Below are 60948 nucleotides of genomic sequence, written 5' to 3' on the forward strand. Positions count from 1 at the left end.
ATTCCCTCAAATCCCTAAAATTATCCCATTATCTGGATCTACAATAATCTCAAAACGTATGCGTTCGCATACTTGCAATTGTCAAGGAAAAGGGTCAGATGTTGTGAGAGTTATCTTAATTGAATGGGTAGATCAGTAAGTAGGCCACATACTTGACAAAGCCATCATCCTAGCACCTGTAACAAAAGCATAAGTTCCCAGATATTAATCATGGACTTATATTGCTGAGGGCAATTTCTGTTGCATTCTCTGACTGTTGCATTGGTTAGTTAGACGCTGATTGTATACTGAACCGCAAAAGAAACGCCACGTCGGTAGCGGCTTCTTAAAGCACACACTATAATTCGCTCTAATGAACAATCAAAACGGAGGATTGAGTTCAAACCTGACAATTATGGTTAACATGTTTTTGGGAATCACATTTAGAGTTTACACCAACAAAATCACCAAAAATGGCACCATTAAGATACCCCAAAGTCTACATCGTGTGTAGCCTGCATGGGCATCGAGCGTTGCGTTGTCTGTACATGGAATAGATTAGCCGGTTGATGACGGCCACATGCACTTAGGTCCATACTCTGCGAAATGCCTGATCGAGTCCAGCCGAAGTTGTCGGCCTTTGTTGGAGGTCATTCAGTCTTCTCTGAATCTCGTCCGCAAGGTGTTCTATTGGACTTAAATCGGGACTGAGTGCAGGCCATTGTAGGGTATGGATGCCATGTTATTTTAGGAAGTCAAATGTTGCTCTGGCAGTGTGGGCACGAGCGTTGTGCTGCTTTGTGATTTCTGTGACGTCCAAAATGTGGCACAACGTGGGGTCAATACAGCGACCAGCTGTCACGCCATTTCCTCGTCCTGACCGAGATTCAGGGGCCAACTCTCTGGTTCAGACCGATTGCACCCCCACACCATGATGCTTTGACCACCCCACGAGTCTCTTTCAACAATACACTCGTTGGAAACCGTTCCCCACGCCTTCGCCATAATTTCACCCTGTCATCGGCTGTCAAAACACAATATCGGTTTTCATCTGAAAAAAGCACAGTTCTCCATTGTCGATAAACGATCAATAACGATGCTGAGTTGCCCATTGCAGTCGGTTTTGGCGGTGACGAGCGGTGGGGACAGGACCAGGATATGGTCTGTGACAGCAAAGGTTTCTTCCGCGCCAGTGATCTGGCGTGCTTTTTCCGACGCTATGGTGAAGCGTCCCTGCAGATTTTTGCGCTCAATCTGTCGGTCTTGACGTTGTGATGTTACTGAAGGTCGTCCACTGCGTGGACGGTCTTGGATGCTGTTAGTAACTTGATACTGCTCCTGCAGTCGGTAGATTGTCCTAACACGAACATTAAAATGATTGTCTGATCAACTTGCAATCGTATCAAGGCGTGTTTTTGTATCTCTCGTAAGTCGTGGCATGGCGATTTTGTCAAAACAAGAATGATTTCAGGGTAGTTTGGGTCTCGCTTTCATAGGTAGGGTTGTAACGATATGCACGTGCATTTTCATTTCGCGAATGCCATGCGGAACCTTTTACCACCTCTGTCCTTTTAGGAGCGTTTGGTCGATATGCTTTTTCATCAGTAAACACACTGATGTTGGTAATAACTGTCAATTTGGATTGAAAAGCATGTTAACAAAACGGTACAATCATAATGCAAACACCACCTTGTAAGAACAAAATTTTGCACTTGATTTGGAAATGTGGCGTTTCTTTTGTGGTTCAGTATATATGCCATAGTTAATATGTATCTCTTTAGTATATGGGTCTATGGCCTTTCATGCAATAAAGAACTGAAATGAATAGATGGGGCATCCGAATGTGGTGGTCTTGCTGACGTGACGTTACGCGTGGACGGCTTGTCAGAGGCAAATCGCAATTCCCATTATGTTGAAAAGGTCTCCATAGAGATGAGATCGTATTTCGATCAACAGCAAAATGTCTCGCCACTGAAAGTTTGGTCATTCCAGCATACCCACGGGGCGAAAACGCTTTTTTGTTAGCCGTGAAATATGTAGCTGTAATTAACGTCATTTCCACAATATTCAGAGGCAAGACAATAATCAACCGTTCTTTACTTTTGAATATCAGGTGTGTGAACTTCAGGTGTCAACAAGCATGCAAAAAATGAGTCAGTTCATAGTGCACAAAGTGCACGTGCTACGCGCAATATGCGACATAAAATTTCATAAAATATGCTGTGCTACATGTATATTTGGGGCTATTTTTATAACTCTTCAAATAACTTTTATTTCATGCAATTTTATGTTATGCACAGTTACTTTTTCCCGTTAGTATATATATGGTCTAAACTGAGAGTTGCATCGGAAACTACAAACAAGCCACACTGCATTTTTGTTAGGAATCCCACTTACTGTAAATATGATGAGCATCTCGGCTTTTGACAAGTTTTCACGTTTATAGTGTACCAATAAGAGAAGTGATAGTTAGAGGTACACTGACCTCAGACAGATACCTCGCCATTCACGTTGAATCTGTTGACTATCATCAAAGTACAATCGATCCCCGTTTACCCGGACAGAGAAAACCTTCTATTATCAGATGGCATTTACGTAAACAATACACGTACACAACATACAAATGTTATCCGGATATCACTGGAGGGATACGATGAAGATTTTTCACTGCTCATACTATATAGAAAACCGTTTGCATTATGTAAAGAGGTATTTTTGTTACAATCTGCGAAGGCTAAGTTCAGTTAACAAGGTATTTCCATTTAAATGGGGAAATTCGTTTGTGCGGATAACTATGAGAATATTTAAGAGTACAAATAGGAGAGGATCGTAACATTTTACACATTCAAGTGTGTTGATATCCACAACAGCGTCTGGTTAAATTAAAATAATATTCACTCCCTCATACATGCGAGTCAATGTGCAAAATTGCTTCTCTGCGTCAAAATCTAGGATCGTAGTTCTAACCTTAGTTTGTGTTTCTAGGTTTGCTTGAGACGGAACCAAACTATTGATTCACGGAAGTGATAAATGTCTAAGACCTGCATTACTTCAGGCTTTTCTTCATCATCACGGTGTCTCGACGTAAAAGCACTTAACCAAAATCACTCGCTTCTCTCTTGACATTTGTTCAGCAACTGCTACTTCATAAACTCACCTGACTAGCCAAGTCAGCTAATGTCATGGGCACCTGAAGCCGACACGTTAGGAAGTAAAAACTAGATTGACATACAAAAAGATTTGATAGTGCCTTTATTAAACAAATTTAGTAAATGCCACCAGGAACGGCATGGTACAATAGCAAGACATATTGACAGAAACGGAGTTGGAATCTGTATTGTGTGTAGAGTGTAATTCCTATAGGGGATTCATAATTTTGTCTTTTATGGTCAATAATTCCTGTTATGTAATTACTCTGTTCTGTTTTATTCAAACGAAACCACAAAATTCATAATATGTTATTTGAGAAATATTAATATTTAAATGTGTTTTCTGTGCCATTTGCTGCTAAGAGGGCAGAAGATGCATGGATCTAAACGTAAACTCTAGATGTGACACACGTAGGAATGTAATAATAAATGCCTTTATTAAACAGATTTAGTGAATACCAACAAGAACAGCCGGGTACAATGGCAAGACGTATTGTCAGAAACGTATTTAATGCTACGATAGTTTCTTCTTTGATGGGCATTTTAGAAGTTGAGGTTATGAAGAATGATGACAATTTTTATGGATTTACAACTTCTTTGGTTCCGTGAAAGGGGGAGTTTCGACATAAATTCTAATGTTGTCAAGCAAGCTCAAAGAAGTTGTATATCCATAAATATTGTCATCATTCTACAATAGTTGTACTGTAATGTATCTATTTCTGTTACGCTTTCTATAGAAGTTTAATGCATTTCCAATTTAGTCAGCTATGGTATGTGATTCCTGTTCTGCTGATATTAGTTCAGGTTTATTTTCAAAATAGAACCAAAATTCACCAGAAAATGAATTCTAACGATAATGAAAGTCAGATCATAGCCCTATCTGGTGCCTTTATTCCACGGACTTCCAATGGAGAGGAAAGGTTTCTTGTGAGTGCAGGTAACATCTGAAGATTTCAGATGTGAACGGTGAACGTTGGGACACGTGGAGATTCCCTTGCACAGAGAGATGCGTGAACTGAATCTAGCAAGATCCCTCTGTTTGTCCCATCATAACCCCTGCCAGGCGACCCAAAAGGATGGATTCTTCTGTAGAGCAATCGGTCATGTTCGCCATAGCTTCTCTGATGCAGGTAGAGTAACTGATAAAGAGACAGGAATATGTGCTAATGTCCAGGTAACATGTTCTCAAGGTAACTGACCTGACATGTACATTCGGTCTTAGTGCATACTGGGCTGTTGACAACATCAATAAGTAACTAGAACTATACCATAAGCTCTAAATCTTACATACCCAACAAAACACTTAATATGAAAACGAAAGAACTGAAATATTCTTTGAATTTACTATTAACTTTCAAATTGAAATTGTCTGTTTCAATCTGAGGAGGCTCATTGCGATTTCATAAATGCGGACTGGATCCAAATTGCGAGGTTAATTCAAAGTACACTTTTGATCACAAATGCTCGTGAGTCTTGTAAACTGCACGGTAAAAACTATTCTTAAATGACCGAAAGAGGTGTAATATTCTAAATCTATTAACTTCCTCGTTGAAAGTGTCTGTTTCAATCTAACCTAACTTAATCATTCGTACGTTTTAGTGAGGATAAAGAAATTCTTATACTACCACATCTTTTATAGTCTTTTCAACCTTGTCGTCAACCAAATTAATTTTATCACATTAAGTCGTTGAATAAAATACAATATGTACGATGCGATAAAATGGGATGTTATGTAGTGTTCTAGAATATTTCACTCCTATAGAGACGCGCAAGTACGTGTGTGATCGTTGTGTGTTTGTGTGCGTGTCTGTGTGTCTGTATGAGCGTGCTTGTTTGGATGTTCTATTCCTGACTTGTGTCGGTTGTAAAGTACCAGTCCCTCTGATAGACCATGTCGCAGAGCAAATGGATGCCCAACAATTACAGTTGACCAGTCCCTATTTTATCCGAAAATGAGAATCGCCAGGAGGTGTACAAACAAACAACTTTTTGACGTTTTTCCCCCCTCCCTATTCTCTAGTAAAGAATAGAAATGTACTCAAACATGCAACCATTCAAACCATAATAAAACAAATATGCAGGTGAATAGTGTGAGGCAATATGAAATATTTACCATACGTCACCCGAAGGAGCGTTACAACCATTAGTCGCCGAGGGAAGCTCCGAGCTGCTCCAACAACCCTTCCCCGCTACAAAGGCTGAAGCAGAGATAAAGATGGAGATGGTTTAACCATAATACCGTAGTTTGCGAGCTTCCATGATATTCACGTATTTCTTCAACATACCTGGTGTGGAAAATATGCTATATGACGGATGATGATGTTCCATCGTTACAGCATCTATGCAAACATCAGTACACACTCTCCCATTAAACCCACTTGAACACAATCTATGCAAACATCAGTACACAATCTCCTATTAAACCCACTTGAAGACAACCTATGCAAACACCAGTACACAATCTTCCATTAAACCCACTTGAAGACAATCTATGCAAACTTCAGTACACAATCTCCTATTAAACCCACTTGAAGACAATCTATGCAAACATCAGTACACAATCTCCTATTAAACCCACTTGAAGACAACCTATGCAAACACCAGTTCACAATCTTCCATTAAACCCACTTGAAGACAATCTATGCAAACTTCAGTACACAATCTCCCATTAAACTCACTTGAAGACAATCTATGCAAACATCAGTACACAATCTCCTATTAAACCCACTTGAAGACAACCTATGCAAACACCAGTACACAATCTTCCATTAAACCCACTTGAAGACAATCTATGCAAACTCAATCTATGCAAACATCAGTACACAATCTTCCATTAAACCCACTTGAAGACAATCTATGCAAACTTCAGTACACAATCTCCCATTAAACTCACTTGAAGACAATCTATGCAAACATCAGTACACAATCTCCCATTAAACCCACTTGAAGACAATCTTTGCAAACACCAGTACACAATCTCCCATTAAACCCACTAGAAGACAATCTATGCAAACTTCAGTACACAATCTCCCATTACACCCTCTTGAAGACAATCTATGCAAACATCAGTACACAATCTCCCGTTGCACCCACGTAAGGACTATCTAGGCAAACATCGGCGCACAATCTCCCATTGCACTATTTTGTTCCAAAGTTGAAAATATGTTAAATACATGAACCACACCGTACAAGAAATAGGACACAATTACATCCACATGAAGATAGGTACATATAACCAACTCGATACAATACTCCCCCCTCAAAATGGAGTATACATGACCACGATCCCCACTGACACGGACGCAAAGAGATTGATATACTCACAATACACAATACACAATGATTCAAGTGAAGAGAGCCAATAGGTTGCCATTACTAACACACGAAGAGAGGCTGTGTAAGCATCACGTACACACTGTTCGTGTTTATGGTATTAAACAACTGTTCTCCTTTGTTAAATATAGTTGGTACTATTGTACGTTTTGTGATCTTGATTCAAATAGCATGTGCTTAGAAAATGAGAACAGCCTACCTTGACTGTGTTGGCAAAGAAAATCCCATATCCTCTGAAAGATTTGCATGATCTTGTAGAAGACGTCGTCATCATTACACTGACTGATAGCGTTGACGCAGTTCCGGCTTTCCTCCAGGAGGTTTGACCTTACACAAACATTCACCACGAGTGATTCAGTGAGTCAGTGAGTCAGTGGGTATGTGGGTATGAGTGAGACACCATTATCTTATGCCATTAATCCTTATCGCGCAGTATCAGAAGGTAATAAATATACCTGAACAGAATCCCATGGGATATTGAAGGTGAAATATTTACTTGAACACTGCCCTATGTAACATTGAAGGTAACGTATTATCCTGTTTACTACCCCATATGATATTGAACGTATCTCATTTACCTGTACACTACCCCACATGATATTGAAGGTAACATATTTACCTGTACACTAGCCCATGTAATGTGAAGGTAACAAATTTACCTGTACACTACCTCATGAAACATTTAAGGTACCATATTTACCACCCCATGGAATATTGAAGGTAACATATTTACCTATGCACTACCCTATGGAATATAGAAGGTAACATATTTACCTGTACACTACACCATATAATATTTGATTAAAAAATGTTTACCTGTACATTACCCCATCGAATACTGAAGGTAACATATTTACCTGAACACTACCCTATGGAATATTGAAGGTAACATATTCTTCTTTACTACCCCATGAGATAATGAAGGTATCTCATTTACCTGTACACTGCCCTATGTGAAAATGAAGGCAGGGCATTCATCTGTACACTACCACTTGTAATATTAAAGAAACCCCATTTTTTACGCGTACAATACTCCAGGTAATGTAGAAGGTAAAACGTATGGTACAACCCTGCCCCTTGTAGATTTCCCCACTCAAGGGGTTACTCATTTAACATGTTTCTCTGTTTCCCTGTAATACCATAGAACATGACGTACTTTCCCGCTTTTAACTCGCGGTTAACAATGTATTTCTCTTACCGGGATAGGTTTTGCTCGTTAACTTGAAGTGTTTTCAACGGTATGGCCAATGGACCATTTCGCGTACAGTCAGATAGCCCTTACATTACTATCGGGTATGTTTCGTCGATGTACAGCAATTAGTAGGCGTGTGGATCAAATACCTGCTATTTTCATAACTTTAAAGTCACACAAGTAACAGCTTACTTACTCGCACTGTACAGCGAGTTTCCCATCAACAACGATGTCTTCTGGACCCTTCAAGGCGACGTTCTCGAGGAGCCTATTCCAGCAGGGATAATACACCATCCAGCAAGGTTCCTCATCTTGACTATATGTCAAGTTCACCATGTTTTCCTCAGGGTTCTGTCGTCGCTGTGCCTCATGGCCATCATTGGGAAATATAGCTAGAGACAGTGAAATGGTACTTCAGTATTTATACGGATTTAGGAAATTTTACTTCGCAGATTTACGTCCCTTACTCATGGAAGCATTCGGTGATTGTGGGTTCGAATTGCAGATTGACTCTGACTTGGACGTTGTGTTCTCGATAGTTCTACTACATTTTACACTTATACAGTTCCCATTACTTTGGCATAATGTTCACCAGGAGTAAGTACAATACTTTTCCAAAATGTGCCCGTCACGGAGAATATAACTGTCTGAAAGGAAGGGGATAGTTCTTGCATTATATGATGTCCCCCAAGTCGACCCACCATAAGAGCTATATATGAGTATCTAAAATCTATATAGAACAGTTTCTGGTCATTTAGTACAAATATTGACAAAAGAATGAATCCGTCATTGAAAATACGTCTGTCTGAAGGGAAGGGGATAGTTCTGCAACAAGCTGTTGGCGGCTCAGGTCGCCCTACAATAAGAACCATAAATAAGTAACTAAGATCTACAGACAGTAGTTTGTGGTCATGTAGTGCATAGATTGTAAAAAAGTATAAACTTACTGAAAATATTTTACAAAGCACTCACCAAATGAAAAACATATTGCTGGCAAATAGAGAAGGAAGACCACTCGAACAAACATCGTCAGCAACTTGTTCCCAGTGAATAACTGGTGAAGCTCGAACATGACACTTGCAGTGGGTACAACTGGCAGTAATTGTCACAGCCCACGAAGCATATTTGTGAGCTGAAGCTGGTCTATCAAGCGTAACAGCGTTGTAAGGTTATGGTCTGCAATTACGTTTTAGAAGGTCAACACTAACAGTTGTCAATTTTGTGACACAAACCAAGGGATGTAGACGAATCACAACTAACGGATCGTGGAAGCGAACCGCATTTATCAGTGGAGTTGGACCATGACGTTAAAGGTGGGTGACTAGGACAAATATGTGTAGTCGGTGTGTATGCAGGGTATGTGTACGTGTTGACAGGATATGTGTGCGTACGGGTAGACAGGAAATGTGTGCACGGGTAGACAGGGGATGTGTGTACGGGTAGACAGGAAATGTGTGTACGGGTAGACAGGAAATGTGTGTATGGGTAGACAGGGGAAATGTGTGTACGGGTAGACAGGGGATGTGTGTATGGGTAGACAGGACATGTGTGTATGGGAAGACAGGGGATGTGTGTACGGGTAGACAGGAAATATGTGTGCGGGTAGACAGGAAATGTGTTGTACGGGTAGATGGGAAATGTGTGTATGGGTAGACAGGAAATGTGTGTACGGGTAGACAGGGGAAATGCGTTTATGTGTAGACAGCTAATGTGTGCACGGGTAGACAGAGGAAATGTGTGTATGGGTAGACAGGGGAAATGTGTGTACGGGTAGACAGGAAATGTGTGTACGGGTAGACAGGAAATGTGTGTACGGGTAGACAGGAAATGTGTGTATGGGTAGACAGGAAATGTGTGTATGGGTAGACAGGGGAAATGTGTGTATGGATAGACAGGGGAAATGTGAGTACGGGTAGACAGGAAATGTGTGTACGGGTAGACAGGAAATGTGTGTATGGGTAGACAGGAAATGTGTGTAGACAGGGAAATATGTGTAGACAGGGGGTATGTGTTGTATGGGTAGACAGGAAATGTGTGTGTGGGTAGATAGGAAATGTGTGTGTATGGGTAGACAGGAAATGTGTGTACAGGGTAGACAGGAAATGTGTGTATGGGTAGACAGGAAATGTGTGTTCGGGTAGACAGGAAATGTGTGGACGGGTAGACAGGAAATGTGTGTACGGGTAGACAGGAAATGTGTGTATGGGTAGACAGGAAATGTGTGTGTGGGTAGATAGGGGAAATGTGTGTATGGATAGACAGGGGAAATGTGAGTACGGGTAGACAGGAAATGTGTGTATGGGTAGACAGGAAATGTGTGTTCGGGTAGACAGGGGATGTGTGTACGGGTAGACAGGAAATGTGTGTATGGGTAGACAGGAAATGTGTGTATGCGTAGAAAGGGGAAATGTGTGTACGGGTAGACAGGAAATGTGTGTCCGGGTAGACAGGAAATATGTGTTCGGGTAGATAGGGGATGTGTGTACGGGTAGACAGGGAATCTATGTACGGGTAGATAGGGGATATGTGTATGGGTAGACAGGGGAAATGTGTGTACGGGTAGACAGAGGAAATATGTGTATGGGTAGACAGGGGATATGTGCATACGGGTGGACAGCAAATGTGTATACAGGCAGACAGGGGATGTGTACTGTTACGGTTAAAAACTTGCCATGACAAAAGGTTTAAGAGTCCCCTTTGAACCAGCAAACTAGAACACAAACAAGTTTAAAATATTCAATAATATATTGAACAAACAATGAGAAAGCTACAATGAATCACAATACAGATTTTCTAGTACAATGCAATTGAGTCACAAATATAAAATATTTACTCACCGGAGTCTTGACATTTACAGTGAGAGCAGATATACGGAATGAAGCTTGTGTACAATGACATATGTTGAATATAGACGAGCACGGTGAGTCTTGAAATGTAGGTCAAACGATGACGATGGCAGACAGATGTACACAAATCCAGTCATGTAATAAAGTCCCACCGCACAACGCAACAACCAGCCTTTATATAGCTCTTAAACAGTTCTCAAAGCATTCTAGTAAAGATAGGCTGTATCATTATCCACTCAGAACTTTCACGAACTCTGTCGAACACACCACATGATGAAAGCCGTAAATAAGATTGCCAAGGGTGGCAACTCTGAAGCGCTATCAAAAAGGCGTACCGCTAAAAATACTACTTCCATTGAACATACATGATGCAAGATGTTAGCCGCTACCCACACTCAAAACTCTGTGACCCATAATAACTATCACTTAATCAATGATAATACAAATTACAAAAAACACACTCTCATAACAGTACGAAAGGGCGTTCAAAACGTAGCCAGCCTCACCTAGAAAATGATACAAATGCAGCTGTTTATATGCTATATATTTTATGTTTTATGCCTACATATTACCTGTCAACCTCAAGCAAATTAGTTTGCCTCCGGATCCCCATTTTGTTTGACTTTCTCTTTGGTACCCCCCAAAAAATAGCAAAATCTGCAATGAATGCATCGCAAACTTCAGGAAACAAAATACGCAACGAACGGTTTGTGTATTTGAGAACGGCAGAAGTCCGCTTGAATATAAAAGTGCATAAAAAAGCAACTTTGAAAGAACAATCGTTTGTTAAAGTGACTCCCCTTCATGTTTACTGAAAAAGCTTGTTTTTGGAGACACTACCCACCCTTTCAGATGACATAAATCATAAGGACATAACTTATTCTAATGTTTTCTCTCATTCATACATGATGCCAAGAGTTCAAACTAAATACACAAGTGTCAGCCTTCAATATATTGTAAACAATGGCAGCTTGAATATGGACACAATGTTTTTGAAAGGTTAAAATGAGTGTGTCCTTATAAAAACAGGTCCCGTCTAAATATAAATCAAGCAATCCAAATCTTTGAATGTTGACTATGGCGGGCAGTCATCCAATACTCTACTGATACATGTATTTTATATGATATTATCTGAGGGCATACCGTTATCCAAGGGGTACGAAATGACAGATCTTTTTTCATTTTGTGCAATATTAAGATCTGAAATATCATAACCCAATGTGTTGTGATGACTAATATCTCGTTAATCACACTACCCACATATGTTAAATTTGGATATGGCTTTGCTAATGATTCCTTCATAACAAAATGGAAGCATTTTGCACATTGGACATCGAGAGTATAGTTAGGCTGACTACTTGTTGAACGCCCCTCGTGAAAATATGCACTCATCAGCCTGTATTGTTTGCCACAAAGGCCGGATGCAGGCCATGTGTTTCATGAACGTATTGTGCAATCGTTATTTAAGTTATGTGACTATTATGTTTCGCCTGAGATGATTGCCTCTGTAGGTCAAACTGCAAATTCACAGTCTCTTCAAAGCACCCCTGCAGACCCCTGCAAGGTCATAATCCTTTGTGACTTCAACGCCAGAGTGGGCCAATATTTTTGCAAGCCTGGAAAGGAGTACTTGCACGGAGCACGGAGTTGGAAACTGCAATGACAAAAGGCGTTTGCTGTTAGATGTCCAGAGTGATGCCCAGCGCAGAATGTCACACTGACCATCGTCTCGTCCGCTGCCAACTCAGGCTTCACTTCAAACCCAAAGAGAGGCCTCCAAAGAAAAAGTTCAAGCTCAGCAACCGCCAGTCAACTGAAGTGAAAGCTCACTCCAGGCAGATCTAGCTTGAGATACAAGCTTGAAGATCCAAGTTGCCCCACAGATCCTGAAATACTGTGGGAACATCTGAAAACAGTCATCCCGCAGACATCTGAAGAAGTCCTCGGGTTCACCACAAAGAAGAACAAAGACTGGTTTGGAGAAAACAACCAAGAGATTCAAGAATTTCTGGCGAAGGAGAGATCCGCTCACCAGGTCTACCAAGCACAACCATCTCGTCCCGAGAAGAAAGCTGCCATCCGTCTTGTATGCAGTAGCTTCCAGTGAAAGCTTCGAGAGATCCAGAAAGAGTGGTGGACCAACCTCACAGACAGAACCCAACTCTGCCCAGACATTGGCGATTACAGGGGGTTCTACGAAGTTATAAAGGCAGTGTACGACCCTATCTACCTACCAGGTCCAAAGCCACTTGCGCAGTTCAGATGGTCAGACGCTCCTCGCAGTCAAGGTTTCTATCCTCAGCCGCTGGTCGGAACACTTCCAAGCTATCTTTAGTGCTAATCGAGTGGTTCAGGACTCAGCAATTCTCGACATTCCTCGACAACAATAAAAACTGTACTGGATTGGATACAGAGAAAACAGACCCCAGCGAAAACGGACCCCGGAAAAAATCGAGAAAACGGCCACTGCGCTTTAGAGAACGGCCACCGAACCGAGAAAACGGACTCTGTGCCTAGACTGAGTTTGGTTTTACGCCGCCTCTGTGCCTACAGAAAACGGCCAACATGATTGCACCAAGATCGAAGAAGATTATATAATTATATATATTCTAACTTATAATAATTAACTTAATGCGGATAAACTTTTAAAAATTGATTGATGATTTTTGTTTCGATATCCATAGCGTTAAACAACCTTCGAAGATTGATTGGCTGTTTCGATAGGATGAGCAAATCATTTGATTGATTGTAGATTTTACAGGTAAGATTAGTTGATGATAGAGAGAAAAACGACTCAGGTCAATAAAAACCGATATCGACCTCTACAAGAGTCTATAATTGTTTTATTATATAATGAAAGAGAAACGGGTTTTAACATAAACTTTTAATGCACACACTGTGCCATCTATCCGAGTGATCTGATTGGCTGAAAAGCGGGGGAAGCCCCTTCGTACGGGATTCCTTGTCTATTTTTAGTAACCCAAGTCAATATCGTAATTTATCAGAAAACTCAAGTCAATATCGTGTTTTGTAGTCAATCATGTGACGGTCTTTTGACCAATCGTGGTACAGGAAAAATACTACCTATATAATAATAAGGCAGTGTTTATATTGACGAACGGATTAATAGAATATTTAATTACATCAAATGTAAATAAAACAGTCTGTTTTAACTAATTCCAACTTTTGTTCTTGTAGTTCTTCCATAGTCCCTAGAGTATGGTGATCTACCTATAAATCTTGGTCTTGATAAGCCAGCCGGCGCCCGCTTATATCTCTTTAAGAAAAACATGAAATACTATTATTTGATGGACAGAGTTCTTATTTATTCTGTTTATTTCTTTAGTACACATATAACCATATTTATTATCAATAACAACAAACTATGTAAGAAACATTATAGTATTATAATATATATATTTTTTCAGAGACAAACAAATGAAGAGTGGTTTGACGAGCATTCTGCGACAAACAGTATAATACATAAATGCAACTTGTAGATGTACAACCTAAAACTTTGCCATGACACACAAAGCAGAGGTTATTCGATATATGAATACATCTATCCAAATTAATATTAATAGTGTTGTCGTTTCTTTTATCTTAACTAAACGATTCCTTTTGGCTATGAAATTACCTATGATTGTTTATTAAATCAGGTCAATGTGTTGGGCACAAATACGCCTCTTATTGGCCCTAGTCGCCCTAAAGTATAAAACCAACCAACCAACCAAGGAATTTAGATATAGGGACATTCGTGTGCGGATACGTTTGAGAAGATGTGACTGACCGGATAAGCGAGGTTTGACTAATTGTACACGTTTGATATCGACAAACTCGTCTGGTTCAATTAGAAATAATATTCACTCACTCATACATGCGAATTGCCTCCCTGCGTTTCCCAAAATCTAGGATCATAGTTCGAACCCAAGGTTATGTTTCTTGGTTTGCCTGAGAGAAAACAAAAACCAAAGATTCACGGAAGTGATAAATGTCCAAGATCTGCATTAGTTTGGGCTTTCATCATCACGTTGTCTCGACGTGATAGTACTTAACCAAACTCGCTTCTCTCTTCATTAACTCACATGACTAGCCAAGTCAGGTACTGTCATGGACCAGTGACACGTTGACACTAACACGTTGCGGCTTAGAGGGCAGAAGATGCATGAGTTGTGACATACAAACTAGATTTGACATACACAAGGATGTGATAGTACCTTTATTAAATAGATTTAGTCAATTTCAACAGGAACAAGCAGCGTGAAAGAGCAAGGCGTATTGACAGAAACGGAATTAGAAGCTGCAGTTATGTGTAGTGTAATATATTTCTGTTAACATTTCTATAGGCGAGCCATGTCTTTTATGGTAAAAAATACTCGTTACATCATTACTTGTTCGGTTTTCTTCAAACGAAACCCCAAAATTCATAACATAATATCGATAAGGAAAGTCAGATTGTGTGCCAAGTGCGCGTATTCCACGTAGTTTCAACGGAGTTGATTTCCTTCCTGGTCGTTCCAAACGTGGAGATTCCATGGCCACCCGCTTGCACAGAAAGAGGCGAGAACTGAATCTAGCAGGATGCGTGGTCTCCCGGTAAACTAATACCTGCCAGGAGTCCCAAGAGGATGGCGTCTTCTGTGGAGCAATCAGGCATCTTCGCCACAGCTTTTTGGAGGCAGGTAGGTACACTGATAAACATATAGGTTAGTTAGCAAAATTCTATTTCCTGTGTGATAATCTGGTATCTCATTTAAGGGTAAGTGACAGGTAAACGTGAAGAGAGTGAGAGAGAGAGAGAGAGAGAGAGAGAGATCTTAGAGAGAGATGTAGAGAGAGAGAGAGAGAGAGAGAGAGAGAGAGAGATAGATGAATGAATACAATCACTACAGTGAGCAGTTACAGTGAGAGACTGACCATATTATTGCAGATTTATGACGAAATTAAGTAATCACTTTATATACTCAGGACAGAAACTTAATTGAAAAGTGACAATTATTTGCAATGCCACATGTAGCTGAGTAATTATTGTCACGTTGTTGTGGCAACGTGTACGTCATTTCAAAATATGTCCTCCTTAAAAATGTTTGAAAGTCAAAATGTTTTGGTAAGTGGTGTAAACTTCACATTTAAACATAATGACTGGAAAACAAAACGTATTCTATAACAATTGATTTCCGCAACGAAATAGTCTGTTTCCTTCAGAGTTTCCATGATTTTCATGTTATCACACTATTTGCTTTCTAAGTCATCATAAAACTGCTCGCCGAAACACTATAACCGCTGATTAAGAATGCGAATCGACTAAATTCATAATAACCAACTTCAGGCTGGCATAGAATCAGGAGTGTTTTCCGGCATGCCATTCAATCCAAATTAATGCCGAGATCATCCTATGCCTGATTCTCGTACAGTCCGTCAACATTAATTTTCGCACCCAGGGTTTTGGGGATTTAATTCGACTGAGTATGTCTGTATCAGTTCTGATCAACTGCCATGAATGTACATGATAATGAATCAGGAAAATCACCGGGATTGCAAATTCAAGCACTGACTGATTATTTTCTGGTTTGGTAAAAGGATTCAAATAGTATATATCTGATAAGTATGAAATACATACTTAGGCGATTTCAAATTGCCAAAAGCGTGCGTTCCAAAAGTCAGGCTGACGGTAACTAAATAATTAAATATCTCATGCTAATTATTTCTAATTCTAATTCATGTCTTCTAGCCCCACTGCCATTCTAACTGTGCAGTTCTATTGTGTTTCACCATCCTAAGCCTCCAAACAATCCCGCGTTTTGCGTACAGCCAAAATGTATTATGTGCGTATGGACAAGCTGTTTTGTGATGAGGACGTAATGGGCTTCATTGATGATACCAATTTACCATTCTACCCCACCGCCCCTGTTTTGTGATGAGGACGTAATGGCATGATGATACCAATACCATTCTGTATGTCAATGCATACTGGTAGATAGTATGGAATAATATAAATTATTTACCACACATTATTCGAACGGCCAAGGCACTTAAGGAACGTTGGATGAAACTCCGAGCTAATCCAGCAATCCTTCCCCGCGACAAATGCTGAAAGTGACGAAGATGAAATGATTGGACAATTTATCGACGGACTGTTTGCGAGTGTCTATCATATCCACACATACCTTCGATATAATCAGTATAATATATCTGACAATAACCAGTGAGAATATCTGTTGAGAATATCTGTTGAGAATATCATCTGCTGGGATCCCCACATCACCAAAATGAAAGTAAACAGACCTATGATTAAGCAAATAAATTCATAAATTATACTGATAATTAAAAGGGGTTGACAATGTTATTTTTCTAAACCAGTCAATCTCCTTATAGTGCATATAACCAGTGTCGTGTGGTTTTGCTTTACTTGAAAGAAGGGAGAGTTTATATAACCATTGCGAGCACAATTTCACATGACATGCAAGGTAAGCGATTTACAAAACCCTCTATACTCAATATCCCTTGACACCAAGGGAATCTATAGACCTATTGGCACATAATCACAGTATTAGACAAGAGTTCTCTTTCGTTAAAGAGAGATTAGTACATCATAAGTTTTATTATGTTTATCAAACTTCATGCGTCATACCTTGGCTGTTCTGGCAAATGAAATCCCACGACATCTGAGAGCTTCGTATGGCCTTATATAAGCCGTTGTCCCTACAGTGACTGAGAGAGTCAATGCAGTTCCAGCTTTCCTCCCGGATGTTTGACCTTACACAAACAATCACCAATACAGAGTGAGTGAGGGAAGGAAGGAGGTAGGTGAGGAGGGAGTGAGTGATATTTCCCATTGTCAAATGCAGAAGACAACACATTTACCAATACACGGCACCATTTAATATTGGAGTTACTTGTAACGCATTGACTCACGCATGAGTGAGTAAGTGAGTGAGTTTACTGTTACGCCGCACTCAGCAATATTCCAGCTTTATTGCGGCGGTCTGTAAATAATCAAGTCTGGACCAGACAATCCAGTGATCAACAGCATGAGCATCAATCTGCGCAACTGGGAATCGATGACCAAGTCAGCGAGCCTGACCACCCGATCCCGTTAGTCGCCTCTTACGACAAGCATGGGTTACTGAAGATCAATTCTAACCCGGACATTCACGGGTCCACTAACTCATGTTACAGGAAAGATGATAAGTCACATTTACCTTTGCACCATTCGTTGTAAAGAAGCATTGTAAGATTACGCATTGGCCCATATAAATTGGAAGCTAACGAATTTGAAAAACGATTGAAAAGACTTGCAGTGAATTTAATTCACATGACATCGACGTGAATAGTCTGGAGGTAGACATAATGCCTAATTATGACAGTAAAACGTCTGTTGGATTTTATGATATCATTTCTAAGCTTTAATGAGATATCCACCATTTCGGAAAGCAATCATTACTTTTTTATCCAAATTTACTTCCATCCACATTTATGACAAAATGCTCCTAATATGTACAACTGTCAAGTTTAGAAGAGTTGACTGAAGTAAGTGGCTACATTTACACTAGTGAGTCTAAACTTTTGATGGGTAGTGTATATGTGGAGCTGTCCGTATCACCAGTCATGATAAATTATATAACGAAACAAATCTTACCTCTTTGAATAAAAGGACATATTCTCAAAAGTTATTTATGTTCTATAAAATGGAAAACAATGTAGTGCCTCCTTATTTATCATCTCTCTTACAACATAAAGTATCTGATTCAACCACTTATACTTTAAGAAACCATGTAAACTTGCAAAGAATTAATTTTAGAACTAGTAACTATGCCACGTCATTCCTTCCTGACACATATCAGTATGTGGAATACTTTACCCTCAGACAGTACAAGCGTTCCATCCCTTGGCGAATTAAAAAAGAGAGCAATGTTACTCAAACAAATTACTTCGATCTTAACTACGGTTCACGATTCTGTCAAATCAGTCACTCCCGCCTCCGACTTGGTTGCAGCGATCTCAACGCCGACATATTTAATATATGTATAGCTGAGAGACCAATGTGTAACTGTGGCTACCATGCTGAAGACAATCTGAATTATTTCTTTGTCTACCCCGACAAGATTTGTATTACTTTGAAAAAGGGTTTGATTTAAAATCTTTTCTTTATGGTCATTCCAGCTCAAACTTAAAAACGAATATGGAAATGTTGAAATCAGTGGGCAGTTTCATACTTTTATCAGGTAGATTTCCTGCTTTTGTAAAATAATAAGAAACACATAACTCCATAATTTCGCAAAGATATGAAACATAATTACATGATTTTGCCATATACCTTTTAATATACTACCATAATTTGATTGACATGTGACTATAATTGCTATATTGATTACACTTGCCAACAACACTCACATGATTATTTTATGATGTCACCACAATTATATTTTCTTCTCTCTGTGTTGTACAGGAGAGGTGTTTGCATAAGCCCTGGGCTTGTAGACCGGTCCTCATTACTTGTTTTTCGAAATAAAATATGTTTAAACTACTTCAATAACATCGTTTACAAACATGCTACGGGTGTTACTGTTTCTAGTTTAGTTACAAGTTCATTGATGAATAGGATAAATAAGAAGGGGGTCAACATACATCTTTGTCTAACACCACTAGATATCGTTTTGACACAAGCGCAATGGTAGTCATACACAATGATAAGTCACACAACTGAGAGCTTACTTACTCGCACGGTACAGCGAGCCTCCCATCAACAACAAGGCCTTCCAAACCCCCTGTGGCATGGAGAGGACTGAGGTTTTCCAGACAGGGATCGAGCTGCGCATAGCAAACATTTTCAACACCTACTGCAACGCTTGTCACGTTTACTATGTTCTCCTCACTATTTTGCCGGCGCTGTGCCTCATGTCCATCATTGGGAAACAGAGCTAGAGATAGAAATATAGCATTTTATTTAAAACCTGTTTTTAATAACGAGGTTTTAGGTCATTACGCTTCGCATCCTCACTTTGATATTATGTTCGCCTGTTGTAATAGATACTTTGTGAGGAGGTCATTCATATTACTATAACCGTCTTAAAGGAGTATCTCAAGTCTATTGATTTCAGATTGTGGTCAGTCAGTAAATACATTGAGAAAACAATGAACTCGAGAATGTGAAACTTCTTAACAAAGTACTCACCAAATGAAAAACATATTGCTGGCAGATACAGAAGGAAGACAACTCGTCCAAACATCGTCAGCGACATGTTCCCAGGAAATAGCTGGTGTGAGTTAAACATGAAACATATATAGCGGGTACTACTGGAAGTAATTGCTGTGATCAACGAAGTATAATAGTGAGTGACCTGGACAAATTCACCGCTTTGTTAGGTCGTTATCCTCAATTACATGTTTGAAGGTCAACACCTCCAAACCAGTAGTGGGCATTTCCACCATTACCACTTTAAAACATCTGCAGGCACGGGTATGGGTGTTATGCTGCTAAAGGGGCTAAAGGACTAGTGTGTGAAGTGATCAAAGGTTGGTGGTACGCTAATCTTGCGACACAGAACAAGGGGTGGGGTTTAGGCGAACTGACGGATCGTGGCAGCGAATCGCATGAATCAGTGAGTGGGTTGGGATCGAATTTTGCAGATGGGAGAAGTAGGTGGACGAGTAGATAGGAGCATTGTGTATACATGTAGCTGTAGACAGGAAACGTATGTGTGAAAATGTAGACATTGGAAGTGTGTGTAGTGTGTAGACAGGAGATGTGCCGTATATACGTATAGGCAGCAGCAGTGTGTATACATATTGGTGTAGACAGGAGCAGTATGTGTGTATGTGTAGACAAGAGAAGTGTGTACAAGGTGTAGACAGGAGGTGTGTGTGTGTGTGTGTGTGTGTGTGTGTGGACAGGGGAAGTGTGGGTATGTGAAGACCGTGAATGTAGGCTATGTGTCTCATGAACGTTTCCTGTCATGTCCCCCTGAATTAAGTGACTGTTTCTGAAGATTGCATCGGTTGACAATTTAATTTTTTCGTCTTATTTTGGTATAAAATGTAGTTTGACGTAAGGTCACAGGAATCGCCTCCCTTGATCTGTATTGGCGATAGACAGGAGTAATTCCCCCTTCCTTGCACCGCACGTGTCGTTGTAGTTGGCGGCAGCCGTTTGCCCGCTTGGCAGAGTAGCAGGTTTGAATTTGAATTAAGTTATTTTTCATGACGGAAAGTGTCCCTGATGTACGTCCGAAGAGGAATTCAGCGGGCAACAGGATGACAGATATTTTGGCGGCAGTAAAACAGTCCCCGGGGCCCGAATTGATAAAATCAGATGAGACACCGTCACATGGTGCTGTTGGTGGGTCGATTTTGAGTGAGGCTAATGAACTGAAAAAGGAATGTGACACTTTGGAGGCAGAACTACGCAAACTTAGACAAGAGAAAAAGAAGATGGATATCAAACGGGAAATTGAGGTTTTGAGGGGACAATTGCACAACGAAAGTGTAGTACCTTCACCTAGAGGTCAGTACCAAGGTCGAATCGACGGTAACCAAAATGACGGCTATCACAACAAAGGTAAAGATTTGGATTTCATGGATTATTTGTGGGTGGACTCACTTGATTCACAGAAACATACCATAAAGATTAGTGAGGGGTGTCAATCGATCTTGGTAAGAAAAAGACTAAACTTGCTTGCGTTTCTTTGGATATGTTGGGTTTTGCCAATGTCGGAATGCTGCGTGAAATGATGAAGGCAGGGGAAGTGGTTCATGCTGACATCGATGATTCCTTGAAGTATGTGCAGGACATATGTCGTTTCTCATCCAAGTACATGTGGACAAGTGTCCTATTGTCCGATCAAGAATATCGTGATAAGCGGAAGCAGGAGGGATTTAAGTGGGGAACGCCCTCACAAGAGACACGGGATTACCAACTCATACCCAGACCTAACTCCCAAACAGCTAAGGTAATGAGACAGATGGAGGCCGCTGTTTCCTCGACTAGCAAGGCACCTTTTCAAGGCAGACAACGTGGACCCTTTACGCCTGACGGCCAGGAAATATGCAGGCGCTACAACGGTGGATTTTGTCGGGAAGCTACGTGTAGGATGGCACATGTCTGTTCCCTGTGTTCCAAGAGAGGACATACGTACAGACAACACTCAGATAATGTACAGGCTGTTGCAGACCCTCCTAGGCCTATTACCAGCAACCAGTCGGGGGACGAGTAAAAAAACCTGCAGAGTCCGACATTTTCAAGGATTCACTGAAGTATGAGGCCTGGGAACAACTTCTGCCAGAGCAGGACCAAGATAGAGATTTTATTCTAGAGGGTGTTCGAGATTGATTCCGTCTTAATTGACACAGAGGATGTTGTGCATTTGGTACAGCGTTGCTAAAAAATCATAGATCTGCATTTGAAAACAGAATGTTAACTGAAGATCAAATTTGTGAAGAAATTAATCTTGGACATTGCAAGGTTGTGTCAGAGAAGCCAGCTATTGTCAGTCCAATTGGTGCCATTATGAAATCATCTACGAAATATTCGTTTAATTCATGATGGGAGTTTTCCAGAAGGAGGAGGCATGAACAGTTATATGTTTAATTGTGAGTGCTCATATATGGACCTAAGGCATGCTTTGCAGTTTATAAAGAGAGGGTCCTATCTGGCAAAGGTTGATCTTTTAATTGCATACCGCTCAGTACGCATCCATCCTAGCAACTATACATTTACTGGTTTAAGCTGGAAGTTTGGTGTATCAGAGGAGACTGTGTATATGTGTGATACAAGATTGCCATTCGGTGCTTCTAAAAGTCCAAAAATATTTCAAACACAGAGCAGCGCAGTGTGTCGGATTATGGAGAAGCGCTACAGTATAAAAGTTGTGGCATATTTAGATGATTTTTAGTCATAGCTGAGAGTGAGAAGGAGTGTGCTGAAGCTTTAAGCAATTCTGTTACAGGTGCTGAGACGATTATGATTTAACATTAACTGGAATAAAGTTGATGGACCCAATCAAGTTATCACATTTCTGGGTGTGTTGGTAGACACTACATCTTGTGTGCTAGCATTGTCAGCTGATAGACTTCAAGACATTAAGAAGCTGTTGTGTGGGTTTTTACAAAAGAAAAGAGCTGATAAAAAACAATTAGAATCATTGGTTGGAAAATTGAGCTGGGCCAGCATGGTGGTTCAGGGTGGTAGGACGCTCATGAGGCGTGGTATAGACGTGAAAAACAAGCTGAAGTCTAACAAAGATAAAGCCATACTGGATCCTTCGTTTAAAGAGGACTTGACTTGGTGGTGTTTTTAACGTTTTATTGCAGAAAACCTTGCACAGTGCTTGGGAACATGATAATAAAACATATTGTTTGGGTGTGCCTGATTTTTTGGGCCCATTTTCACAAAAATCCAAGATGGCGTCAAAGATGGCCACCTAAAAACAAGGATTTCCAATTCTAACACTACGTGACTTTTCCCCGCTGGATTAAAACAGAAAACCTGGCACAGTGCTAGGGAACATCATAATAAAACATACTTTTGGGGTGTGCCCGAATTATTTGGCCTATTTTCCCAAAAATCCAAGATGGCCGCCAAAAATCAAAGAATGCTGACTTCACCCTGAATGGTCGCCGACTATAAAAAATCTTCATTTGTTGCAATATGTGAGATATATTCGCCGTTCAAAGGGCTATTTCTAATATTTTCAAGAAATATAACAAACATGATTTATGTTTAGTAGTAAAAGATATAATTCATCTTACAATTAATGAAAAGGTTACTGTTTTGATCAGTCACGTGGCATCATTTTGTCAAACATCGATCTCTGTGATTCTGAAGTCTCGTTTAACAGTTCCCATTGTAGTTGCAGAGCGATGTGCATAGAAGTTGAGAAGATTTACAAATACAGTTTTTTTAACATAGAGGTTGAGACTTGCAGCCACATTTGATAAATTTTCAACAACTTCGTGAAGCTTCTGGCAGTGCCATCCACACCGGTAGCCATGCGTTGTTGTCCCTTGTCAAACCAAACAAATCTGGCTCTGGCGCTTTCTGTCTGGAAAGTAAACAAGTACGCCATATGCTGACCTGGTACAAGCTCCTGTTTGTGTGCTGTAGCAGAGCAGGTTCTGGGAGGAAGGTTCTGCATCAACTTGATCTTGCGACCGTTGCAGATCTTGTCGCAGTTCGTTGACTGTGTTCACTGATGTAGTGCTGTCAGACATGATGCATGTGAATCGCTCAACTTATGAAAACACTTCTGAGTCTTTGTCCACAGTTAATGGATGCTGTGCATGAAAAGAAATTCTCTCAGTCACATCCTCATAGGATATCCAAGTCTTCACTGAACTGTGATGTTGTGTCAGAACCAGTGAATGCGTGGAAAGAGGGAAGCACCGCTCATCTTCGACAGCCAAGATCTTGGAATATTCTGTTGATGTGATAACATCTGACGTTTTTTCCCGTTTCCTAATGAAACGCTTGGAATGCACAATATGTAGAATTACATACGTCATTCATTCAGTCGTTAACCATAAGACTTAAACACATATACCTTCAAACTTGGTGTGAGAAAATATCTTTGCCAAGTAAATGTTTTTACTATTCAAAATTTAAAAAAGATCTATTCAATGAAGTATACTTATCATGTGTTAATATACATAAATTTAGGCGATCACTTGCAAGATTCCGATGTCAGTCTCACGATTTGTTGATTGAAAGCGGCAGATATAAAAATGTTAAAAAAGAAGATGGAATATGTACACTTTGTAATTCAAATGAGATTGAAGATGAATATCACTTTCTCCTCATCTGTCCATCATATAATTCAATACGTTGTAAATACATTAAAAGATATTACTATATCCATCCAAGCATCATAAAATTCTCTACTCTTATAAGCAGTAAAAATCAAAATATATTACAAAATCTTGCCATGCTCATTCACATTGCAATGTTGTATAGAACAAAAGCTTTATCACTGTAATGTAAATATATTTATATATGTAATTTCCCATTATATATGTATATGTGCTATAGGCCTGTGGCCTCTTCAGTACGAAATAAAGATTGAAACCACAGCTGAACAGCAGACTTTAGTTCAACAACATTTGTGTCGACAGTGCTAAACCATGATGTTTGTAGCACCTTTTTGCAAGGCATCTTTGACATGAAGGCAGATGCTGATATCCGCCTCTTCCTGATCAGTGCACTGCATATCTTCTTCACTCCTAATGTCACCACTGATTCCACAGCTGTTTTGCACACCACCTTTCCTGGCGGGTAAGAGCTGCCAGCCACACCATGAATGCAAAGAGTTCTTCTTTGTCATTTGATTCTTTTAGAAAAGAAGCAAAGATCATTGGTAGTCTAGTATGACAGGAAACTTTTCTACTGCCTTTTCTTTGCTTTTATCGTGTTGTCTCGAGCAGAGTCATACTCAGGTGATGCAAGACAATCTAAGAGCTCTTGCATCTTGCATCTGCAGTTTGGTAAATGAGGTTTTTACCATGAATTGATATTGATGGTGACCACGGGTGGTTTTCATGAGAAAAGAATTGGTTTTAATCAGATTGACGTACCTGGAAATCAATGAACATCTGACTAAAGAGACTGTTGTCATCATTCAGGTCATTCGTTTGCTGTTTGATTTAGACTGAGGTTTTGTTTGTGGTGGCTTGAGAAAAGGTGATTTTTCTTGACGGGGCTGTGAATTGACTCATTTCCACAAAAGAATCCTTTACAAACGTCTCATGTTTGTCTTTTCCTGTTTTCTCCATTGATTTCATAGATGTTACGACAGCTTCACCAACACGTTGATGATCATCAAGGGTCATCAGTTCAGGATACTCTTCCAGGAAGGGATTTCCCATCGAAGCAACAGTGCCATATAAGTTGTTGACTTGAGTCTTAAATGTCTGCTGTGTAGCTAAATCTTGTTCATTGCTTCTTGTATCCACCTTGTCATCTTGCTTCACAAACTCTTGATAATTCTTGCTTGTTCTGGTCCAGATATCACCCAACTAGTTAAGGCAACATTTTCGGTTAATCCAACTGCACCACCTGAGTGTTTTACAACTTTGCTGTTTTGCTCTTGAGCTTGATCCAAAAGCATGGCAGCAGTGTTTGGTGGCTTTAGGATCCAGTTACACTGGACCAAATCATTGCAGTTCATAGAAAAGAAGTTGCTACCAGAATATCTGGTCAGCCTTTAGATCCGGTATGTGCTCTATTTCATTTGTTGTCTCTTCACAAGAATTCGGAGGAGGATGCGCCATTGTCTTGTACTCATGATTTCCATCCTTTGCAGCAGAGTACGTTTATTGATACTGTGCAGTATGTGTTGGAGGAGGAGCGTGTGACCGAGCGTGTCACTGGTCACTGCTAGTTTATCAAATCTGCCCAGACCTTATATCAATTGTTTGTATTATATTCTTTGCATTGTTGTTCATGGTTACTGTAGTTAAAGTCTTATTTTGGTATAAATGTTTTTTGACGTAAGGTGACAGGAATCGCCTCCCTTGATCTGTATTGGCGATAGACAGGAGTTATTCCCCCCTTCCTTGCACCGCACGTGTCGTTGTAGTTGGCGGCCGCCGTTCGCCCGCTTGGCAGAGTAGCAGTTTTGAATTCCCACCCATTGTACTTATTATATTCCCTCCCGGTAGTATTACTGGCTTGTGGCTAAAATATGTACGCACCTACATTCAAAATATAACATTTTTGATTCCATAGATTTGTATGGGAGATTAATGCATTATATGTCAAATGTAACATCACAGCATTAAGCAATGTACTGTACTTTATCATATATATATGTATACCATGCTTCTGCTAGTTTATTAAATCTGCCCAGACCCTAGTTCAATTGTTTGTATTATATTCTTTGCATTGTTGTTCATAGTTAAATTCGAACATCATCTCGTATTTCAAAATAATGTTTCATAAACCAGCCCTATTCTTCCAAAATATAGTATCTCATACGTGCTTTTTACGTGTATACAAATACACAATTGTTATTAAGCGCTGAAGCCGCTGTGCAGCGTTGCCTCCTCTAAGCATACATTAAAACCAATGGTCGTTTCTAAGTCTGAGCCCATGGTCAGTAACGTGTTCTTCTCCAAAGGGAAAACGCATCATCACTTTGGGCTTTTCTTCTTCATCAATCTCATCCCTCTGAAATAACGAATACGCAATGCCTGATTGGAAAATTATCAAACGATGCTGAAGTAAATTTGTAGGGTGCAAATAGAGCGGGTTTTGGTAGGGACGTACCAGGGATTCGAACTCACACTTTGACACAGACAGTCACCCATTTAACCCACTTAACCATCGTTGCTTACATCAAACATGCATTCTAGATCACTTTGGGTACCCCTACGATAAGTGTAACCCAACACGTCTCCCATGGCCAAACGTTATCAGTACACAATGCATTCAGAAACAGGTCATATACAACAAATGTAACAATGACGGCAAACTTACATCCTGGAAACAACTGTGGACGTACCAGATACAATCAGTTATTGTATGATTATCCCCATTACCTTATTTTCAACAGTTATTATCCCGACATCCGGAATCGATTTAGGTAGAAATCAAGCTATATATTATCCACCAATAAAGTAAATGTAGGGTAGTTTCCTGTTTTCAACAAATATTTTCTTATAATCTGTCAGGTTAAAAAGATCCACATTGTTAGTATGGTTCACACATCACTAATAATTTTAAAATGAAAATAGACAAAGTTGTAACGCAGAAAACCATTACGTGCCCCCTATTAGCCAAAATTATCCCATTATCTGGATAAACGCGCTACAATATCCATAACTGATTTTGCATGTCACGACAGAAGTGAAATAACAACATAAAAATAAAATTCGAACTTCAGATGAGGTGAATATATTTCTTATTCCCAAATTCTAGCCATCATCCGTGGAAAATATCACTATAAATTATTATTCAAATAAAAGTTTGAAAGAAGCTTCTGATGTTTAAGTTTACAGTGATCATTTATCTTTTGCTGCATACACGACATCAAACTTTACCTGCATTCGGTATTTTGATCTACCTTTGAGAAACAGTAAATTATGATGAATTCTAATGTCTTATTTGACTTATATTTGCAATCGTCAAAGATTCGGTTGGATATTGTTTGTGTTATCCTAATTGAATTAGCCGATCAGTAAGTGAGACCTTGCCAAGTTGCTGATCACATACTTGCTTGCCATCAGTTCAGCAGCTGTAACAAAAGCATAAGTTTCCAGATATTTACCATCGCCATAACTTGGCCATGGGTATTGTCTTTTGTATTCTCTTGCACTGATGGGCACAATCTGTATCTGTGCAGAGATGCGTCCCTTCTTCAGTCAGAAACTTATAACTGAGGGTTCCAAACAGATGCACAGTCAGGTCAAGGACCGCCATATAGCTGGGATATTGCTGAGTACGGCGTAAAACTTAACTCACTCACTCAGGTCAAGGATTCAACTGTACAAGCACAAGAATATTTGGTCAAAATAGACTGACTGAGTTTGGTTTTACGCCGCTTTTAGCAATATTCCAGCAATATCACGGCGGGGGACACCAGAAATGGGCTTCACTCATTGTACCCATGTGGGGATTCGAACCCGGGTCTTCGGCGTGACGAGCCAACGCTTTAACCACTAGACTACCCCACCGCCCTTCAAAATAGACAACCACATTGGAAACCATTTGGCTACAACTGAAATGCTGTCCAAAATAAGGCTAACCCGACTCCCCAACTCACGCTCTTGCTAAATGTACTGTTTTTATACTGGTATTCTGATGGCATGTCGAGTGCTGTGACTGACTAATTCTGGACATTCGTGAACACACCGACCAATGATATTGTCAAATATTTCGTAGAATATGTCTTTTATGGTTGCACACAAAATCCTGTGTTTATTTCAATGACATTTGTCTTTTATTCACTGGCCTCTTATGATTATTCGCTCATAAGTTTTAGTTCAGTTCGTACTGATGTCAGTGTTAACCCCAGCATTTGAAGTTTGGAGTCAAATGTCACATTGCTGAGTTCTTTGGGAATTGTGTTTCAATGCAGCTTACCTGGCTAGTATCTGTATCTGGTTTTGATTTGATTAATTAAATTACACTTTTCAACTCATGACAACCTTTCCTTATGATATCGAGCAAGAGAATGTGTTGTAGCTATAGCACACCCTGTGTCTAAACACACATCACATCTGCAGGACTCGCTTGTTTTGGCTTTTAATATTGCATTTCAGAATTCATGTTGAAATAAAGGGTTACGTAAAAGTATATTTTACCAGAAATTATTATTGGCTTCACATTCACCATTGTTATTGATGCTTTTCTCAGACTTGCTCAGACTGGTAAAATCAGGACACCTGAGTTGAACGTCAAGTTGAGTTGAGGTATCCATGATTTGATGACGTTGATTGGTGATCACAGTGAAGACCAGTGTAATAACACTGAAGACCACAGTAAAACGTTCGAAACGATTCATGGTAGACGTTTCGTATTACAATGCTTGCTTTTCAGAGCACGTTTTTTTGTGTTTAAATAAAGAATGTCATATTTTTCAGAGATGATCCAGTAATCCAAAGGCGAATTCAAACCGGAGTGATTCAGTTGGTACAAGTAAACAAACACAATTTAAACGTATTTGCGTGAAGAGAAACATATAATGAACAAATTTCTTCCTTTATCCGGATTATTTTCCGTGTAGGGATACACTACAGTTTTGTCATTGCTCATTCTAAACCTTATGCATTATCTAAAGGGTGATAAAAACAAGATTGTGAGTTAAAGGTTGTAACTGTGGTCAGATGAAAGGGTGTAAGTGACCGAAGTATGCGGATTCGACAAATTCTACACATTAAATTGTATTGATATCTACAGATTCGTCTGGTTCAGTTAGAACAGTATTCACTCACTCACTCATACATGCGATACGCTTTGCTCAATGATTCAGTCGAAACAACAAAGTTCTTGGGAGAGGGCGTCATTAAGTTGGAATAACTTGTGCCCAATCCTTTTCTTCAATGAATAAAATATCTTTAAATCAGAGATCGAGCACCATTGCCACACCTCTGATGCAAGTGGGTACACTACTGACGAAAATTTTACATATTTGAATGTTAACAAATGTGTTCAGCTGAGACATTAATAAGTATTTTAAAGTATTATGAATTTTGAGCATATTCCTGTTCAATGCAATTTCCCATTGGTCTTTGCTTAGGTATCTTATGGGCGTTACGTATAAACGGGATATGATGTTCCATACAAAACACCTGGTGTCATCTATATTGTTGTACAAAACACACGTACACAGGACACGATTTATGGCCTTGAGAACGTTTTTTGTGGCTCTTATTTGCAACCCGTACTGCTGTGGGATACATTGCGGTTGTCAGAAGCCAATATACGAGAGTAAACTTAATATATGTCAGCCACTCTACATTTTTGTGAGGAATGTCCCCTTACTGAAGTCGAAACGTTGATCGACCTCACTGAGATGAGTACACATTTAACCCATTCTTAACTTTTGTTCTTCGTACTGAGCTTGTCTGAGGAAACCGGGGTTTGATGGGTTCTCACGTCTCCTGTCTATAAAAAGAGAGGTGATAGGTTTCTGTGAAAATTCAGTAGTGCTCTTGTATTTTCAAACCTGATTGATCCTGCTGGTATAAGTAACTCCACTGACCTTGAATACCTTGATTATTTTCACAGTACGAAGGAACCCTGTTATTCGGGCGCCACATATCCTAAAACTTTGTCTGCCAGAGGATGTGAATACATGGCACGTTTTACAGATAATAGTTTCTTTTATTCTTTATACGACGTTTCAGAGCTAATTCCTGCTATTTCATCAAGTATAAAGAATAATTTGAAGTTGTTATCCATCAGATGTGTCATGTATTCATATTCATCCAATTTCTAAATGCCTTTAAAAAAACTTTACAAGAGGATATTTATGTGAAAAAATAATAAGCAACATAAAGTGCCTCATCCATGCGGATATCGCTGTAGGGGTGGGATGCAGGTATTTCATTGCTCATTCTAAAACTTGAGTAACGTATACGTTTTCAAATCCGTAGAACCTGAGTAAGGGAAGTATCTCTGTTCAGTTGACAAGGGTACCGCCTCCGTGGTGTAGTGGTTAGAGCGTCCGCCCGGAGAGCGGAAGGTCGCGGGTTCGATCCCCGACCGCGTCATACACAAAGACGTTAAAATATGGTACTTGTTGGTCTCTGCCTGGCGCTCGGCATTAATGGGTACAACAAGGACTCGTCGGCTCGGAGTCAGTATAATGTGTCTGAGTGGGGTATTCATGCTTCACTGCGGCATGGTATCTCAGTGGGCTAGCACTATAAAACCTGCTTCAGTCTGGGCTAGTACAAGCAGCCGCACATACACATACACGCATGCACGTCGTCAAATGAACGAAATATTCTAAGCACGACGTTAAACCCAATTTCACCTCACCTCAGTTGACAAGGAATTAAGACATGGGGACATTTGTGTGTGTGGATAAATTTGAGAATATGTCACTGATCGAAAAAGCGAGGTTCGACACATATCGACAACATCATTTGGTTCAATTAGAAAAATGTTCGCTCAATAACTCATACGTGCGTTTCCCCAAATCTAGGATCACAGTACGAACCCGAGGATATGTTTCTAGGTTTGCCTTTGACAAAATCACAACCAAAGATTCACGGAAGTGATAAATATCTAAGACCTGCATTACTTCAAGCTTTCCATTATCATCATGCAGTCTCGTCGTGATAGTACTTAACCAGACTCACTCGTTTCTAGATTTGACATACACAAGGATGTAAGAGTGCCTTCATTAAACAAATTTAGTAAAAGACACCAAGAACAGCAGGGTACAATAGCAAGACGCATTGACAGAAACGGAGCTGGAGGCTGTATGTGTGTAGAGCGTAATTCCTATAGGATATCTAAGCATTTGTAATTTTGTCTTTTATGGTTAATAATTCCTGTTATGTTATTACTCGTGGTTTTTTTCAAACGAACCACAAAATTCATAAAAATATGTTATTTGAGAAATATTAATGTATAAAGTCCGATCGTCACATTTATAGTCTTTTATAGTTTTTTTACAAGGATGTCCAATGGAGTTGATTTCCTGGTTGGTCCCTTGTGAAGATGAAGATTCCCTGGCCACTCGCCTGCACAGAATTGAATCTAGCATGTTGCATGTCTTCCCTCCATACTAATACGTGCCAGGCGCCGCAAGAGGGTGGCGTCTTCTGTTGAGCAGCCAGGTATCTTCGCCGCACGTTCTTGGAGGCAGGTTGGTTCGCTGAGAGAGAGAAAGAAAGAAACCCCGTAGATCTTAAGAAAATGTTAACCAAAAGGATATAGTAATCAATATAGTAAACGTGATAAGCGGTGAGAGAGACACTGATCATATTATAATTTGCAGAATCATGTCGAAATGATAGAACAGATCGCGAAGATCATCCGTAGATTGTTCAAGTCTTAGATACTGATCGGTTCCATAATACGATATTTTGGAGCTGCATTTCTTCGATTCATGTCACAGGGAGTAAATGTGCATGTTGTTAAACTCTCCTACTTTCCCAAATCCATACTAAACCACTGAATTCATGATCAAAGGGTCTAAATGATCAGAAACAAGATTGTTTGCATATGTGTGCTAGGGAACTCATAGCGGTTTTCCACAGGACCTTGGAACGAAACCCGTCAACGTTTTCGTCATTTCAAAATATGTTCTCCATAAAACGTTTGAAAGTCTAAATGTTTTGGTAAGTCGTGTAAATAACACATTAAAAACATAGTAACAAATAATATTCTACAACAATCGACTTCTGAATCGACTAATTTCCTAATGACCAACTTCAGGCTGGAATAGAATCAGAAGCGTTTTCCGGCATGCCATTCAAACCAAATTAATGCCAATATCATCCTATACGTGAGTCTCGTATGGTCCGTGAAGATCAATTTTCGCACCAAGGGTTTTAGGGATTTACAAGGGGCGATCAAGAAGTATGTAGAATCACCAAGAAAACGATATAAAGCAGTTATTTTTAAGGGTTTTTTCCTACATATAATCTGTCAAACTCAAGCAATTTGTTTTTGCTATGTTCCAGTCTCATGATCCCCATTTTGTTTGACCTTTTATCTTGGTTCCTCAAAAAACGCAAACTCTACAATAAATGCATGAAAAACATCATTAAACAAAATATGCAAGAAATATTTGGTGTGTTTGAGATTGATAGAAGTCCCCTAGAATCACCCTTAAAGTTCATAAAAAAGCAAATTGAAATTACAAACGCTTTTTAAAGTGACCCACCCTTCATTTTGACTGAAAGAGCTTTTGGAGACACTACCCACCCCCTTTCAGATGACGTAATCATAAGGACATAACTTATTCTAATGTTTTCACTTATCCATACATGATGCCAAGAGTTCATACTAAACACTGAATGTCAGCTCACAATATATTGTAAACAGAACCAGCTTGAATATCTGGACACAATGTTTTAGGAAGATTGAAATGGGGGTGTCCTTAAAAAAACAGCCCTCGACTAAATACAAATCAAGCAATCCAAGTCTTTGACTGTTGATTATGACGGGAAGTCATCAAATACTACACTGAACATATTTTATATGATATACACTGAGGGCATACCATTATCCAAGAGGTACCAAATGACAGATCGTTTTTCATTTCCTGCAGCTTTGTTAGAAATGTTCTACCCGGGTGTGTTGTGATGACTAATATTTCGTTAACCACATTACCCACATATGTGAAATTTTGGATATGACTTTGCTAAAGATTCCTTCAAAATAACATGGAAGCTTTTCAAACATTGGACATCGAGAATACAGTTAATCTACGCAATTTTTGATCGACCCACGTAATTCGTCTGAGTATGTTTGTATCAGTTCTGATCAACTGTCATGATCTGTCTGTCTGTCATGAACGTACATGATAAGGATTAAGGAATAACACTGGGGTGGCAAACTTAAACACTGACTGATTCTCTTGGTTAGGTAAAAGCATTCAAATAGTATCTGAGAATCATCATTTAATACAAACATTACTCAGGCGATTTCAAATCGCTTAACACGTTATAGGCCCAAATATCTAAATATCTCATGCTAATTATGTCTAACTCCAATTCAGGTCTTCTAGACCCATTACCATTCTAGCTGTGTAATTTTGTTGTATTCCACCATCCTAAACCGCTAAACGATCTCGCGTTTTGCGAACAACCAAAATGCCCAGGTGTGTTTGAACGATGTGTTCTGTGATGTGATGTGCTCTGTGATAATGATACCAATATCATTCTGTGTATCAATGCATACAGGTAAATAGTATGAGATAATGTAAATTATTTACCACACATTACTCGAAGGACCAAAGCACTTAATGAGCGTTGGCTCAAGCTCCGAGCTCTTCCAACAATCCTTCCCTGCTACAAATGCTGAAAGTGACGAAGATGAAATGACGGACTGTTTGCGAGTGTCTATCATATTCACACATTCCTTCCATATAATCGGTATGATAAATGTGTTAATAGCCAGTGAGAATATATGTTAAGAATACCATCTGCTGAGATCCCCACATCATCAAACTAAAAGTAAAATTACCTATGCCTAAATGCATAAATTACTTTTATGAGAATTATAAGGTGTTAACAATGTTATTTTTCTGACCAGTCAATCTCCTACTAGTACATATAACCAGTTTCGTGTCGTTTCCATTTACGTGAAAGTGAGGTGGGGTGTTACGCAACCATTGCGAGCACAATTTCACAATTTCTCCCTCTATACTCAATATCCCTTGACACCTAGTTAACGTGAATCCTTAGAGCTATAGGCGCATAATCTCAGTATTAGACTTTTTCTTTACAGAGAAATTAGTACCAATATTACAAGTTGTATGATGTTTATCAAACTTCATGCGACATACCTGGGCTGCTCTGGCAAAGGAAATCCCACGACAACTGAGAGTATCGTATGTCCCTGTACAAGCCGTTGTCCTTACACTGACTGACGGAGGCTATACAATTCCAGTTTTCTTCCCTGATGTTTGACCTTCCACAAACAATTACCAATACAGTGTGAGTGAGTGGGTGGGTGGGCGTTTGCGTATGTGGGTGGATGGATGGGGTGGACTAATACTTGAGAGTGTGTGGGTGAGTGTGTCTGTTGGCGGGTGGGTGGACGGGTGGATTGTTTGAGTGAGGGCGGGAGGGAGAGAGGGATATTTTCCACTGTTAAATGCCTAAAGACAACATTTAATATAGAAGGTGCCGTATTTATCTGTACACTTACCCATGTTATAGGAAAGATATGCCTGCAATATTTCACAATCTGCTAAGAAGAGCACATCGTCGGCAAATAGCAAAATGTTAATTAGTTCAATACCATCATTTACAAAAAATGCTACAGATGCTACTGCTTTCTAGTTTAGTTATAAGTTCATTGATGAATTGGATAAATAGGAAGGGTGTCAACATACATCTTTGTCTAACACCACTAGAGGTAAAATACTTGTTCTTGATTAATCTATTTTTATAATCGTTCACAACGATAAGTCACAACTGAGAGCTTACTTACTGGCACGGTACAGCGAGCCTCCCATCAACAACGAGGCCTTGAAAACCGTCTATGGAATGGAGAGGGCGGATGTTATCAAGACAGGGACGGAGCTGTGCAAAGCAAACATTTTCAAAACCTTCTTCAACACTTGTCATGTTTACCATGCTCTCCTCGTTCTGCCGTCGGCGTGTCTCATGTCCATCACTGGGAAACAGAGCTTCAGAGAGAAATATAGCAATTTAGTTGAAACCTGTTTTTAATAACGAGGTTTTAGGTTATTACGCCTCGCAATTTTACTTTGGCATTATGTTAAGTGATTCTTTTCAAAGCCGTCATTGATATTAACATAACTGTCTGAAAGGAGTATATAAAGTCTATTGACAGCAGATTGTGGTCATTCATTTCATACATAGAAGACAATGAACACGAGAATCTGAAATTTGGTCAGTACTCACCAAATGAAAAACATATTGCTGGCAAATACAGAAGTAAGACAGCTTTGTGGTCTGTGTCCGTTGAAGGACGACCTTTAGCGCTAGGTGTGCTAAAGGTGCTGTCAGGCCTCGATTTGGGGAATTAGCTATAGGGAGCAAGCCTTGAAACCTTGAAACAAGAAAGGAGGCAGAGCTGTGAGATCCAGGGTTTATTCAAGCAAGTGTGTTTGCATGACATTCAAAATACCTCAATTCATACATAATAATGACATACAATAATAGAAATAGTAATCAATGATATCCTTATACAGTTTATATCTAAGTCCGGTAATATAAGCAATGTGTGGTACAACAGGGTATGTACGGTAACTGCTTACAGAAACATAATACAAATAATACAACATTTTCTTGAGTAACTACGGTAGGAATTTATGACTATTACGGTATGTCGCGCTTAGTGTATTGACTACGGCAGGAATTTACTATTATTACGGTATGTCGCGCTTAATGCATTAGCTACGGCAACGATTTATGACTTGTGTAAGTAATTTCCGTTATCAACATAAATGCCTTGAGCAAATACGGTAAACGGCGCGAAGTGCTCAGATTTGACATATACCATTTAACTCCGGTATTGACTGTACGCATTCTAACTGTAATGGCGGACTATAGTAAAATACATAAACTTCGTCTTTGCTGGAAATGATTGTATAAACTCTCGGAACTGTTTTTTTGACTAAGCTACTAGAATCTAGGCTACTGAACGAGAATATAACCTGCATATACAGATCTAACACGCAAATGAATAAAACAAGACAAAGGCTGGGAATACACACATGTGTGTCGAAACATAGAAAAGAAATATTCGTTTGTACATGAAAATCATAAACTTGAGGAGCCCACGACGCAATGTGCATAAATAAATATCCCTGGGTAGTGCCTAATAATTAATCGGTTATCTAGAACTAGCATTTGCAATGACAAAGTGCTTCAATGTTGTAGGAATGTTTCTAACCTAACTCTAACATTTTCTAGACGATAATTACAAAGAAATAACAAGTTAAACAAGACTAAAGTTTAAATGTTTCTTACCTTGAAACAAGAAAGGAGCCAGAGCTGTGAGATCCAGGGTTTATTCAAGCAAGTGTGCCTGAGATGGAAGAACCCAGGATTTTATACCCCACAGCTCTACTCGTTTGTCATTATCAAGTTTCTATAAAGTTGAAGTTTCCATATGCGTTATCTACCCTATGCTGACAAGGTTCACTACACGAGGTAGGTGGTAAGAAGATGATTACCTAACAAGGTTTGATTTTCTTTATAGTGTAGCCACGGTCAGCTTGCGCCAGCTGCTTAACGAAATATCTGTCAGCGCTTGACCGTGGCATTTACGACAGGACAAAGAGGATGGCATGATGGTAATCTCGATCTTGTTCAACAAAAGTTGATTTTCGATTACGACTTAGTTGGTGGTAGACATGCTCCTGCTGGGATGGGACTACTTATCTGTGCTTGACCAAGGGATGTACCCGAGAAAAAAGGCCGGAGCCGACACAGCTCGCTAGCTTCATCTTTGATTAATTAGTTTAAGGTTGGCGTGGATGCGTTTGCTAATTGCCTACTACTGCACTTGCCATGCAGGGCTAAAAACAAGACAGACTATGCACAGCGACTTGCACCTATACAGATTTCCTATGTTATGAATAATTTGTGAAAAATATAAAAATGTATGAAGAAATATATGCACTGTAATAGAAGGATGACCACTCGTCCAAACATCGTCAGCGACATGTTCCCAGTAAATAACTGGTGTGGCTCTAGCAGGAAACACATACAACGGATACTACTGGCAGTAATTGCAACAATCAACGACGTACGAGAGGGTGTCGTAAGGTCATGATCCACAATTGCATTTTCGAAGGTCAACTCTTCCTTGCCAGTAAGTGGGCATTTTCACATGCTCTATTTGAGAAATAAACACAGGCATTGGTAGTTTACTGGTAAAGGGAGGAAACACATTGAGATCGATTGTTGGAAGCGAACGCATGATCATAGGATCATCATGTGACGCAAACCACGGAATATAGTCAGGCGAATCACAACTAACGGATCGTGGCAGTGAACCGCATGAATCAATGGGGTGGGAACGAGAATTGGTGATGGCAGAAATAGGTATACGTGCTGATAGAGGAGGGTGTGTGTATAGACGGTAAAGTACGTATAGGTGTAAACAAGAGACGTGTGTGTGTGTGTAGTCAGAGGAAGAGTAGGTACGTGAAGGCAGTGAATGTCTGCATACTGGAGACGGGTGATGTGTGTGTGTATGTGATACATGTGTATGTGTTCGTTCGTGGAGACAGGAAGTGTGTGTGTATGTGTGTGTGTATGTGTGTGTTAATGGAGACATGGATGTGTGTGTTCCATCTGGGTTAAATTAAGACTGAGATATTCATCGCTATGACAGAAACGATTGCGTCTGAAGGTCAAACTGCACATTAACAGGGATGAGCCTCAACAGCTTATGTATCGTCGACCTGTAACATTTACCTATTACAGTCATTTTTTCACGCGAAAGTTTAACATGATCTACAAGACCAGACTAAGAACATTTAAATTAGAATAATATGCACCATATACCAAATATGATGCGCCTATTGATGTGGATGTTAAGGCTCCTGGTTTGAGGCGGATGACCATTTCACTCATCATGTCCTGAAACATCATTTCGTGTTTCACAAAGACGTTTTTAACCAGCTTTTTTGTGGTCTTTCAAAACTAGTTTTCGCGAAAACGATCGTTACGTGTATACAATAAAGCTATCCTGTTTTCCATACAATGCAGCCAGCGAAGATCTGGCTTAGAATTGGTCTTCAGTAACCCATGCTTGTTGTAAGAGGGGACTAATGGGATCGGGTGGTCAGACTCGCTGACTTGGTTGACACATGTCATCGTATCCCAATTGCGTAGATTGATGCCCTTGCTGTTGATCACTGGATTGTCTGCCCCGGACTCGTTTATATCCAGACCGCCGCCATATAGCTGGAATATTGCTGAGTGCGGCGTTAAGCAACAACACAACCGACTGTATACTCTCTCAATTCGTCAGAAACCTATGACTGAGGGTTCAAAACAGATGCACAGGCAAAGAGTCATTCTGCACAAGCACAAGAATATATGATCACAATAGAGAACCAAACTGGAAACTGTGTAACTGAAATACTGTCCAAAATGAGGTTAAACCCCCACCCCAACCCCCCCAACTCACACTCTTGCTTAATGCACTAGTTTACTGATATTACGTGGAATTCTGATAACATGTCGAGTGTTGTGACTAATTCTGAGCATTCGTGAACGTACCGGGTAATATAATATGCCTTGCTGCTGCTGAATATCATTATTCAATGTTTACACTCCCTGTCTTAGGGGAGATGGAATACCTGGAGGAAAGCGCAATCGCACGTCATCCCAAATCCAATTTCCAGTTCCATGATATTACTGGAATTTACTAAAGGCTGGATAAAACAATACTCGCTCACGTGCGTAGTATGTATTGTATATAGGTAATATCAGGTAATACTTCATAAAAAAACATAAGGTTTTATGTTGAAAATGTATCCAAGGTTACCCGACGACGCCGTTTAATAGGACACATGTACAAACGGGATATATCAACGAATTTATCTGACCGACAGATCGAATGTACTTGCATTAATTGCCCATGCATTATTTAGCCAGCATAGTGTTCACCTGATGTAGGTAAAATACTTTTCAAATCCGTTATTTACAATACGATTGTCTGAAAGAAAAAGGTAGTTCTGCAATAAAATGAATGGTACCTCTTCCTTAAGAATTCCTATAGACAGTAGTTTCTGGACATTTAGTACACAGAACCAGAAAACGTTGATCATTGAACAAACACTCACCAAATAAAAACATATTGCTGGCAGCGACTTGTTCAATTTGATAACCGGTGTGGCTCTATGATATACAGCGCTTGTGGTTCAATCAGAAAACATATTCACTCACTCACTCTTACATGCAAATTGCTTCCCTGCGTTTCCCAAAATCTTGGCTTATAGTTCGAACCCTAGGTTATGTTTCTAGGTGTGCCTGGGAGAAAACAAAAACCAAAGATTCACGGAAGTGATAAATGTCTAAGCCCTGCAATACTGCGGGTTTTCCATCATCATCACCTTGTCTCGACGTGATAGTACTTAACCAGCCTCACTCGCTTCTCTCTTGAATCTGTTCAGCGACTGCTACTTCAAATTCATTAACTCACCTGACTAGCCAAGTGAGCTAATGCCATGGGCACCTAAAGCCGAGACGTTAGGACTTTAAAACTAGATTTGACATACACAAGGATGCAATAGTGCCTTTATTAAACAGATTTAGTAAATGACACAAAGAACAGCATGGTACAATAGCAAGACGTATTGACTGAAACGGAGTTCGAAGCTGAAATTGTGTGTCAATAATTCCTGTTATGTTATTACTTGTTTTGGTGGTTTTAAATGAACTCCAAAATTCGTTGGTTTGAAAAATAATAATGAAAGTCAGATCGTGACCTGGACAGTCTAGTCCGCATATTTCGCGGAGTTTCAATGGTCGTTTCCTTGTGAACGTGGAGATTCCATGGCCACTTCCTTGCCCAGAAAGAGGCGAGAACTGAATCTGGCATGATGCCTGCCTTCCCTCTGTACTAATACGTGCCAAGCGCCGCACGAGGATGGCATCTTCTGCAGAGCAATCAGGTATCTTCGCCACACCTTCTTGGAGGCAGGTAGGTAGGCTGATAAATATTCTACAATCCATGGATGGTACAGAGAAACCGTAGATCTTAAGAAAATGTAAACTATACAGTAAACGTGATAATCGGTTAGAGAGAAGAAGGTTTATATCAACTCAACCACTGAATTCATGATCAAAGGGTCTAAATGATCAGAAACAAGATTTATTTTGTATTTGTGTGCAAGGGAACTCATAAGGGTTGAGCAATTTTTTGACAGGTGACCTACTTACTTTGATAAGCTTGATCATTAACTAGACATTAACCTTAACCCGGGTCTTCAGCGTGACGAGCGAAAGCTTTAACCACTAGGCTTGTTGGTTGATCTAAAACCCCAAATACCTCCCCCATTTGCGACTTTGTCCCAATGCATTCAGTTTAAAAGGAGACTCCCAAGCCAGGACAATTTAATCTGAGTTAGACTTTCAGAGTGAGCAGACATGTGAGAAAACCTCCCAACAATGCCATCTTGTGATGAATGTGGACTCATTTTTCAAGACGTGCACGATTTGCAAAAACACAGAAGAAACTCGTGTCCCGAAAAGTCTTCAGTGGTCCATCTGGGATACCCCAAGTGGGATTCAAAAGAAAGTGGGAAGGAAGACGACAACTTCTCTGATGTGAAGACACCACGTCCTCTGCCAGATTAAGAGTCTTGTGGACAGGTGTCTACCTATAACCACAACTTACAAAGACTTTTACACAATAAACAATGTCCTGAAATGGAAAATGATAATGATGATGATGATGATGATGATGGTGATGATGGTGATGATGATGATGATGATGATGATGAATCGTTAAATGATGTCACAGATGTCTTACAAAAATGGAAAAATAAGATGGCTGATCTCGAAGAGCTAGGAATAAGACAAATGTATTCATGTACGCATGAGCTGAGTAAAGACCTTTTGGATGAAAAACAACAGCTGTAAATGACAGGAGGTCTAATTGAAGACATGATAGAATGCAAACTGAAGAAATCAATATGGATCACTTTTAAAGAGACGTATGCACGATTTATTACTTATCTGTATCATATGCAAGTTGGTCCAAAGACACGGGAAATATTGAAGCAAGTACAAGCCACGAATAATATACTGAACAGCAAAAGAATAGCAAGTCTAGCCTTTTGTCATTTTTTTCAATAGAAGACAACCAAAATTATGTCTAATCATTTATTGTATAGATAACACTGTCAGTTTAACAGCTGAAAGTGGTTGTTGACATTGATTTGCAATAAGTTGAAATTTATCACAGTCCATCAAATGGAGATACCCCTGAACGCAAAAAGTGACAAACTCTTTAGTAGCGCATAAAGCCACCTTTAGCTTGCACACAGGCCATGCAACGGTGTCTCATTGAGTTAACTAGAGTCGGAAAGAAGGCCTGAGGCAAGTGGTACCGCTCAAGCATCAATCTCTGTTCCGACAGTGCAAGTGTGAGTGGCTGTCTACCTGCAACAATCGTACGTCCAATTTCGTCCCAGAATTGGCCCCACATATGGCCGCCGGCTGTGTATTCAAGCAGCCTGAAGACCACGCCTAATTGTATCACTGGACACTGCTCCCCTTGACCCATGAACTAAGGCTGCTGTTACTGTTGCTGCTTGAGTTCGGTTCCTTAGATGCCTGGCCCGGATGAACCGATCTTGCGCATGAGTTGTCACTCGTGGCCGTCAGGTATGGGGACGATCAGCAGCAGCCCCGGTTTGCTGACGACGTTGAGCAAGTCATGTAATGGTGGTAAGAAAACAGCCCAATTGTCTAGATACAGCGGTTGCAGAGCTACTTCCGTGCAACTTTCCAATGGCCATTCCCCTCTGCTCAGTCGTTTGTGTGGCGTGTACACCTCCTTGCATCAAAACTGAACTGTTTTTTTACACAAACCTTTATAAAGGATACCTCGGAGTGAAATGCATGATTTCCAACCAGAACCGTCGATGCACGTGCTACAATTATGGTTTTTCTGCACTGTGGGTGTGCTTGCGCAAATATTTCATGTGGATGTCAAACTGCATGACATGATCTCATCTGGGATCATTACTTCACTTTACCATGAACGTTCCATAAACATGAACGCTTACTTTTATAAGATTTCCTTTTTTCGAAACTTGCGTTTCTTTTGCTGTTCAGTATATGTATCATGAAGTGTTTTCAAAACTGTACAAATATAAATCTTGGGTGGAAGACTTGAAGATGATGAAGACATGATATCTGATGCAGAGAGTGATGCATCTGGACAGGACGATGAGGAGGGGCAATGAGACAATGTAATTCACAAAAGTAGACTTTGAGAGTGCTCCTATCCTAGTGTGTACTAATGGAAACGGAGTTAATAAATATCATATGAAATCTGCATATCTTTCTTGTTTGTTTATCATACAATGTATATATATTGCATAAGGACTGACATTAGACAACTGTTCGTTGTACAACCGACTAAAGATCATTCATTCTTTTGTTATATAACTGATAAATAATCTATTGGTAATCCCAATCTTAACCCTATTTCACTGAATCCAATGCATGACAAAATACAATTAACCCGATAAGCCCAATTATTTACACCACGGGTCTGCACCTCCTCATACAAAATACTCTTAACAAGCCCATAAAGTACTATGATCAGTGGCACAAGAAGCTTACACCAGTATTTAATCATATTATACTGCCTGTGGAAAAAGCTCGGGTAATGATCTCACTCTGCATAAACCATTGAATTATTTCAAAACCTCAGCGAATGGCTCCCTTTGGCCGCCAAGTGGATGTCAAATGACTCCCTATGGCTCCCTATGTCCCTATTGTGGCCCTGACTAAATATAAATGGCCCTGAGTATGGCCCTGTGTGGCTCTTGGCTCTGAGTGTGGCTGCCTGTGGCTCCCTAACACCTTTAAATGGCTTCCAATGTGGCTGCCTGTGACTGTATTACCCAGAAACATATGTTTAAACCAATACCATGAGGTAAAGTGTCAAGATCAGGTTGAATCACGTTTTGAATCAGTGTACATATTATAAATTTTATTGTATATATCATTAATGTAATTAGAACATAATTAGAATCATTGTACATTTGGGACTTAGTTGGTTTAAAGCACACGCCAACTCCATAATAATGTTAGTTTCAAGGTATTCAATACACAACACAATACATTTTGATGACTTAACGATCTAAGGAGCCCCTCGAGGTATTATCAGCATACTTCCCATCAACTGTATTATGAAGTCAACATAGCTGGCTACAGACAGTGACCCCTACCTGGATTTATCTCTCTCTGACATAACACTTTCAAAGCTGGACATGGTCGAGACAGCTGTGACAGAGTTTTATAACACATAAAGTGTGATTTCTTCATGAATTCTACCGTAATTTCATTTCATTGATTTGATATCAGGTAAACTGATTGGCTGATCAGACGTTACAACAGACAGATCACTAGACACATTTGATTTTTAAGCAATGTCAGGACCTTATCAGACCACGGCCAGTCCAACAACAAACAGGGGCATACACATATACAGTACTCAGAGATATGGATGTTTAAATAGTTACTCAAACATTTCAACCTACATAGGCTGGGTGGTCGTCTCTGTATTTTCATGTCATTTTAGGTTAAACTTCTTGCTGATAAATCATCAATGATGTACCGGAGGGACAGGATAACGAGACGGTTGGATTATCCACTGATAACGTTCTTAGCAATCAGAGTACAGATCACGTGAGGGGCTTATCTATTTAGGACGTGTTTGGGATTATATAAGTCATTCATCAAACGCATCTTTTTAAATAGGTCAGCTGTCTAAATTCTCCCCAAATCAAAATGTTATTCATAGGTATCCTTAGCAACCCCAGTATGGTGTCACGTAAGAGGGATTAAAAACTCATTAATCACACTCATCAAATTAGTTAGGTCACCTGTCAAAAAATTGCTCAAACCTCTTGTATGATTCTCGTATGGTCCGTCAACATTAATTTTGTCACCCAGGGTTTTAGGGATTTAATTTGCATGAGTTTATTTGAATCAGTTCTGAGGAACTGCCATGATCTGTCATGAACGTACATGAAAATGATAAAGGAAAATCTCTGGGGTGGTAATTTTAAACACTGACTGATTTTTCTGGTTTGGTAAAAGGATTCAAATAGTATATATCTGATAATCATGAAATACAAACATACTCAGGCGATTTCAAATCGCTAAAAACGTGCGTTCCAAAAGTCAGGTTGCCGGTAACGAAATGATTAATTGTGTCGTGTTAATTATGTCTAATTCCAATTCATTTTATCGTTTTCCACCATCCTAAACCTCCAAACGACCCCGCATTTTGCGTACAACCAAAATGTATTAGGTGCGTATGGACGAGCTGTTCAGTCATGAAAACCAATAAACAGTGTGAGGACGTAATGGAATTACGATACCAATATCATTCTGTATATCAATACATACAGGTAAATAGTAGGAGATAATGTAACTTATTTACCACACATTATTCGAAGAAAAAATGCACTTATTGACCGCTGGCTCAAGCTCCGAGCTTCTCCAGCAATCCTGCCCTGCTACAAATGCTGAAAGTGAAATGAATGGACAAATTATCGACGGATTGTTCGCGAGAGTTTATCATATTCACATATCCCTTCAATATAATCAGTATAATAAATGTGATAACAACACAATGATAATATCTGTTTTGAATATCATCTGATGAGATCCCCACATCATCAAACTGAAAATAAACGTACCTATGATTTAGCACATAAATTACTTTTATGAGAATTAAAGAGGCGTTGACAATGTTATTTTTCTCACCAGTCAGTCTCCTAATAATACATATAACCAGTGTTGTGTCGTTTCCCTTTATTTGAAAGAAGGGCGAGTTTACATAACCATTGCGGGCACAATTTCACATGATTAAAAAACCTCTGCACTCAATATTCCATGACACCTAGGTAACTGCAATCTATGGAGCAATAGGCGCATAATCACAGTATTAGACATGAGTTTTCTTTTGTTAAAGAGAGATTAGTACCATTATAAGTTGTTCCTCAAATTGCGTCATACCTGGGCTGTTATGGCAAACGAAATCCCACAACACCTGGGAGCGTCGTAGGCTTCTGTATGAGATGTGGTCCCTACACTGACTGGCAGAGGCAATGCAGTTTCAGTTCTCGTCCCGGATGTTTGCTCTTACACAAACAGTGAGTGAGTGAGTGAGTGAGTGAGTGAGTGAGTGAGTGAGTGAGTGAGTGAGTGAGTGAGTGAGTGAGTGAGTGAGTGAGTGAGTGAGTGAGTGAGTGAGTGAGTGAGTGAGTGAGTGAGTGAGTGAGTGAGTGAGTGAGTGAGTGAGTGAGTGAGTGAGTGAGTGAGTGAGTGAGTGAGTGAGTGAGTGAGTGAGTGAGTGAGTGAGTGAGTGAGTGAGTGAGTGAGTGAGTGAGTGAGTGAGTGAGTGAGTGAGTGAGTGAGTTTTTTTAACGCAGTATAAAATCAAGTACTTGATATCGCCATAACTATAAGACTACATTTCTTTTTTATATATTGGAGGCTACATTACAATTAGGTTTACATACACAATTCTTATGTGTGGAGAATGCATAGACGGGATTTTCAAATATAAATCCAAAACAATTTTGCATTTTCCTGATTTACTTCACCAAATACACTTCCATTCTATTTCACTTTGGGCTGTTTCGTTTGATATACAAAAAAGCAAGACGGAGGAATATCTGTCGAGGACATGAGTCGTTTCATTTTATCACGACTGTCAAAAGTAATATTTCTTAATATACTTTTCAAATAAAGAAACTTTTCATGCTGTTTTGGAGTTTACTTACTGAGTGCATGTAACTGATTCAAGCTTGACATCATTGTTCAGTTACAGTAAAATCATCACTTTACAAATTTCCAAAACATGATTATCCAGAAAGTGTTTGGTAAAACCACAGAGGGCTATCAAAGCCACATGGTCAGAATAAAATGTCAGCATCTGGTGTGACCACCATGAGCATCGATAACAGCTTGGCAGCGGTGACCCATAGAAGAAAGGAGATGCTGAATGCTGTCTTGAATGCTCTTGCTGAAGTGCTGTGTGCAGTTCTTGTAGTGTCTGAAGTGGCGGATTACGCTGGCGCAAGCGTCGATCAAGACAATCCCATATATGTTCAATGGGGGACAAATCCGGTGATCGAGAAGGCCAAGGTAACACCTGAACATTACTGGAAGAAGACCTGTCAAACACGTGCAACGTGATGTCGAGCATTGTCATGCTCCAAAGATCAACCGTTGACGTTGATGTACGGAACGACGTGACGTTGAACTGGTCTTCTGGCAAAAAGTCTGATTTTCCATAGCCAGTTGCGCACTGTCTGGTCGGAGATTCGGCGCAGTCCAGGGATTTGGATTGTTGTGGATGATGCGGCCGTGGTGTTTGAACGAAAATGTCTCAACTGGATGTAGCGATTCTGGGCGGCGGTGGTAACTCCAAGTAGACCTGACCTGGGTCTGTCATTAACATCCCCAGTATTTTTGTATCGGGTCCATAATAACACCCCCAGTATTTTTGTATCAGGTCCATCTCAAGATGGTCTGTCTGGACACGTTGAAGTGCATAGCTACATCATGAGCTTCTGTCAGTCTTTTCATTCTCTTGCCGTCTATAGTGGCTTGAAGCAATAAATGTTGGGTGTCATTGATGTGGCTTTTCAAAGCCTACAGTCATAGGCTTCAGCTCAGGGTGATACACAATTTTATGCTGCTCGTGCATTTCATGTAAGGTGCGTTTTAGCGATTCACTACAGACGTGAGTGTAACGTTAATTTTTTGTTAAACGTTTCTATTTGCAAACGTTTTGTCGTCGGCAACCATTCCCCCACATGCTGGGATTCCGCATGGATTGGTTTGTGTCAAATATTTTCCTAAAATTCAAATTTGTCCTATGTCAAGTTTCTTTTTCAAGAGTATAGATTTAACTCTACTGAAGCTGTATTTCGGACATACTAAGATAAAAGTGGTCATACGTGTCACACATGTGTACACATGGAATCTTTCTATCTTTCCTTCTCTTCCTGCAGATTCAAATTATGCGACAGAATGCAGAATTTTTGCAAGCTTCTGTTTAAATCGTTTTCAAAGTGCATTCATAGTAGATAATATTCCGGCATTAACAGGGATTTGTATGAACTGTAATGGGATACACAGCATGAACTGCTTATTTCCTTGAACCGTTTTTGAATTTCTAAGTTCACATGTTTGTTTGAACAGATCTGCACAGGGTCAACACGGATACTCCTGCACCAATAACGGATTCATTGTGAAAATATTTTGCACACAGTAAGAAACAGAACTTGATGCGGAATGTTTACATAAGCCAAGATATATTTAGAAGAAAGGGCTCTGAACTTAGTCAATGGATATGTGCAACCCTAAACCACCCAAATCGTGGCAACTGTTTTAAAAGACTTATCAGGAATTTTTATGGAAAGTTTAAAGATAGGAAACGTGCTTTTCTAGCTTGTGTCGTCGGCAACTAGCAAAATATTAATTCAATAACATCATTTACAAAAATGCCACGGACGTTACTGCTTTCTAGTTTCGTTACAAGTTCACTGATGAATAGAATAAATAGGAAGGGTGTCAACATACATCTTTGTCTCACACCACTAGAGGTATTGAAAATATTGTTCTTGATAGATTTATCTTTACACATACGCGAAGATAATCGTATACAGCTATTAACACGGAAAAACTAGGCAAAAGTTTACCAATATTGTATGACATTATATGTTATTGAAAATGGAAATATTTTATACTACCTGACCACGTTCCACTATCTTAAATCCGCAAAGGGTCACACTGATAACGAGCATCGGACATAATCCGGTACCAGTATCACTTAAGCTAATAGAACCAAGGTGCAGTACGTTTATCGGTCTTTATAGCTGTTTGAATTCCACATTAGTCAAATCACGTGCGTGCCACATATACCTTCGTGGCATACTCACGACTGGCCATCGATGATTTGGTCCAACTAAATGACGGGATTTCAAGTTCACAATAACAACGTTATAGTAAGTTTTATCTGTAAACGCGATTATTTGCAATAGCTATAATTGGTATATAATACGGATGACAGTCCCAAATCATTCGGTGGCTGTCGTATAAATTCACTCAGGTAAAAAGCTTTACTTTCTTCTACTTTGTTAAAATCGTTATGCTATTTTGTCTTAAGTTTAATCTATCGTTCCATAACTATATGTTACGACCCTTGACACTACCTTCAGGTTGATGTGGAAGGAGGCATCCTTTAATATATTTCTCATATATTCTGTATTACTGTTTAGGATTGTTTATCTAATACTTATTAACACTACGCTGTTTTGTGACTATTATAGAATATATATAGTCTTTCGGGCATCTTAACTATTACATTACGTTGTTTGCACTATGCTGTTTTGTGACTGTATGAACGCCCACTGAGATAATATGTGTGGAGAATAATGTACCATTTCATTTCGTTGTGATTTCGTTGTGATTTCGTTGTAACGAATCTACATGACGTGATGTTTATGTACTTTGAAAGCTGATTGCATTGTGAACATGCTGTAATAATTAATCGTAACTCATTCTATTATTGACTGATTATGTAAAATACCATTATGTGACTGCTGTGTAATAAACTCCTCGTTTATTTACTCAGGTGTTGTATTGTGAGTGGGTTGGTATTGTCAACCCCTTGCCAACCGAGTTGATTCCCCAACACTCGTGTTTTAATACAAAGATAAGTCACACAACTGAGAGCTTACTTACTCGCACGGTACAGCGAGCCTCCCATCAACAACGAGGCCTTGAATACCATTAATGGCATGTAGAGGGCGGAGGTTATCCAGACAGGGACGCAGCTGCTCATAGCAAACATTTTCAACACCTACTGCAACACTTGACACGTTTACCATGTTCTCCTCACTATTCTGCCGGCGCTGTGTCTCATGTCCGTCATTGGAAAACAGAGCTAGAAATAGAAATATATCATTTCAGTTGAAACCTGATTTTAATAACGAGGTTTTAGGTTATTACGCCTCGCAACTTTACTTTGGCATTATGTTAAGAGGTACCTTTCAAAGCTTCAAGCGAAGCCGTCATTGATATTAACATAACTGTCTGAAAGGAGTATGTAAAGTCTATTGACAGCAGATTGTGGTCTTCATACATAGAAGACAATGAACACAAGAATCTGAAATTCTCAACAAAGTACTCACCAAATGAAAAACATATTGCTGGCAAAGACAGAGGAACACGACTCGTCCAAACATCGTCAGCCACGTATTCACAGTGAAGAACTGTTGTGGCTCTAACATGAAACATATATAGCAGATACAACTGATCGTAATTGCTACAATCAACGAAGTATATTAGGAACGGAGTCTACAAAAAAGTCACCACTTCGTCAGGTTTGCATTTACATTTTTGAAGGTCAACACTTCCGTACCAGTGTGTGGGCATTTCCACCATTACCGCTTGTTGAAACATCCGCGGGCACGGGTATGAGTGTCATGCTGCCAAGGCGGCTATTGGGCGAGTGTGGGGAGCGATCATAGATTTCTAAGAAGCCAACCTTGTGACACAGAACAAGGAATTGAGTCAGGCGATTCAAGGAATCGTGGCAGCGAATCGCATGAATCAATGCGTGGGTTGAGATCGAAAATTGTGGACGGGTGAAGTAGTTGGGCGTGTCAATAGGGGATGCATAGATAGGAGATTCTGTGTCCGTGTATTCAACGGATGTATGTCCACATAGAGAGTAGGTGTGCGTGTCCGATGCCGGACAGAAGATGTGTGTGAGTAAGTGAGTGAGTTAAACTTTTACATCGCATCGTTTATATTGCAGCCACATCGCGATGAGAACAAGTTATTACGACTAAATGTCTGCCATCAAATGACAGTAAAACAGCATGGTGACAATCACTGCATGGTAACAATCACTGGATTGTCTGGTTCACAGTTAGACAAAGCAAACCAGTTCAATTGCTAAAATATTCTACTCAACACATACATCAATACATCAATTTAAAACCATTAAAACACGAGCTATGGACCACCAACAACTAAAGCTGGGCCCCCTTACTGAGATCATGGTGACTTGCAGTGCAGATGTGTGTGAGCGTGAAGACAGGTGTGTGTGTACATGTAGACTGTGAGTGAGTGTGTGTGTGTTATAGATATATGTGTATTGTATGCTTAGACAGAAGTTGTGTGTACATGGAGTCTGTGGGTATTTTTGAGGGTGTAGACATAAGATTACATGTACACTCGGTTTAGTCTCTGTTCGCCTACTTCTCAATTCGCCTTCAACCCATATCGCATGCAAAAATAATGTAGGCCAATTGGGATTAGAAAAATGCACCCCCATACTCTTATAATGAGCCTGACTCACTAGTCTGTCCAAACACCTGGTTTTCGCGATATATCAAGAGGTGGTTCATCAAATTTTAATGACATTTGGTACGGTAACCAAGGTTCAACTTGAAGTTCTGCAGATATCTGGGGTTTTTTTTTTTTTTTTCTTTTCATTGTTTTTGTTGAGAGACTATTTTTTTTGCAGATTTGTCCTATTTAGTGGTGAATTAATAGCAAACTATTTTCCTTTATGGAATTAATGTATTTTCTTGGTAGACAGACACATAGTTTTTTTAAATCTCACCTCAAAATACACAAATGAAATGCAACAAATCTCAATACAAACAAATAGAGACAAACTTTAAGGTTTTATTGCATACAAAACAGGATGCTAATCTTCATAACCACAGAGATGATGGGTATCCTTGCTGATGCCGAAACAGTGTACATGGATGGAACATTTTATGTGTGCCCTAGTCTCTGGACCCAAGTGTATGTTTTGCACTCCCTTGTACAAGACCAGATTATCCACTTGCCATGATAAATGATCATTTCATTGGAGACAGGGATGTGTGTTTACGCATAGACGGGAGATATGCGCATTGATATGAAAAGAAGTGTTTATGTGTATGTATTTAGGGGCGGTGGGGTAGCCCAGTGGTTAAAGCGTTGGCTCGTCACGCCGAAGACCTGGGTTCGAATCCCAAAATGGGTACAATTTGTGAAGCCCATTTCTGGTGCCCCCCTCCGTGATGTTGCTGGAATATTGCTAAAAGCGGCGTAAAACCAAATTCAGTCAGTCAGTATGTATTTTAGAGAGGAGATGTAAGTATAGGTGTAGACGGGAGGTGTGTGTGTATTTGTAGACACGGGAAGTGTGGGTACATGAAGACAGTGAATGTAGGCTATGTGTCTCATGAACTTATCCTGTCATGTCCCTCTGAATTTAGTGACTGTTATTTTTCGACAAAACAGAGATGATTGTCCCTGAATGTCAACCTTAACATTAACAGGGTTCGGTCTTAACAGCATATGTATCGTCGTCCTGTCACAGTTTAGTGTTACCTCAAGCCAATTTGCCATTATTTTGACATGATCTACATACTCAGAACGTTGAAACCTCGTATTTCAAAATGACGTTTTATTACCTAGACCATTTCTTCGAAAACATTGTATTGCATACTTGATTTTTACGTGTATACAAATACAGAATTCTTATAAAACAAAGGAAGCCGCTGTGCAGCGTTGCCTCCCTTAAGCACACATTAAAACCAATGGTCGTTTCTGATTCTGAGCACACAGTCAGTAACGTGTTCTTCTCCAAAGGGACAAACTTTGGGCTTTTTTCTTGATCAATCTCACCTCTCTGATATTTAAAGGAGAATACGAACGAAAGCAAACTTTTGATATATTGTAAAGGATATTCTAAAAGTCACCTTCGATGATTTAAACTGAACAAAAAGTTTGTAAAATAGCCAAAAAAAACCCCAAAAACGTACTCGTATTTCCGCCTGATACGGAAACACCCAACAGTTAATGAGCAGAGGGGGTATCACGTGACATGACGTCATATGTGCCTGTTGCTGATGGCTTCCTCTTTGATTTTACCTCACAATTTAACAGTGTCCATGGATTCTGAAGCAGTAAAAGATGTTCCTGATGCCATTTCTAAACTGGATGTTAGACCGTATCAGTACGATCCGATTTTACATATTGCAAGACAATCTTTCAGTGAAAATGAAGAAGAAGCACCGCTTGAGGTCAAAATAATTTTTTAAATAGACCATATCATTTAACAAGAATACTATTTGTCAGCAAACTGTGATACAGTTCCAACCAGCACACCCACCCCTATAAATATATGACCAGTCCCTAAGAATTATTTTTTTAAAATGTGATTGCAGTTCCTTTTGTGTCAAATGAGTGACTATATGGTGTCTGGGATTAAAAAAACAAAATAATTAGGCTTCAGACGGGGGGAAATAGATATTATCTGCTACAAAAATTACACTGGAATTATTTTGTTGAAAAAAATTAGAATCCTAGTTCTCATTAATAACGTATCAAGTCTCCATACAAGATCCCAGCCTGGTCGAGCAGAGATAATATTCGCGACGCAGATAAGTTATTCAACGAAAACTGGTGAATTATAACATACTAATCAGGACAATGTATGTTTCCGTAGTTTTTGGTTATGGAAAAAGTTATGGCATTCGGTAGTAGCCTTAGAATGACACTTGTCAGCTAATGAGAATACAGAACAACTTTCACGGCAAACACTACTGACAAATAGCGAGTATGATGCCGACGTGCGTAATTGGACAAAATGGAAAACAATGAAACCAACAAGTTCTTCATGATTTGCCATTGTATTCGGCAATGTTTCGGGTAGACTGCAGCATATAGGGCTCCAAACCGAAAGAATGTTATGGCGAAACATTTTCAAGCTTATGTGAAATCTCTGACTGATTTTGATAATATACTGAACATCATTGAAAACGCACCACTTACAAAAATTCAGATTACTAAAAGCACGTGTAAGGAATTGATATGTTTTTAGTGGATAATAACAGATGGACAACTGACAAAAACAACAACACAGAAAAGACGCTCATGCATTTAATTGTTCCACAGTCAGAAAGGATCAAACACACGTGGGGTCAAATCGAAAAGTCAGTATCGCGTGTGACCGCCATTTCCATTGACACGTGAAGTGCAACGTCTCCTCATTGAGTCAATAAGCGTCCAAATAGAGTTCTTCAGGATGGTATTCAACTTCTGCAGTAGTGCAGCCTCAAGTTCCCGGATGTTTCGCATCTGTTGTCGCCGCGAAAGACTTTGACCAATTTCGTCCCACGAGTGCTCAATGGGGGATACACCTGGCGACTGTGCTGGCCAATGAATAACCTGGATGTGTTGCTGGGCCAGATACTGCATGGGAAGTCTAGCTGTGTGTGCCCGTGTGTTGTCCTGTTGAAAAGTATGGACATCTTGGTGGTGATTGAAGAATGATACGACGTGATTGTGAAGAATCTGGTCACGGTAACAAAGGGCATTAACTCTCCCTTGACAAACATGAAGGGCAGTTCTGTGATTGTAACTTATTGCACCCCACACCATGACACTCTCACCACCCAAAGGTCTGTCTGAACCACACACTGATAAGCATAACGTTCACCACGTCTACGCCAAACACGTAATCGGCCGTCAGCATTACGTAGGTGAAGACGTGACTCGTCAGTGACTACCACACCATGCCATTGTTGTAAACTTTACTGAACATGCCTGTTAGCCCATTGTAAACGCTCATTACGGTGTCTGTCAGTCAGAATTGTTCCAACGTAAGGACGTCGAGCATGGAGCCCTGTAGAATGTAGACAGCGTCGCATGGTGTCAGCTCTGATGACCCCACGTCGACTTGAACTAGTGCAGCAGTCCTGGCAGTCGGCAGTGTTTGATCACGGATGTGATCAAGGTCAATATGACGATCCTGACGGGAGGTCGTGACACGTTGTTGCCAAGGTCGTTGAAGGCCACGGGTGCTGCCTGTCTGCTGATGTCGTCTATGAAGCCCAACGATCGTGGAGTGGCCAAATCCAAGTTGTCGAGCAATATCCCTGCTGCTGGTACCAACCTGAAGCATGCTTAGTGCACGTTCTCTTCCGTGAGGTGTTAACCTCCGCATCTCTGTCCTCGTTTCACAATCGTTAGTGAAGCAATGAGAATCGTTTCTCATACACCTACTTTTCATGTCACAGTCAGCATGATTTCAGAATGAAATTCGCGCTTATTTCAAGGAGTGTCTGCATGTTGATGCGTTTTGGAATAAAGTGTCATATTGTGAACAGGAATTTGTTTCTAAAGCATTTTCTCAACTGGACATGCCCTTCGACTTCATGTTAGTCATATTCATTGAACAGTGTCATGCTGAAATCCATCTTGATGAAAACATGGACAATTTAAGACTGGTGCGTCTTCAATGATGTTCAGTATATATATCTCATGGGTACCAGTCGAACTGCCCCCAGCTACAAAATGCCCCAGCAAATTCGGTCATTTCTATAATTTGCTCGAATTTATTTAAAATGATTAAATATACATGTATACCGTAAATGCCTATTTTTGTCAACGTTGATGTTAGATCCTTCATATATAAGTTATTAGGAAGTAATATTTCAGATAAATGTTCCATTAGTAAACTCATAACTATGTATATACTTTTATATGAAGAACATAATATCAAAGTTGACAAAACTATGCATTTATGGCCTATATTTAATCATTTTTAATAAATTGGGGCCGTTTGAGTACCTCCTGGGGCAATTTGAACAAATTTTCGGGGCAATTTGACTAAATTTGCTGGGGCAATTTCTAGCGGGGGCAATTGAACTGGCAATCGGACTTTAATCTAATTTATGTTAAAAATACCACTTACAGTAGGTTGTAACAGGAAATGATGGAGTATAAATGAATCTCGTGGATACTTCTTCCTTCTTCAGCCTAGCTTTTGGATTTTCATACCCCATGTGTGCATGTCTCGTTCATATGCGTCGGACTCCGAATGATCGGAGCATTTCTCCTCCCTAAATCTGTCTCTTTGCTTGGAAAACGGAAGAAATGGTGGCTCTTTCCATTGTTCGATGATTCCGTGCACCCCAGGCAACGGAATACACCGTCGTACCATTTACAAAAACGACAGAAACAACACGATTTGTATTGCTGTAGAGCTTGTTCTTTGGCAGTATGGCGGACGCTTGTCACAAATGACGTCACGAGCGGAAAGGTCACGTGAGTTCCAGCGGAATATGCATAATGGCCGAAGCTCAGATAACAGAAACATAATAAACCATATTTTTAAAAATAAATATTGGGTACATGTTTCTGATGACTTTATCTTTCACCCAGCAAATTATTGCAATTGTCTAGTATTCTCCTTTAAGGTACACATATAGCGGGTTTTGTTGGGGACGCACTCGGGATTCGAACTCACACTGTAACACATAGTCAGCGATTCAACCCACTTAGCCATCGATGTATTCTAGACCACTTCGTTTGTGTACACCTCCGATGACTGTAACTCATCACGGCTGGCATGGCCCAACGTTATCAGTACACAATGCATTCAGAAAGTTGGCATATACATCAAAGATGACAAAATACATCCTGAAAAAAAACAGTGAACGTACCAGCTGTAATCAGTAATTGTATGATTGTCCCCATTACCTTATTTTCAACATTTATATCCCCGACATCCGGAGTATATGGTCATCCTATGCAACAAATGTAACAAAGATGGCAAACTACATCCTGTGGTCGTAGCCGATGTTATCAGTAATTTATCAATTTATCTAGAAATCAAGCTATATTTTATCCATTAAAAAAGTAAAAGTAGGAAAGTCATCCTGTTTTCCACACATATTTCATTATGATCTGTCAAGTCAAAAAGTCTACATTGCCTTTATGATTGACAAATTAGTGAAATCGGCTTGTCTAAAAACTTTAGATAGATATAGCTGTAACGCAGAGACCCATTACATGTTCCGAGTCTAGCATTGTCCCATTATCTGGATAGACGAACAACTAACACCCTAACTGCTTCTGCTTCAGCCACGACGGAAAGGAATTGCAACATAGAAATAACATTTGAACTTTACATATATTTTTATTCTAAAATTCTTGCCATCGTCCGCATAAAATGTCATTATAAAGGCATTATTCAATTAAAATTGTAAAGAAGCTTCTAATGTTGAAATGTACAATAATCATGTATCCTTTCCTGCATACACGACATCAAACGTATGGGTAGCATTCGGTATTTCGCTGCACCTTTATGACTCAGTGAAATACGATGAATTCTAGTATCTTATATGACTAATATTTGCAATCGTCAAAGGTGAGGTTGGATGTTGTCATTGAATTAGCAGATCAGAAAGTGAGCCTTTGCCCAGTTGCTGATCACATACTTGCCATCAGCTTTAATGTAACATGCTGTAACATTAGCATACGTTCCCAGATATCTACCATCGACATAACTTAGCCATGGGTGTTTTCTTTTTGTATTCTCTTGCACTGACGGGCACAAACCGTCTCTGGGCAGAGGTACCTCTCTTCTGCAGAAACTATAACTGAGAGTTCCAAACAGATCCATAGGCAGGCCAAAGTCACCTGTACAAGCACAAGAATATCTGGTCAAATTAGAGTGAGTTTAGTTTTACGCCGCTTTTAGCAATATTTCAGCAATATCATGGCTGGGGACACCAGAAATGGGCTTCACACATCGTACCCATATGGGGACTCGATCCCGGGTCTTTGATGTGACGAGCGGATGCTTTAACCACTAGGCCACCCCATCGCCCCTTTTCTAAATAGAAAACCGCATTGGAAACCATTTGGCTATAACTGAAATACTGTCATAACTGAGGTTAACCCAACTCCCCAACTCACACTCTTGCTAAATGTGCTGTTTTGGGAATGCTGATGACATGTCTAGTATTGTGACTTGACAAACCCACCAACTAATGACGTAGGTCTTTTTGCTACCAAACATTTCGTAGATTGTATTGCCTTTTATGGATACCTAATCCTGTGTGTATTTCACTTGTCATTTATTCATTGGTCCCTGGTGGTTATTCGCTCATATGTTTTGTATTTGGGAGTCAACTTTCACGCCGTTCGCACTTGTTCGTAGATTGCTGAGTTTTCTGGGTATCGGTTTTCAATGCAGCTTTTTAGGTCAGTGTATAGAGAATCTGTTTTTGATTGATTAATTATGTAACATATCACAATTCGTGAAATAATTTTAAAAAATATCGAGCAAGAGAATGTGTTGTAGCTATAGCACATAAGTGTGCCTAAATATAAACTGCAAAATATTGCATACAAAATCACAAAAATAAAAATGAAGTGATAAAACCATACCGAGCCATGTCACACACATACAGACCCATCCTTTCCGGCAACAAACGGCCAACCAAGTTAACGAATCGCCTAAACGTCGCAAAAAATACAAAACTATTCTTTTTTCTGAAGTAGCACGAAATACATGTGCACACTGATGATATACAATAGCCTAAGCGACACGTGAGCAACACAGTAAAAAGTACACAAACAAATATGCTAATATGCCAACAAGGAGCTAACCACACCGGCATTGCCAGAGCCTTCGGCTGCATCAGACTGATGCAACGACTAAGACAAACAGGCAATACGTCAGACAGGCCTAGGAGTGGTCGACCACGTGTGACAACGCCCGGTGATGATCGCCACATCCGGACAATTCTTCTGAGAAATCGTTTTGTAACGACAGGTACATAGTATCAGATATTAAAAGCTATTTACCATATATTATTCGACGAAAGGCACATAGAAAACGTTGGCAAAGCTCTAGAGCTGTCCCAGCACTTTTTCCCCGCTACAAATGCTGAAACAGTGAGTGAGTCAGTTATAGTCACATCGGCAGTAATACAAAATTATAAATTCATAATAAACGCAATTACATTAAATAAAACTGTCGACGAAGGCCAGTAAGATAAGTAGGCTATTACAGACAGAGAAAGTATCATGTACCTTCACAATTTAACACATATGGTGGAGCACAATAACAGATGAACTGTTTGCAAGTGTTTATCATATTGACACATCTCGTCAACATAATCAGTACAGTAACCATAGTAATGACCAGTGTGAATATCTGTTGAGGATATCATCTGATCCCTACAAAACTCTCACGCTGTTGACTGATCGACTGGTCCAGACTCGATTATTTACAGACCACCGTTATATAGCTGGATTATTGCTGAGTGCGGCGTAAAACTAAACTCACTCACTGACACATGATCTCCTATGACACGCGCTTGAAGTGATCCGCTTGAAGTGCACTACATACATATAGGACAATCTCCCCTTACACCCACTTACAGTGATCGACATAATCATTGCTACATGACCTCTGTTGACACCCACATAAAAAAAACTCCATAAACATTGCTAATGATGTCCCCTGACACCTATTTAAAGTGATCTACATAACCATTGATAACACAATCTCCCCTGAAAACCACTTTAAAAGAGTGGGTGAGTGAGTGAGTTGGGTTTCCACGCCGCTTTTAGCAATATTCCAGCAATATCACGGCGGGGGACACCAGAAATGAGCTTCACACATTCTACCCATATGGGGAATCGAACCCGGCCTTTCGGCGTGACAAGCGAACGCTTTAACCACAAGGCTACCCCACCGCCCCCACTTAAAAAGAGCTACATAACCATTGGTCCTATGACACCAACCTAAAGTGAGATGCATAATCATTGGTACACAATCTCCCATGACACTAAAGAGAATCTTCTGAACCACCGAATACATAAGTCCCTGTTGATAGCTTCATGGGTATCTTGTTTGTTGAATGGAAATTGGTACCAGTATAAGTGGTATGATGTTTATCAAAGTTCATGCTGCATACCTTGACTGTTGTGGCAAATGAAATACAATGACGTCAGAGACCCAAAATTGAGTTCTTGTAGAAGTCGAGGTCGTTACACACACTGGCAGCAGCATCAGTACAGCTCCGGCTTTCTTTCGGCGTTTGACCTTCACAAACATTTACAATGGAGTGAGTGAGTGATCGAGTGATCGAGTGAGTGAGTGAGTGAGCGAGCGAGCGAGCGCGTGCGTGCGTGCACTGCCTGTACATTAACCCATGTAATATAGAATGTAGCCCATTTACCTGTACACTACCTACATGTAATATAGAAGGTAACACATTTACCTGAACACTATCCAATGTAAATTACCCTGCACACGGTTCAATGTAATACATAATTACAGCATCCACTTGAACACTACATAAAGGTAATACAGAAGGCAACTAATTTACAGTACAAAACTGACCTACATGATTCGTATTTCATTAGTCATTCAGAGATAAACAAAGTTAACACATTCTATATACCTTAGAACGTAACGCATTTACGTAACATTTACCATTTATGTATGTATGTATGTGTATGTGTGTGTGTGTGTGTGTGTGTGTGTGTGTGTGTGTGTGTGTGTTTTGTCTTTAAACGTCTTGTTTTATGTAGTGTGACATCAAGTATCTGCTATCTTCAAAACTTTCAGTCACACAACTAGGAGCCTACCTACTCGCATGGTACAGCCAGCCTCCCATCAACAACGATGCTTTGTGTACCCTCCTGGATTCGGTTACTGCGAACAGCATCAAAGCAGGGACGGATCAGCCCAAAGCAATGCTCTATACGTCCTTCACCATATGTCACGTTGACCATGTTCTGCTCAGGATTCTGCCGACGCTGTGTTTCATGGCCATCACTGGGAAACAGAGCTGGAGATAGTAAGCTAGCTCTTTAGTTGAAACCCGTTTTCAACCATAAGGTTTTAGGTCAACTTTACGTCCCTCACCCATGGAATGATTCGGTGATCGTGGTTTCGCAGACTGATTCATACTTGGATGGTGTGTTCTAGTGAGTGCTGCTATGTTGTTACACTAATGTTCGCTTGATGTAAGTAAAATACTTGTCAAAGCTTTGACTTGATTCCATCATCGAGGAAGCAAAGGGATGGTTCCCCAGGTCGCCTTCCATAAGAGTTATACATGAAAATCTAAAATCTATTGACAGCAGATTATGCTAAATTTCTACATTCACTGAGAAAACAACAATGCACCCACCAAATGAAAAACATATTGCTGACAAATGCAGAAGGATGACCACTCGTCCAAACATCGTCAGCGACTTGTTTCCACTGAGTTACTGGCGAGACTCAAACATGAACGATATAAAGCGAATATTACTGGCAGTAATTGCTACAAGCAACGGAGTATATTAGTGAGTGACCTGGAGTTGGGCTACCTTACGGTTTCGTAAGGTCATGATCCGCAATTGCGTTTTCGAAGGTCAACACTTCCGTGCCAGTAAGTGGGCGTTTTCACATTCACCATTTGGGAAACAGACACAGTCTTTGTAAGAGTACTGGTAAAACACATTGAGGACGATCATCTTGTGGCGCAAACCAAGGAATATAGTAAGGCGAATCACAACTAACGGATCGTGGCAGCGAACCGCATGAATCAATGGGATGGGGTGGGTCAAGAATTGGGGAAGGCGGAAATTGGTGTACGCGCTGATACAGGATATCTGCGTGTACGTGTAGACAAAGAAGTGAGTGTATATGTGTAGACAGGGGGCAGTGTGTAGAGGAGAGATATCTGTGTGTGTGTGTGTGTGTGTGTGTGTGTGT

At 39.9% G+C, this 60948-nt stretch overlaps 3 protein-coding genes and 1 long non-coding RNA gene across 4 annotated transcripts; all 4 read right to left on the bottom strand.

Moving 5' to 3' along the window:
• Positions 1-3214: 3214 nt before the first annotated feature.
• Positions 3215-8773, bottom strand: LOC124274574. Its single transcript, XM_046709939.1, has 5 exons — positions 8626-8773; positions 7850-8045; positions 6661-6788; positions 5242-5326; positions 3215-4267 (listed from the first exon to the last, which is right to left on the bottom strand). Exons 1-5 carry the CDS (start codon positions 8723-8725, stop codon positions 4150-4152), a joined length of 627 nt encoding a protein of 208 aa, XP_046565895.1. The 5' UTR covers positions 8726-8773; the 3' UTR covers positions 3215-4149.
• Positions 8774-15009: 6236 nt separating this feature from the next.
• Positions 15010-19778, bottom strand: LOC124274575. The gene is made up of 5 exons (XM_046709940.1): positions 19675-19778; positions 19219-19420; positions 17131-17255; positions 16505-16589; positions 15010-15190 (listed from the first exon to the last, which is right to left on the bottom strand). The coding sequence occupies exons 1-5, from the start codon at positions 19772-19774 to the stop codon at positions 15073-15075; spliced, it is 630 nt and encodes a 209-aa protein (XP_046565896.1). The 5' UTR covers positions 19775-19778; the 3' UTR covers positions 15010-15072.
• Positions 19779-31653: 11875 nt separating this feature from the next.
• LOC124274576 lies at positions 31654-35296 on the bottom strand. Its single transcript, XM_046709941.1, has 4 exons — positions 35110-35296; positions 34460-34584; positions 33887-33971; positions 31654-31819 (listed from the first exon to the last, which is right to left on the bottom strand). Exons 1-4 carry the CDS (start codon positions 35253-35255, stop codon positions 31702-31704), a joined length of 474 nt encoding a protein of 157 aa, XP_046565897.1. The 5' UTR covers positions 35256-35296; the 3' UTR covers positions 31654-31701.
• A 4589-nt stretch (positions 35297-39885) lies between these two features.
• Positions 39886-45492, bottom strand: LOC124274577. Its single transcript, XR_006897980.1, has 3 exons — positions 45372-45492; positions 44794-44878; positions 39886-40317 (listed from the first exon to the last, which is right to left on the bottom strand). It is a non-coding gene; the product is annotated as an uncharacterized LOC124274577 (long non-coding RNA).
• Between the last annotated feature and the right edge of the window lie 15456 nt (positions 45493-60948).

Source organism: Haliotis rubra, unplaced genomic scaffold (assembly GCF_003918875.1).
Source record: "Haliotis rubra isolate DU_JTF1 unplaced genomic scaffold, ASM391887v1 Scf192, whole genome shotgun sequence".
NCBI lineage: Eukaryota > Metazoa > Mollusca > Gastropoda > Lepetellida > Haliotidae > Haliotis > Haliotis rubra.

Bases quoted from the DNA above. Each gene is read 5' to 3' on its own strand.
- LOC124274574 (XM_046709939.1), bottom strand. From the start codon at position 8,725: ATGTTCGAGCTTCACCAGTTATTCACTGGGAACAAGTTGCTGACGATG. The intron at 5,327-6,660 runs GTAGGCTGTTCT...TCTCTGCTTCAG, and splicing joins TCTTTGCCAACACAGTCAAG to CCTTTGTAGCGGGGAAGGGT. The intron at 4,268-5,241 runs GTAAATATTTCA...TCTCTTTATCAG, and splicing joins GCTCCTTCGGGTGACGTATG to TTACTCTACCTGCATCAGAG.
- LOC124274575 (XM_046709940.1), bottom strand. From the start codon at position 19,774: ATGTTTAACTCACACCAGCTATTTCCTGGGAACATGTCGCTGACGATG. The intron at 19,421-19,674 runs GTGAGTACTTTG...TTCTATCTCTAG, and splicing joins AGCAATATGTTTTTCATTTG to CTCTGTTTCCCAATGATGGA. The intron at 16,590-17,130 runs GTATGACGCATG...CGTCACTTTCAG, and splicing joins CATTTGCCAGAACAGCCAAG to CATTTGTCGCGGGGAAGGAT.
- LOC124274576 (XM_046709941.1), bottom strand. From the start codon at position 35,255: ATGGTAAACATGACAAGTGTTGAAGAAGGTTTTGAAAATGTTTGCTTT. The intron at 33,972-34,459 runs GTATGTCGCATG...CGTCACTTTCAG, and splicing joins CCTTTGCCAGAGCAGCCCAG to CATTTGTAGCAGGGAAGGAT. The intron at 31,820-33,886 runs GTAAATAATTTA...TCTCTCTCTCAG, and splicing joins GGTCCTTCGAGTAATGTGTG to CGAACCAACCTGCCTCCAAG.